Genomic DNA, 72089 nt, shown 5'->3' on the forward strand with positions numbered 1-72089 from the left:
TACGGGGGGCATATAACCTTATCCGCATCAAAGAGGGGGATGAGTGGAAAACTGCGTTCAACACACCCGAGGGTCATTTCGAATACCTGGTCATGCCCTTTGGGTTGTGTAATGCCCCTGCTGTCTTCCAGAATTTTATTAATGAAATCCTGAGAGAGTACCTGGGTAATTTTCTTGTTGTGTACCTTGATGACATACTGGTGTTTTCCAAGGACTGGTCCTCCCACGTGGAGCATGTCAGGAAGGTGCTCCAGGTCCTTCGGGAGAATAATCTGTTTGCTAAGACTGAAAAATGTGTCTTTGGGGTACAGGAGATACCATTTTTAGGGCAAATCCTCACTCCTCATGAATTCCGCATGGACCCTGCCAAGGTTCAAGCTGTGGCGGAATGGGTCCAACCTGCCTCCCTTAAGGCGTTACAGTGTTTTTTAGGGTTCGCCAACTATTACAGGAGATTTATTGCCAACTTCTCGGTCGTCGCTAAGCCTCTTACGGACCTTACCCGCAAGGGTGCCGATGTCCTCCATTGGCCCCCTGAGGCCGTCCAGGCCTTTGAGACTCTCAAGAAGTGCTTTATCTCGGCCCCCGTGCTGATTCAGCCCAACCAAGAGGAGCCATTTATTGTGGAGGTTGACGCTTCCGAGGTGGGAGTGGGGGCCGTCTTGTCCCAGGGTACCAGCTCCCTCACCCATCTCCGCCCCTGTGCTTACTTCTCTAGGAAGTTTTCGCCCACGGAGAGTAACTATGATATTGGTAACCGCGAACTTCTAGCCATTAAATGGGCTTTTGAGGAGTGGCGGCACTTCCTGGAGGGGGCCAGACACCAGGTAACGGTCCTTACGGATCACAAGAATCTGGTTTTCCTAGAATCGGCCCGGAGGCTTAATCCTAGACAAGCTCGGTGGGCATTATTCTTTACCAGATTTAATTTCTTGGTTACCTATAGGGCTGGGTCCAAGAATATTAAGGCTGACGCTCTGTCACGTAGTTTCATGGCCAATCCTCCTTCCGAGAAGGATCCCGCTTGTATTTTACCCCCTGGTATAATCGTCTCTGCCACGGATTCTGATTTAGCTTCTGATATCGCGGCTGATCAGGGTGCAGCTCCCGGGAACGTCCCTGGGGACAAACTGTTTGTTCCCCTGCAATACCGGCTGAGGGTACTCAGGGAAAACCATGACTCCGCTCTATCTGGTCATCCTGGCATCTTGGGCACCAAACACCTCATTACCAGAAACTATTGGTGGCCTGGGTTGCCTAAAGATGTTAGGGCTTACGTCGCCGCTTGTGAGGTTTGCGCTAGGTCCAAAACCCCTAGGTCCCGACCTGCGGGCCTACTACGTTCCTTGCCCATTCCCCAGAGACCTTGGACCCATATCTCCATGGATTTTATCACCGATTTGCCTCCATCTCAGGGCAAGTCGGTGGTGTGGGTGGTAGTCGACCGCTTCAGCAAGATGTGCCACTTTGTGCCCCTTAAGAAGCTACCTAACGCCAAGACGTTAGCTTCTTTGTTTGTGAAACACATCCTGCGTCTCCATGGGGCCCCAGTCAATATCGTTTCTGACAGAGGGGTACAATTTGTTTCCTTATTTTGGAGAGCCTTTTGTAAAAAGTTGGAGATTGATCTGTCCTTCTCCTCCGCCTTCCATCCCGAAACTAACGGCCAAACGGAAAGGACCAACCAATCCCTGGAACAATATTTAAGGTGTTTCATCTCTGACTGTCAATTCGATTGGGTCTCATTCCTTCCCCTTGCTGAATTTTCCCTGAATAACCGGGTCAGTAACTCGTCAGGGGTCTCCCCGTTTTTCTGTAATTTCGGGTTTAACCCAAGGTTCTCCTCCGTCTCCCCTGGTTGTTCCAATAATCCTGAGGTAGAGGAGGTTCATCGGGAACTGTGCACTGTCTGGGCCCAGGTTCAGAAGAACCTAGAGGCGTCCCAGAGCGCACAAAAGATTCAGGCGGATAGTAGACGTTCTGCTAACCCCCGGTTTGTCGTCGGGGATTTGGTCTGGTTGTCGTCCAGGAACTTGCGCCTTAAGGTCCCGTCCGGGAAGTTTGCTCCCCGATTTATTTGACCTTATAAGATCATTGAAGTCCTCAACCCTGTATCCTTCCGTCTGGAGCTCCCCCCATCCTTTCGCATACATGACGTCTTCCATGCCTCCCTCCTTAAACGCTGCTCCCCGTCCTGGTCCCCCTCGAGGATACCTCCTGTTCCCGTTCTCACCCCTGAGGGGGTGGAATTCGAGGTGGCCAAGATTATGGACAGTAGGATGGTCCAGGGCTCCCTCCAGTACCTGGTCCATTGGAGAGGATACAGGCCGGAGGAGAGGACTTGGGTACCTGCCTGTGATGTTCACGCTGGGGTATTGATCAGGAGGTTCCACCTCCTCTTCCCCACTAAACCGGGTCCCCTTAGTAAGGGTCCGGTGGCCCCTCATAAAAGGGGGAGTACTGTTAGGGATCTGCCAGGTACTTCATCTAGCTATACTCCTGGGATTAATCAATCCACACCTGAGGCCAGACCTGCTCGACTGACACCATCTCCCACCAACCAGGGTGGCAGGCTCAGGAGTGGGAGAGCCTATCGCGGCCTGGTCTCTCGGAGTTAGCTCCGCCCCCTGCCCTTTATTACCTGCCCTGTGCTCTCCCTCAGTGCTTGTAATTCTTTTGGATTCCTGGCCCCACTACTGCTTGCTCCAGCCTGCTTCTGCCGTGCTTCTGCCTTGCTGCAGTTCTGCTTGACCTGCTTGCTTGCCCTGGCTTGCTTCTGTCTCCGTGCCTGCTCGGGTGTACTCACTTCGTCCTGGTCCTGACTGTTCGTTCGCCGCCCCGTTTCCTCGTGGCGTTCCGTGGCTACTGCCCCTTCCCTTGCGTGTTCCCTGTTTGTCTTCCTGTGCACTTAGCCAGCGTAGGGACCGCCGCCCAGTTGTACCTCGTCGCCTAGGGCGGGTCGTTGCAAGTAGGCAGGGACAGGGCGGTGGGTAGATTAGGGCTCACTTTCCCTTCACCTCCTTCCTGCCATTACAATATGGCAGTATTGTATTAGCACTATGTGGCAGTATTATGTTTAAACTGCATGGTACTATTTTATATATGCTATATGGCAGTATTATATGGACACTATATGGCAGTATTATGTGAGCACTGTATGGTACTATTTTTAGTCTCTATACGGTAAGACAGTATTATGAGGGAACTGTATGGTGGTATTTTTTAGCACTAGATGGCAGTATAATGTATCCACTTTATAGTACTATTTTGTAGGTGCTATATGGCAGTACTATATGGGCACTTTATAATGGTATTATTTAGACCCTATATTGCATAATTATGTATTCATTGTATGCTACTCTTTTGTAAGTGCCATATGACAGAATTATGTGTGCACTATATAGTGGCATATTTATGTACTATATGGAACTTCCCCTTTAAAAAAGCTGCAGTTGTGATTGTTTGACTAGTCTCTGCTTCGACCCGACTGCTACATGTAATTGTAGCCTAAAACTAGTGAGGGATGTTACATGTGTTTGTCAGTCTTTTTGGGGCCTATGGTAGTCACATGGGGCCAACAGAATAATATTGATATGCTATATGCTTAATATGACGACCCCATTAGTATAACTTTATTCACAAATACAATGGATCACGCAACTCCAGCATTAAAGGTCCTTTATAATTTTTTAAAATATTTTTGTCTCTACAACAGCAGCAAAAATTAGGACCAGTAGTAACAATGTAACAGTAGTTAGACTTGGTAATAGCAGTAATGTGGAGAGTTATATAGATGATTGTCTAGGTATCATCGGAGGTCTGGAACAGATCAGTAAGGCGGAGTTCTACTGGGTTATGGAAGGGTGTGGCTTGAGAAAGAAGCATGTCCAATCAGGCGGCCTCACTGCAGGAAGAGAAACAAAGTAACAATTAGGAGAACCGTTTCTATATTTTATACCTTTCAGCATTTCAGATGGGTAAATGGTTATATTGTATATTACCATGTTCAGACTCGCCACATGTTTACAGCCTCTTAAAGGGAAACTCCACTTACAAAATATTCCCATCAAAAATTAAATTATTTAAATTAGAAAATAAAAAATCACAGGTAAATATAAGTCTTCCATCAAAGTATTGCAGTTATGTCGGTTTAGAGGAAATTCAATATGGCCGATATCACAGGGGTTGTCCCCCAGATTTTAGACTTCTGAATGAGGTCTCCTGATATGCCTAGTTATGCAACGATAAACCATGGCTGTCATATTAAGGCATAATTAGGCAGATCTATCACTCAGAACCTAGAGAAAGTTGGGTGACAACACCTCTGGATGTGGTCCTATTGATTACCAAGACAAAACTGGATCACAGTCTACCCAGGTAATGACACAAAATGAAGGGTTAACCAGGAAATAGTAAAAAAATTACTAAAAATGTAAACTCTCAAAAGAAGTTGTCGCAGCATCTATCCTGTACATTTATAGGAATAACATTATAACTGGGAAATGTTCTGAATACAATAATATGTGATATAACAAATAAGATATTAAAAATGCTGCTACTAATAATAACATTAAAGACCAAACATTGTGTCCTCATGTAATGAATCTTACATGACTCTTTCCTTGAATCTCTTCAAAGCCTCTTCAGCTACCACATCTGCAAACTTTGGATCCTCCAACCGGATATTACCCGGTACAGTAAAGGTAAACGGATCAGAGTCAAAAAGATTTACTGTTACTGTGCTTTCAGATGGTTCCCCTCCAATGCTGGAGTATGCCTGAAAAGGGGAAACAATATTAACTAATGTTGATAGACATGCCCTTATTTAATTTTTATATATAAGGCTGGAGTCACACGAGCATGTTCGGTCTGTAATGGACGGAACGTATTTCGGCCGCAAGTCCCAGACTGAACACACTGCAGGGAGCCGGGCTCCTAGCATCATAGTTATGTACGACGCTAGGACTCCCTGCCTCTCCGTGGAACTACTGTCCCGTACTGAAAACATTATTACAGTACGGGACAGCTGTCCTGCAGCGAGGCAGGGACTCCTAGCGTCATACATAACTATGATGCTAGGAGCCCGGCTTCCTGCAGTGTGTTCGGACTTGCGGCCGAAATACGTTCCGTCCTTTACGGACCGAACATGCTCGTGTGAATCCAGCCTAATACTGCTCCTATATACAAGAATATAACTACTATAATACTGCTCCCTATATACAAGATTATAACTACTATAATACTGCCCCCTATATACAAGAATAAAACTACTATAATACTGCCTCCTATATACAAGAATATAACTACTATAATACTGCTCCTATATACAAGAATATAACTACTATAATACTGCCCCCTATATACAAGAATATAACTACTATAATACTGCCCCTATATACAAGAATAAAACTACTATAATACTGCCCCCTTTATACAAGAATATAATTACTATAATACTGCCCCATATATACAAGAATATAACTACTATAATACTGACCCTATATACAAGAATATAACTACTATAATAATGGTCCTAGAATATAACTACTATAATACTGTCCCATATATACAAGAATATAACTACTATAATACTGCTCCTATATACAAGAATATATCTATTCTAATACTGCCCCCTATAGACAAGAATACAACTACTATAATACTGCCCCCTATATACAAGAATATAACTACTATAATACTGCCCCCTATATACAAGAATATAACTACTATAATACTGCCTCCTATATACAAGAATATAACTACTATAATACTGCCCTCTATATACAAGATTATAACTACTATAATACTGCCCCCCTATATGCAAGAATATATCTATTATAATACTGCCCCCTATAGACAAGAATATAACTACTATAATACTATTCTATATACAAGAATATAACTACTATAATACTGCTCCTATATACAAAAATATAACTACTATAATACTGCTCCTATATACAAGAATATAACTACTATAATACTGCTCCTATATACAAGAATATAACTACTATAATACTGCCCTCTATATACAAGATTATAACTACTATAATACTGCCCCCCTATATGCAAGAATATATCTATTATAATACTGCCCCCTATAGACAAGAATATAACTACTATAATACTGCTCCTATATACAAGAATATAACTACTATAATACTGCCCCCTATATACAAGAATATAACTACTATAATACTGCTCCTACATACAAAAATATAACTACTATAATACTGCTCCTATATACAAGAATATAACTACTATAATACTGCCCTCTATATACAAGATTATAACTACTATAATACTGCCCCCCTATATGCAAGAATATATCTATTATAATACTGCCCCCTATATACAAGAATATAACTACTATAATACTGCCCCCTATATACAAGAATATAACTACTGTAATACTTCTCCTATATACTAGAATATAACTACTATAAAACTGCCCCTATATACAAAAATATAACCAATATAATACTGCCCTTATATACAAGAATATAACTACTATAATACTGCCTCCTATATAGAAGAATATAACTACTATAATACTGCCCACTATATACAAGAATATAACTACTATAATACTGCCCCTATATACAAGAATATAACTACTATAATACTGCCCCCTATATACAAGAATATAACTACTATAATACTGCCCCCTATATACAAGAATATAACTACTATAATACTGCTCCCTATATACAAGAATAGAACTACTATAATACTGCCCCTATATACAAGAATATAACTACTATAATATTGCCCCTATATACAAGAATATACCTACTATAATACTGTCCCCTATATACAAGAATATAACTACTATAATACTGCCCCCTATATACAAGAATATAACTACTATAATACTGCCTCCTATATACAAGAATATAACTATTATAATACTGCCTATGTACAAGCATATAACTACTATAATACTGCCTCCTATACACAAGAATATAACTACTATAATACTGCCTCCTATATACAAGAATATAACTACTATAATACTGCCCCCTATATACAAGAATATAACTACTATAATACTGTTCCCTATATACAAGAATATAACTACCATAATACTGCTCCCTATATACAAGAATATAACTACTATTATACTATCCCTATATACAAGAATATAACTACTATAATACTGCCTCCTATATACAAGAATATAACTACTATAATACTGCCTCCTATATACAAGAATATAACTACTATAATACTGCCCCCTATATACAAGAATATAACTACTATTATACTGCCCCCTATATACAAGGATATAACTACTATTATACTGCCCCCTATATACAAGAATATAACTACTATAATACTGCCCCTTATATACAAGAATATAACTACTATAATACTGCCCCCTATATACAAGAATATAACTACTATAATATTGCTGCCTATATACACGAATATAACTACTATAATACTGCCTCCTATATACAAGAATATAACTACTATAATACTGCCCCCTATATACAAGAAAATAACTACTATAATACTGCCCCTATATACAAGAATATAACTACTATAATACTGCCCCCTATATGCAAGAATATAACTACTATAATACTGCCACCTATATACAAGTATATAACTACTATAACACTGCTCCTATATACAAGAATATAACTACTATAATACTGCCTCCTATATACAAGAATATAACTACTATAATACTGCCTCTTATATACAAGAATATAACTACTATGATACTGCCACCTATATACAAGTATATAACTACTATAACACTGTTCCTATATACAAGAATATAACTACTATAATACTGCTCCTATATAGAAGAATATAACTACTATAATACTGCCCCCTATATACAAGAATATAACTACTATAATACTGCCCCTATATACAAGAATATAACTACTATAATACTGCCCCTATATACAAGAATATAACTACTATAATACTGCCACCTATATACAATAATATAACTACTATAATACTGTTCCTGTATACAAGAATATAACTACTATAATACTGCTCCTATATACAAGAATATAACTACTATAATACTGCCACCTATATACAAAAATGTAACTATTATATGACTGCTCCTATATACAAGAATATAATTACTATAATACTGCTCCTATATAAGGGAATATAACTACTATAATACTGCCCCTATATACAAGAATATAACTACTATAATACTGCTCCTATATACAAGAATATAACTACTATAATACTGCCCCCTATATACAAGAATATAACTAGTATAATACTGCCCCCTATATACAAGAATATAACTACTATAATACTGCCACTATATACAAGAATATAACTACTATAATGCTGTCCCCTATTTACAAGAATATAACTACTATAATACTGCCCCCTATATACAAGAATATAACTACTATAATACTGCTCCTATATACAAGAATATAACTACTATAATACTGCCCCCTATATACAAGAATATAACTACTATAATACTGCTCCCTATATACAAGAATATAACTACCATAATACTGCTCCCTATATACAAGAATATAACTACTATTATACTATCCCTATATACAAGAATATAACTACTATAATACTGCCTCCTATATACAAGAATATAACTACTATAATACTGCCTCCTATATACAAGAATATAACTACTATAATACTGCCCCCTATATACAAGAATATAACTACTATTATACTGCCCCCTATATACAAGGATATAACTACTATTATACTGCCCCCTATATACAAGAATATAACTACTATAATACTGCCCCTTATATACAAGAATATAACTACTATAATACTGCCCCCTATATACAAGAATATAACTACTATAATATTGCTGCCTATATACACGAATATAACTACTATAATACTGCCTCCTATATACAAGAATATAACTACTATAATACTGCCCCCTATATACAAGAAAATAACTACTATAATACTGCCCCTATATACAAGAATATAACTACTATAATACTGCCACCTATATACAAGTATATAACTACTATAACACTGCTCCTATATACAAGAATATAACTACTATAATACTGCCTCCTATATACAAGAATATAACTACTATAATACTGCCTCTTATATACAAGAATATAACTACTATGATACTGCCACCTATATACAAGTATATAACTACTATAACACTGCTCCTATATACAAGAATATAACTACTATAATACTGCCTCCTATATAGAAGAATATAACTACTATAATACTGATCCTAAATAGAAGAATATAACTACTATAATACTGCACCTATATACAAGAATATAACTACTATAATACTGCCTCCTACATACAAGAATATAACTACTATAATACTGCCCCCTATATACAAGAATATAACTACTATAATACTGTTCCTGTATACAAGAATATAACTACTATAATACTGCTCCTATATACAAGAATATAACTACTATAATACTGCCACCTATATACAAAAATGTAACTATTATATGACTGCTCCTATATACAAGAATATAATTACTATAATACTGCTCCTATATAAGGGAATATAACTACTATAATACTGCCCCTATATACAAGAATATAACTACTATAATACTGCTCCTATATACAAGAATATAACTACTATAATACTGCCCCCTATATACAAGAATATAACTAGTATAATACTGCCGCCTATATACAAGAATATAACTACTATAATACTGCCACTATATACAAGAATATAACTACTATAATGCTGTCCCCTATTTACAAGAATATAACTACTATAATACTGCCCCCTATATACAAGCATATAACTACTATAATACTGCGCCTATATACAAGAATATAACTACTATAATACTGCTCCCTATACACAAGAATATAGCTACTATAATACTGTCTCCTATGTACAAGAATATAACTACTATAATACTGCTCCCTATATACAAGTATATAACTACTATAATACTGCCCCCTATATACAAGAATATAACTACTATAATACTACTCCTATATACAAGAATATAACTACTATAATACTGCTCCTATATACAAGCATATAACTACTATAATACTGCCCACTATATACAAGAATATAACTACTATAATACTGCCCCTATATACAAGAATATAACTACTATAATACTGCCCCCTATATACAAGAATATAACTACTATAATACTGCCACCTATATACAATAATATAACTACTATAATACTGTTCCTGTATACAAGAATATAACTACTATAATACTGCTCCTATATACAAGAATATAACTACTATAATACTGCCACCTATATACAAAAATGTAACTATTATATGACTGCTCCTATATACAAGAATATAATTACTATAATACTGCTCCTATATAAGGGAATATAACTACTATAATACTGCCCCTATATACAAGAATATAACTACTATAATACTGCTCCTATATACAAGAATATAACTACTATAATACTGCCCCCTATATACAAGAATATAACTAGTATAATACTGCCCCCTATATACAAGAATATAACTACTATAATACTGCCACTATATACAAGAATATAACTACTATAATGCTGTCCCCTATTTACAAGAATATAACTACTATAATACTGCCCCCTATATACAAGAATATAACTACTATAATACTGCTCCTATATACAAGAATATAACTACTATAATACTGCTCCCTATATACAAGAATATAGCTACTATAATACTGTCTCCTATGTACAAGAATATAACTACTATAATACTGCTCCCTATATACAAGTATATAACTACTATAATACTGCCCCCTATATACAAGAATATAACTACTATAAGGGCATGACCACACGTGGCGGATTTCCTCCGCAACTGTCCACATCAATGCCGCACAGAATCTGCGTTGCAGATTCTGCTGCGGATCTGCACAAAATGTGCAGAAAATTGATGCGGACTGGCCGCTGCGGACTGCGGTAAAAGTGCTTCCCTTCTCCCTATTCAGTGCAGGATAGAGAGAAGGGACAGCACTTTCCCTAGTGAAAGTCAAAGAAATTCATACTTACCGCCCGTTGTCTTGGTGACGCGTCCCTCTTTCGGCATCCAGCCCGACCTCCCTGGATGACGCGCCAGTCCATGTGACCGCTGCAGCCTGTGCTTGGCCTGTGATTGGCTGCAGCCGTCACTTAGACTGAAACGTCATCCTGGGAGGCCGGACTGGAGACAGACGCAGGGAGTTCTCGGTAAGTATGAACTTATCTATTTTTTTACAGATACATGTATATTGAGATCGGTAGTCACTGTCCCGGGTGCAGAAACAGTGACTGCCGATCGCGTAACTCTTTCAGCACCCTGGACAGTGACTATTTACAGACGTCTCCTAGCAACGCTCCCGTCATTACGGGAGCCCCATTGACTTCCTCAGTCTGGCTGTAGACCTAGAAATACATAGGTCCAGCCAGAATGAAGAAATGTCATGGTAGTAAAACCAATACGCTCCGCAGCACACATAAGAGCTGCGGACTTCATTGCGGAATTTTGACTCTCCATTGAAGTCAATGGAGAAATTCCGCCATGAGTCCGCCACTGCTCCGCAACAGACAGAGCATGCTGCGGACACCAAATTCCGCTCCGCAGCCTATGCTCCGCAGCGGAATTTTACGCCTCGTCTAAACGAACACTGCTAAATTAAAGTGTAAGTCAATGGACAAACGGCTCCGCTGCGGATTAACGCTGCGGAGTGTCCGCAGCGGAATTTAAGTGAAATTCCGCCACGTGTGAACCCAGCCTAATACTACTCCTATATACAAGAATATAACTACTATAATACTGCTCCTATATACAAGCATATAACTACTATAATACTGCCCCCTATATACAAGAATATAACTACTATAATACTGCCCCCTATATACAAGAATATAACTACTATAATACTGCCCCTATATACAATAATATAACTACTATAATACTGCCTCCTATATACAAGCATATAACTACTATAATACTGCCTATATACAAGAATATAACTACTATAATACTGCTCCTATATACAAGAATATAACTACTATTAGGGCATGACCACACGTGGCGGATTTCCTCCGCAACTGTCCGCATCAATGCCGCACAGAATCTGCGTTGCAGATTCTGCTGCGGATCTGCACAAAATGTGCAGTAAATTGATGCGGACTAGCTGCTGCGGACTGCGGTAAAAGTACTTCCCTTCTCCCTATCTGTGCACGATAGAGAGAAGGGACAGCACTTTCCCTTGTGAAAGTCAAAGAAATTCATACTTACCGCCCGTTGTCTTGGTGACGCGTCCCTCCTTCGGCATCCAGCCCGATCTCCCTGGATGACGCGGCAGTCCATGTGACCGCTGCAGCCTGTCATGAGCCTGTGATTGGCTGCAGCCGTCACTTAGACTGAAACGTCATCCTGGGAGGCCGGACTGGAGACAGAAGCAGGGAGTTCTCGGTAAGTATGAACTTCTTTTTTTTTTACAGATACATGTATATTGGGATCGGTAGTCACTGTCCCGGGTGCAGAAACAGTTACTGCCGATCGCTTAACTCTTTCAGCACCCTGGACAGTGACTATTTACAGACGTCTCCTAGCAACGCTCCCGTCATTACGGGAGCCCCATTGACTTCCTCAGTCTGGCTGTAGACCTAGAAATACATAGGTCCAGCCAGAATGAAGAAATGTCAAGTTAAAAAAGCAAGACGGATCCGCAGCACACATAACATGTGCATGACAGCTGCGAACTTCATTGCGGAAATTAGAATCTCCATTGAAGTCAATGGAGAAATTCCGCCATGAGTCCGCCACTGCTCCGCAACAGACAGAGCATGCTGCGGACACCAAATTCCGCTCCGCAGCCTATGCTCCGCAGCGGAATTTTACGCCTCGTCTAAACGAACACTGCTAAATTAAAGTGTAAGTCAATGGACAAACGGCTCCGCTGCGGATTAACGCTGCGGAGTGTCCGCAGCGGAATTTAAGTGAAATTCCGCCACGTGTGAACCCAGCCTAATACTGCTCCTATATACAAGAATATAACTACTATAATACTACCCCCTATATACAAGAATATAACTACTATAAAACTGCCCTCTATATACAGGAATATAACTATTATAATACTGCTCCTATATAGAAGAATATAACTACTATAATACTGCTCCCTATATACAAGTATATAACTACTATAATACTGATCCTATATAAGGGAATATAACTACTATAATAGTGCCCCTATATACAAGAATATAACTACTATAACACTGCTCCTATATACAAGAATATAACTACTATAATACTGCCCCCTATATACAAGAATATAACTACTATAATACTGCCCCCTATATACAAGAATATAACTACTATAATACTGCCACCTATATACAAGAATATAACTACTATAATACTGTTCCTGTATACAAGAATATAACTACTATAATACTGCTCCTATATACAAGAATATAACTACTATAATACTGCCACCTATATACAAAAATGTAACTATTGTAAGACTGCTCCTATATACAAGAATATAATTACTATAATACTGCTCCTATATAAGGGAATATAACTACTATAATACTGCCCCTATATACAAGAATATAACTACTATAATACTGCTCCCTATATACAAGTATATAACTACTATAATACTGCCCCCTATATACAAGAATATAACTACTATAATACTGTCTCCTATATACAAGAATATAACTACTATAATACTACTCCTATATACAAGAATATAACTACTATAATACTGCTCCTATATACAAGCATATAACTTTTATAATACTGCCCACTATATACAAGAATATATCTACTATAATACTGCCCCCTATATACAAGAATATAACTACTATAATACTGCCCCCTATATACAAGAATATAACTACTATAATACTGCCCCTATATACAAGAATATAACTACTATAATACTGCCTCCTATATACAAGAATATAACTACTATAATACTGCCTATATACAAGAATATAACTACTATAATACTGCTCCTATATACAAGAATATAACTACTATAATACTGCTCCTATATACAAGAATATAACTACTATAATACTGCCCCCTATATACAAGAATATAACTACTATAATACTGCCCCTATATACAAGAATATAACTACTATAATACTGCCCCCTATATACAAGAATATAACTACTATAATACTGCTCCTATATACAGGAATATAACTACTATAATACTGCCCCCTGTATACAAGAATATATATACTATAATACTGCTCCTATATACAAGAATATAACTACTATAATACTGTCCCCTATATACAAGAATATAACTACTATAATACTGCCCCTATATACAAGAATATAGCTACTATAATACTGCTCCCTATATACAAGTATATAACTACTATAATACTGCCCCCTATATACAAGAATATAACTACTATAATACTACTCCTATATACAAGAATATAACTACGATAATACTGCTCCTATATACAAGCATATAACTACTATAATACTGCCCCCTATATACAAGAATATAACTACTATAATACTGCCCCCTATATACAAGAATATAACTACTATAATACTGCCCCTATATACAAGAATATAACTACTATAATACTGCCTCCTATATACAAGAATATAACTACTATAATACTTTTCCTATATACAAGAATATAACTACTATAATACTGCCCCTATATACAAGAATATAACTACTATAATACTGCCTATATACAAGAATATAACTACTATAATACTGCTCCTATATACAAGAATATAACTACTATAATACTGTTCCTATATACAGGAATATAACTATTATAATACTGCTCCTATATACAGGAATATAAGTACTATAATACTGCCCCTATATACAAGAATATAACTCCTATAATACTGCCCCTATATATAAGAATGTAACTACTGTAATACTGCTCCTATATACAAGAATATAACTACTATAATACTGCTCCTATATACAGGAATATAACTATTATAATACTGCTCCTATATACAGGAATATAAGTACTATAATACTGCCCCTATATACAAGAATATAACTCCTATAATACTGCCCCTATATACAAGAATATAACTACTATAATACTGCCCCTATATACAAGAATATAACTACTATAATACTGCTCCTATATACAGGAATAGAACTATTATAATACTGCTCCTATATACAGGAATATAAGTACTATAATACTGCCCCCTATATACAAGAATATAACTACTATAATACTGCTCCTATATACAATAATATAACTACTATAATACTGCCTCCTATATACAAGAATATAACTACTATAATACTGCCTATATACAAGAATATAACTACTATAATACTGCTCCTATATACAAGAATATAACTACTATAATACTGCTCCTATATACAACAATATAACTACTATAATGCTGCCCCCTATATACAAGAATATAACTACTATAAAACTGCCCTCTATATACAGGAATATAACTATTATAATACTGCTCCTATATAGAAGAATATAACTACTATAATACTGCTCCCTATATACAAGTATATAACTACTATAATACTGCTCCTATATACAAGAATATAATTACTATAATACTGATCCTATATAAGGGAATATAACTACTATAATAGTGCCCCTATATACAAGAATATAACTACTATAATACTGCCCCCTATATACAAGAATATAACTACTATAATACTGCCCCCTATATACAAGAATATAACTACTATAATACTGCCACCTATATACAAGAATATAACTACTATAATACTGTTCCTGTATACAAGAATATAACTACTATAATACTGCTCCTATATACAAGAATATAACTACTATAATACTGCCACCTATATACAAAAATGTAACTATTATAAGACTGATCCTATATACAAGAATATAATTACTATAATACTGCTCCTATATAAGGGAATATAACTACTATAATACTGCCCCTATATACAAGAATATAACTACTATAATACTGTTCCCTATATACAAGTATATAACTACTATAATACTGCCCCCTATATACAAGAATATAACTACTATAATACTGTCTCCTATATACAAGAATATAACTACTATAATACTACTCCTATATACAAGAATATAACTACTATAATACTGCTCCTATATACAAGCATATAACTTTTATAATACTGCCCACTATATACAAGAATATAACTACTATAATACTGCCCCCTATATACAAGAATATAACTACTATAATACTGCCCCTATATACAAGAATATAACTACTATAATACTGCCTATATACAAGAATATAACTACTATAATACTGCTCCTATATACAAGAATATAACTACTATAATACTGCTCCTATATACAGGAATATAACTATTATAATACTGCTCCTATATAAGGGAATATAACTACTATAATACTGCCCCTATATACAAGAATATAACTACTATAATACTGCTCCCTATATACAAGAATATGTCTCCTATATACAAGAATATAACTACTATAATACTACTCCTATATACAAGAATATAACTACTATAATACTGCTCCTATATACAAGCATATAACTTTTATAATACTGTCCACTATATACAAGAATATAACTACTATAATACTGCCCCCTATATACAAGAATATAACTACTATAATACTGCCTCCTATATACAAGAATATAACTACTATAATAATGCCTATATACAAGAATATAACTACTATAATACTGCTCCTATATACAAGAATATAACTACTATAATACTGCTCCTATATACAGGAATATAACTATTATAATACTGCTCCTATATACAGGAATATAAGTACTATAAGGGCATGACCACACATGGCGGAATTCCTCCGCAACTGTCCGCATCAATGCCGCACAGAATCTGCGTTGCAGATTCTGCAGCGGATCTGCACAAAATGTGCAGAAAATTGATGCGGACTGGCCGCTGCGGACTGCAGGAAAAGTGCTTCTCTTCTCCCTATTCAGTGCAGGATAGAGAGAAGGGACAGCACTTTCCCTAGTGAAAGTCAAAGAAATTCATACTTACCGCCCGTTGTCTTGGTGACGCGTCCCTCTTTCGGCATCCGGCCCGACCTCCCTGGATGACGCTCCAGTCCATGTGACCGCTGCAGCCTGTGCTTGGCCTGTGATTGGCTGCAGCCGTCACTTACACTGAAACGTCATCCTGGGAGGCCGGACTGTAGACAGACGCAGGGAGTTCTCGGTAAGTATGAACTTATATTTTTTTTTACAGATACATGTATATTGAGATCGGTAGTCACTGTCCCGGGTGCAGAAACAGTTACTGCCGATCGCGTAACTCTTTCAGCACACTGGACAGTGACTATTTACAGACGTCTCCTAGCAACGCTCCCGTCATTACGGGAGCCCCATTGACTTCCTCAGTCTGGCTGTAGACCTAGAAATACATAGGTCCAGCCAGAATGAAGAAATGTCATGGTAGTAAAAACAATACGCTCCGCAGCACACATAAGATCTGCGGACTTCATTGCGGAATTTTGACTCTCCATTGAAGTCAATGGAGAAATTCCGCCATGAGTCCGCAACCAGTCCGCCACTGCTCCGCAACAGACAGAGCATGCTGCGGACACCAAATTCCGCTCCGCAGCCTATGCTCCGCAGCGGAATTGTACGCATCGTGTAAACGAACACTGCTAAATTAAAGTGAAAGTCAATGGAGAAACGGCTCCGCTGCGGATTAACGCTGCGGAGTGTCCGCAGCGGAATTTAAGTGAAATTCCGCTATGTGTGAACCCGCCCTAATACTGCCCCCTATATACAAGAATATAACTCCTATAATACTGTCCCTATATACAAGAATATAACTACTATAATACTGCTTACTATATACAAGAATATAACTACTATAATACTGCCCCTATATACAATAATATAACTACTATAATACTGCCCCCTGTATACAAGAATATATCTACTATAATACTGCTCCTATATACAAGAATATAACTACTATAATACTGCCCCCTATATACAAGAATATAACTCCTATAATACTGCCCCTATATACAAGAATATAACTACTATAATACTGCCCCCCTATATACAAGAATATAACTACTATAATACTGCCCCCTATATACAAGAATATAACTACTATAATACTGCCCCTATATACAAGAATATAGCTACTATAATACTGCTCCCTATATACAAGTATATAACTACTATAATACTGCCCCCTATATACAAGAATATAACTACTATAATACTGTCTCCTATATACAAGAATATAACTACTATAATACTACTCCTATATACAAGAATATAACTACTATAATACTGCTCCTATATACAGGAATATAAGTACTATAATACTGCCCCTATATACAAGAATATAACTAGTATAATACTGCCCCTATATACAAGAATATAACTACTATAATACTGCTCCTATATATAGGAATATAAGTACTATAATACTGCCCCTATATACAAGAATATAACTAGTATAATACTGCCCCTATATACAAGAATATAACTACTATAATACTGCTCCTATATACAAGAATATAACTACTATAATACTGCTCCCTATATACAAGAATATAATTACTATAATACTGCCCCTATATACAAGAATATAAGTACTATAATACTGCCCCTATATACAAGAATATAACTACTATAATACTGCTCCTATATACAAGAATATAACTACTATAATACTGCCCCTATATACAAGAATATAACTACTATAATACTGCTCCTATATACAGGAATATAACTATTATAATACTGCTCCTATATATAGGAATATAAGTACTATAATACTGCTCCTATATATAGGAATATAACTACTATAATACTGCCCCTATATACAAGAATGTAACTACTATAATACTGCCCCTATATACAAGAATGTAACTACTGTAATACTGCTCCTATATACTAGAATATAACTACTATAATCCCCCCCCCCCCCCCCCCTATGTATAATAGCCCTTGTACTCACGGTGGAAACTTGGAATATTCCATTCTTGTCATTCTGGGTGTAGTTGGAAAGCTCGCTGACCCAGCCAAACTGCTTACCGAAGTCTCCTAAAATAATGAATGTATTTTGCATCTTGTCAAGGTACGTCTTCATTAGGTCATCATACTGCCTGGTGAAATTCTCAGCTAGGCGAAGAGATTCCTCGAACTTCTCCTTAAGTTTTCCTTGCATTTGATCTTTTCTGGTACAGTCTGGACAAGAGGTGAAACGTTCCGCCATCATTATTTTCATTATCATTAAACACATTCCAGCTTTGCCATCACCAATATAATTGTTGTTCCTTCATCAGACTTCAAATACAATCACATCCATTATTATCACATTCATAATCTTATCATTTCCATCATCCTGTTATTAATCACTCCCATCGTTATCACCATCATTATTTCTTGGTGACATGTTCATGATCTTCACAGCTATCACCATCATGTTTTTCATAGTCCTAATTTACCCAATTATTGCCATCACCACCACCTCAACCATCAGCCCCATCACCTCGGAAATAATCATTATGACCATTAATATAATTATTAACTATCATTCTTTATCACATATCATCACCACCATCGTCTTTCATCATCATCATTGACCTCTTCATTCATCATTGCAATCTTCATCTTAATTATAACCACCATCAAGTACCTCTCCAATATTTTTAGACAATGTCACCACAATATATCACTGCAGAATGGTTGGTCCATGTTGACCACTAGGGGAATTAACACATTACTATATCTAATATGGTCAAAGTGTCTTCACCAGCATCATCATCATAATCATCACCACCACGATCATCATGATCATAATCACCACCATGATCATCATCACCACCACGATCATCATGATCATCATCACCACCACGACATCATGATCCTCATCACCACCACGATCATCATGATCCTCATCACCAACACGATCATCATGATCATCATCACCACCACGATCATCATGATCATCATCACCGCCACGATCATCATGATCATCATCACCACGACATCATGATCCACATCACCCCCACGATCATCATTGTTCCTCATCACCCCCACGATCATCATGATCATCATCACCACCATCACGATCATCATGATCATCATCACCACCACGATCATCATGATCATCATCACCACCACGATCATCATCACGACCACGACATCATGATCCACATCACCCCCACGATCATCATTGTTCCTCATCACCCCCACGATCATCATGATCATCATCACCACCATCACGATCATCATGATCATCATCACCACCACGATCATCATGATCATCATCACCACCACGATCATCATGATCATCATCACCACCACGATCATCATGATCATCATCGTCCATCATCAGCCCTGGAAAGCATTTCTTACTGCATTGCTCCTAGGTTACATCTTGTGTCTTACCGCTGGCCAGAATTTCCTTGCACTTTTCACACTTCTCCTTCATCTTCAAGCAGCCGCAGAATTGCGTCTGAGTTCCCGACAGGTCATTTTGTCATCTGTTGAATTCCCTGATCATAAATACATAAAGATCCAAAATAGATCAGTAAAAACAATCCATAAAATCTTTCATTTAAGAGGTTGTTTCATCAGAGACAACGACTTTCCGAAATACGCCGCTGCAGCGAACAACCTATCACCAAGGGTCCGGCTCCCGGCACACACCTGATTTTTTTTCAGGTGAAGCTTTTTCTAGTGAACTGTTTTCCCTGAAATGTAATACATAGAGTGAGGGACCCCTCTCTAGGATGTCTATATATCCTAATAGGTCATATGGATGGGTTGTGTTCATGAGATAACCTTTTATAAAGAATACTGTTAAGGATCTGCCAGACACAGCTTCTGTATCCACGCCCATAGGTAATCAGTCTGCACCTGCTTCTATGTCTGTGAGACTGACTTCATCTTCCACCACTCAGGATGGCAGGCTTAGGAGTGGGAGAGCCTATCACAGCCTGGCCAGACGGAGCTAGCTCCCGCCCTCTGTCTATTTATACCTGCCTTTCCTGTTCTTCCTTTGCTTGTGATTCTTCTCATTTGGTTTCCTGGCCCTGCTGCAACTTCTTGAACTACTTGTCCCTGCTTCGTATTGACCCTGGCTTACTGACTACTCTTCTGCTCTGCGTTTGGTACCTTGTACACTCCTGGTTTGACTCGGCTTGTTCACTACTCTCCTGCTCTGCGTTTGGCACCTCGTACTCTCCTGGTTTGACTCGGCTCGTTTACTACTCTTGTTGCTCACGGTGTTGCCGTGGGCAACTGCCCCGTTTCCCTTTGTTCTGTGTTTCCTTTTCTGGTTGTCCGTCGTGCACTTACTGAGTGTAGGGACTGTCGCCCAGTTGTACCCCGTTGCCTAGGGCGGGTCGTTGCAAGTAGGCAGGGACTGAGTGGCGGGTAGATTAGGGCTCACTTGTCTGTTTCCCTATCCCTGTCATTAAAAATACATCTACTCCATCTATCATATGCCATCTGCGTGAGGTGCGCATCTGTAAGCTGGGACCCCAAGAACTAAGGGGTTACACTCATGAATGCTACAGCATCTATAATGTGAAAATTAGTTGTGGTCACAGCTCAAGAACCACACCATCATCCTCTCCTTTATCACCACCACCATCATCATCCTCCTCAGTGATAAATTTAGATGGAATTTTCTTTTACGGTCACTTCGTTGGCTGGCTTCCAAAAATCTCTTACAGATCTGTAACTTCACTGAATAGTCTGTCAAGAATACTCAAGTTAAAGAAGTGCCCCCCCCCCCCCCATTATTTACCCCTCACCTGACCAGCTTAATAGATTGATGGAAGAAGTAACCCAGAATGTAACGTGATCTAATTTTTGGCCAAAACCCATGATTCCTACGATTGTTGGCCATTAATTGGTTATATTCTTTTCTCTTACAAACCAACTGCTGATAATCCGTCAAAAAATTGATCTGCCACGTTGGTCTTTTTTGGCTAATAATTGGTTATTTTGAGACAAACATCAAGAACCAATCGAGGGATCCTTAACTTATGCCTAGAGGAAGAATACAGGGATGATCATTGCTTACTATCCGGAGGGTCACCACGATCGTTTGATACCTGGTTACCTTCTACTAATTGATCTGGCCAATGGGGCTCTTAGTGAAGGTAACGGTTGTCTGAGGAGGTTATTAAGACGTCTACAAAAAGGTTTCTTTTAAAATATTTTGAAGCTTGAAGGTCCAATGTTTTACCTGTTCCCTCAAACAGTTGTTGGGCCAACTGGTTGTGTCTCTCCATTATCTTCTTTGCAGATTCAAAAAGAGACTCAAAATTGCCTCTAGAAAATGTCTCAAAGTGAGTAGACCTCTCCCTGCGGGTTTTTTTAAGAAAGGGGAAATTGAGTTTCTCTAAAGGGAATGGATTCCATTGTGGGGAACTAAATGTGACCTGGAAAGTATCGGTTACGAATGGTTTCATGTGGGTGAAGGCTTTTATACTGTCCTGGAAGAGTTCGTCCATACTGTCCTCCACAATGCTGTACCCATCCTCTAGATCTTCCAGTATCATGTGTTGCTGCTCATCCTGCTTGGTCAAAGCATCGACCTTATCTCCAACGACAAAAACGGAAAATGGAGACGATCTGTTCAGGAAGTCTTCAAACTATAAAAAGAAGAAAATGTTTGGCTACTTACATGGACACCAGAAACCATACTGTGTGTTTTTAGTCCAGAAAATGTTAATAGTTGCAGTACCTTTAATTTCCACTAAAGAGCATTTTACTACGTGTGCCTGAAGGAATGTGACTCGTTTTAACAGCACACCTTGTGGACAGGCATGGTATTGCAAGTCAATTTTTTTAATCAAAAATGATCATACATTGTGAAATAATCCTGAAGAATAAACCGATGAATTCTCAAAGCATTAAAGGAGCGTTTAAATTTAACTCATCTACGGCATTTCCACACAATATGGTATAAATGTGTGTTGGGTGCATGTCTCATCTCTAGGACCCTCACTTATCGGGGGGGAAATTGGGGTCCAGTGACCACTATTTACTAATTTTGTGGCTGATATCTCCCTTGATTTCTGTTAAAGTCTATGGGAGTTATGGAAAGATCCACTGCTTGTTTGACTCTTTTCGTAACTCCCACAGACTTAAATAGAGGGGGCTGCATGCAAGAATTGCTACCGCTCCATAGCGTTCAATGCAAAGAGCCAGCAAATTGGTGCATATTTAGGGGGAGTTTCCTAGTACCTGGAAACCCCTCTCAGAGCAACTAAAAAAAAGAAAATCCAGACAAAGGCTGAAATTCTGTCTTCTACCACTAGGCGGAGCTCAATGCATATCAATTTTTTAAAGTCAATGACTTCCCCTAGTGGCAGCTGAGCAGATCCCCAATTTATTAAATAAAATTATAGGTACACTTTCCTGCCCGAGACCAGCACTTACCCCTGCACCATCCTAAACAATCTAATAAAATTACAATAAGTGGTTAAACGTTAACTACTAAAGGACCATAGACCTCCCGTTCTGTTATCCCATAACCACCATGTATAATATATATTAATATTAACCCCTTCTTTACCTAGCACCACCAGAGATATTCGGTATTAAGCGCTAAATGACTCTGAACCACCAGGAGTATGATAAGAATACTATTACTAACCCTAACACTAAAGTGGACATCTGTATAAATAGGACACTTTGCTCTCTCCATGGTGGGCATCAGCGCCCTTGGAAACCCTCCTTTAAAAACCCTACAAATGCCCCTGGGTATGGGACCCCCATTCTCCCAGCAGATTATGGTCTCAGAGTTGGAATCGATATGCCGCAGATGTGTAAGATGGTAATGTCCCTTTAAATGAACTCTGACACCTGGTGCATCTATTTCCTCCTATAGGTGGTGCTGTGTTTATTTTAAGTTGCCACCTATAGTACGAGCCATTAGACAATTTGACAGTAAATGTGGACACTCACTAAATCAGTAAAACAGAACATCTGACTGATATCATGTTGCTGAGAAAGACATAACTGTAATTTTATAAGCTGCAGACTTTATGGTTAGTGGCCCTTTAAGAATCATATGTACATATGTAGCAGAGCTGCATATGTTCCTTTTTGCCTGCTTTTTTTTCTGCATCATAGTAACTCACTGATCTGGAAAGCCACAGATAACACATGGGCTCTAATGACAGATTTAGCTCTGCCACATCTATTAGGCCTCATGCACACGACCGTGTTTTTGCGTCCGCAATTCCCCCGCAAATCCACGGGAGAATTGTGGACCCATTCATTTCTATGGGCCCATACACACTATCCGTGTTTTCACGGGTCTCCGCATGTCCGCAAATCCGTGCCGCAGAAACTCAGGACATGTCTTATTACGGGCCGCAAATTCGATGCGGACATGCCAATAGAAGTCAATGGGCCCGTGGAAATTGCGGATACACCTCCGTGTGTCATCCGCAGTTTTGCGGATTTGCGGAAGTGTTGCTAGGCGACGACCGGGAATGAGTTCTGTCGTCATCCTATTTTACCTAGGCTTTTTTTTTTTCATCCGCATTTTGCGGATTACATACGGATGAACTGCGGATGACATTTCACGGAACACGGTCCTGGAATTTGCGGACCAGAAAAACACTACGGTCGTGTGCATGAGGCCTTAATGTAAAGAGATGATTGTAATTGTTCATATGCAATATATACAGTATATATATAATTTTATAATAAATTTACCTGACGTCCGACCAGACCCGAGCCGCTCTTGCAGATCTTGGAGTAGAACCTGACGCAGGTTTGCTTTAGGCACGGTTTACACTCCTCCCACAGCGCCAGAACAGTTTCATTGCAGATTTTCTGAGAATCCGAAAGCTGCTGCTCAGATTCTTGTGCATCTTTGAGGGCATCCTAAAAACAATGCAACATGAGGACAGGTCAACGCCTCCCACAAGATCAGCACATTGATCTCCTGAAATACTCTGTGATGCTGAGGACCTTGCTCCTTCCACAATGTAACTCCCAGTTTGTGACCCCCCCCCCCACAAGATCAGAACACACCTCTCCTGATATACTCTGTGCTGCTGAGAACCCTGTCCTTCCACTATGAAACTCTTAGGGTATGTTCACACGGCGGGGGTCCGTAACGGCTGAAATTACGGGGATGTTTCAGCCTGAAAACATCCCCGTAATTTCAGCCGTACCGGCATGTGCAGGCGCTTGAACGCCGCGTCAATTACGGGCGTAATTAGCGCTGCTATTCATTGGAGTCAATGAATAGCGGCTCCAATTACGGCCAAAGAAGTGACAGGTCACTTCTTCTACGCGGGCGTCTATTTACGCGCCGTCATTTGACAGCGGCGCGTAAATATACGCCTCGTGTGAACAGACAAACGTCTGCCCATTGCTTTCAATGGGCAGATGTTTGTCAGCGCTATTGAGGCGCTATTTTCGGCCGTAATTCGGGGCAAAAACGCCCGATTTACGTCCGTAAATAGGCCGTGTGAACATACCCTTAGTCTGTGACCCCCCCCCCACCCCCCATGATCAGCAGACACTTCTCCTGAAATACTCTGTGCTGCTGAGGACCCTGCCCCTTCCACTATGTAGCTCCCAGTTTGTAACCCCGTCCCCACACTAGATCAGAACACCATGCTCTTGTGTTGCTGGTTCTTTCACCACATCACACTCAGTAAATATGTCTGGAAATCCCTTGTTCTGCTGGATTTATCAGGAATCTTATTCATATCGGTCGGTGTAAATAAAGCACTGACCTCCTTATTCCTCTCGGCTTCGTTAACCGTGCGCATCATCTCCCCGAGCTCCTTTCCGCTTTGTTGCATGAACAGCTTCGCCTGTCTGACTCCGCTCAGCGCATTCTCAAACTGGGTGGTGATGTACTTACTGCCCCCCTCGGAGATCTCTGCGGAGACAAAGCATCTCATTTATTGTAGGATATGATAGTTGAATTGTAGCAGAGCTGATATTGTCATTTTTTACTTTGGAGTTGCACTGTATACAGTTATAATCTGATGAGTACAGATAATGCAATAGGTGTTACCTGCAGTCCTATGTAGCACCATACATAACAGTGATAACTCTCTGAGTACAGATAATGTAGTAGATGTTACCTGCAGTCCTATGTAACACCACAGATAACACAGTGATAACTCTCTGAGTACAGATAATGTAGTAGTGTTACCTGCAGTCCTATGTAACACCACAGATAACACACAGTGATAACTCTCTGAGTACAGATAATGTAGTAGATGTTACCTGCAGTCCTATGTAACACCACAGATAACACAGTGATAACTCTCTGATTACAGATAATGTAGTAGTGTTACCTGCAGTCCTATGTAACACCACAGATAACACACAGTGATAACTCTCTGAGTACAGATAATTTAGTAGTGCTACCTGCAGTCCTATGTAACACCACAGATAACACAGTGATAACTCTCTGAGTACAGATAATGTAGTAGATGTTACCAGCAGTCCTATGTAACACCACAGATAACACAGTGATAACATTCTGAGTACAGATAATGTAGTAGTGTTACCTGCAGTCCTATGTAACACCACAGATAACACACAGTGATAACTCTCTGACTACAGGAATTAATTGTGATTGCCATATTTGGGGTCGGGGAGGAATTTTTCCCTTAATGAGGCAATTGGCATCAACCTCATGGGGGGGGGGGGGTTTGCCTTCCTCTGGATCAACACAGTAGGATTATAGATTGGACTTGATGGACTGGTGTCTTTTTTCAACCTTATCAAGAATTTAACTTCAACTTAATCAATTATATTTTTTGGAAAAATGATTATCTCCATCAGTACATGAAACAAAGTTGTTGTTGTTTTTGTTGGATACGTCTTCCTTCATATAATATTTATGTGATCTGAACACCATCCCACGATCAGTCTATTGGTCACCTTGTATGTGAGTAGTCTGGACACGTCAGTCAGCCATGAGAAAGGGACGGCACCGACCACTCTTACAATCTCGTATACTTTGGCGTATTCGAGACCACACATAGAAGCACAAGTCAACCCTTTAGAGGGTCTACCATGGAATTACTGGTGTCTTTTAACCCCTTAGTGACCACTAATACGCCTTTTTACGTGATTCACTACTGGGCTTTAGGCTAGGCTGACGCCTTTTCACGTCAGCCTAGTCTAAGTCCTGCACGGGTCTCCCGTGCAGGCAGGAGCCGGGGCTCTGCTGTCTGATGACAGCTGAGCTCCTGCTCCAACGCCCGCGATTGAAGTTTACTTCGATCGCGGCCGTTTAACCCGTTAAATGCCGCCGTCAATAGCGACCGCGGCATTTAACTTTGTTTACAGAGGGAGTGCGCTCCCTCGGTCACCCATCGGCGGCCCGCGAATGCAATCGCGGGTCTCCGATAGGGTGACATGGCAGCCGGGGGACTGATAAAAGCCCCCAGGTCTACCCTGGACATATGCCTGTTAGGACGCGCCGGAGGCACGTCCTAACAGATTGCCTGTCAGATTTACACTGACAGGCAATAATGCTCTGGTATACGAAGTACACCAGAGCATTATATCAGCGATCGGAACATCGCACAGTAAAGTCCCCGAGTGGGACTAATAAAATCAGTCATCAAAGTGAAATAAAGATTATTAATAAAAAGTACAGTAAAAAAAGAAATCCATTTTTTTCCATAAAAAGTGGTTTTATTTAGTAAAAGTGTAAAAAAAAAAAAAAAGTACACATATGTGGTATCGCCGCGACCGTAATGACTCCATTAATAAAGTTAATATGTAATTTAAACCGCAAAGTGAACACCGTAAAAAAAAAACGCCAAAAACTATGGCGAAATTGCAATTTTTTTCCATTGCCCCCCAAAAAAGTCATAATAAAAATGAATCAATAAGTCCCATGCACCCCAAAACAGTAACATTCAAAACTACGTCTTGTCCCGCAGAAAACAAGCCCAAAAAATCACTACATTGATGGAAAAATAAAAAAATTACGGCTCTTGGAAAGCGACGATGCAAAAACAAATAATTTTAGTTCAAAAGTGTTTTTATTGTGCAAAAGTCGTAAAACATAAAAAAACCTCTACATATGTGGTATCGCCGTAATCGTACCGACCCATAGAATAAAGGTCACATGTTAATTACGTCGCACAGTGAACGGCGTCAATTTAAAAACGCATAGAACAATGGCGGTATTTCAGGTTTTTTTTATAATCCCCCCCAAAAAGGTTAATAAAAGTTAATATAAAAATTATATGTACCCAAAAATGGTGCCATTAAAAAGCACAACTAATCCCGCAAAAAACAAGTCCTCATACAGCTATGTAGACGAAAAAATAAAAACGTTATAGCTCTTTGAATGCGACTATAGAAAAACGAATAAAATAGCTTGGTCATTAAGGCCTAAAATGGGCTGGTCACTAAGGGGTTAATTTTGCCTTCCAGGCTTGTTATAATTTCAAATTCTTGAATACGTCCCACCCCAACGTCATGGAGGTAATCATATGTTGACTCTACATCACCGAGAATCCTATTGGATACATGAATTACAGACATTGACGTCCTAAAGATCTTAATCGCAAATTGAATTGAAATTGAGTGACCATGTGCAAATGTAAGGTTGAACTGTATCCCATATAGAGTAATTTTTTTCTTATATAATATATGTATATATCCTGTCTTCTGTAGACCGTTTTACGAGATAGACCTCTGATATCTATAGATGCGGGAAAAAAAAAGTCTTGCTAGCAAAACGCCTTTCCACTCTGCTCTCAAAGTGGCTTGTTGGTCCAGGGGTGTGACTCTTGTTTTAGGTGCGAGAGTTCCCAGTTTCAAATTGTGGACGAGCCCGTGCTTTTGATAGAGGTGTTCCTCGAGAAGCATGGCTTTAGTAGTAGGACTCTCCGAAAAACTGGCAATGTTATCTTGGATAGAAACCCTTCATCAGCTCGGGGTCTAAGGGTAAGATTCTCATTTAGGGCAAATGTATGTTCGGTTCGTGACATAAGGACCGTATGTAGGCCGCATTTCCTGTACCGAACACAGTCCAGGTAGCCGGAGTCCCTAGCATCAAATAAAAGCAGTCTGCCCTGGTATGGTCAAATAATTTTCGACAGACAGAGACGGCAAGTGAAGCCAAAAATGAATCTGTCAAGGATTTAAAACCAGGACTTTTGCACCCAATGCAAGAATCATACCCCTAAATGAACGAGCCAATCGGTATATTGAAGCGTATTCGATTTTCTTGAATTTGTAGACTTGCAAAAAGCCACAAAGTGCAGGTCTCTTATTGGAAAGTAGACAAAAAGATAAAACCCCAAGGCCAAATGCACACGACCGTGTTCAGTCCGTGGTATACGGACCGTATGTTGGCCACAATTCTCAGACCAAACACAGTTCAGGTAGCCGGAGTTCCTAGCATCATAGTTATCTTGCCTTTCCGTCGAAATACTGTCCCATTCTGTAATCATGTTTCCAGTACGGGACAGTATTCCCACGGAGAAGCAGGGACTCCTAGCATCATACATAACTATGATGGTAGGAGCCTGGCTCCCTGAACTGTGTTTGGTCCAGGAAATCGGCCGACATACGGTCCATATATTACGGACCAAATACGGTTGTGTGAATTTGGCCTTAGGGTTTTATATTTTTGTCTACCTTCCAATAAGTGATGTGCACTTTTGCAAGTCTACAAATTCAAGAAAATCGAATACGCTTCAATATACCGATTGGTTTGTTCATTTAGTGGTATGATCGGGTGCAAGAGGTCCTGGATTTAAATCCTTTTCAGATTAATTTTTGGCTTCCCTTGCCATCTCTGCCTGTCGAAAACGATTTGACCTTACCAGGGCAGACTGATTTTATTTTACAGACAGAGGTTTTGCCCAAGAAGCATCGGTCTAGAGAACCGTTAGGCCACATGCAGATGATGCATATGGATAAGCAAGCTCAGTACATAAATACACCAGAACATAGCTCATACATATATACAGCACCAAAACCAAGCTCAGTACATAAATACAGCTCTAGAACCAAGCTCTGACATATATACAGTACCACAACCAAGCTCAGTACATATATACAGCACCAGAACCAAGCTCAATGCATATATTCAGCACCAGAACAAAGCTAAATACATATATACAGCGCCAGAACAAAGCTCAATACATATATACAGCACCAGAGCAAAGCTCAATACATAAATACAGCACCAGAACAAAGCTAAATACATATATACAGCACCAGAACAAAGCTCAATACATATATACAGCACCAGAGCCAAGCTCAGTACATATATACAGCACCAGAACGAAGCTCAATACATATATACAGCACAAGAACAAGGCTAAGTACATAAATATAGCACCAGAACTAAGCTCAGTACATATATACAGCACCAGAACCAAGCTCAGTACATATATACAGCACCAGAACGAAGCTCAATACATATATACAGCACCAGAACAAAGCTCAATACATATATACAGCACCAGAGCAAGCTCAATACATAAATACAGCACCAGAACAAAGCTAAATACATATATACAGCACCAGAGCAAAGCTCAATACATATATACAGCACAAAAACCAAGCTCAGTACATAAATATAGCACCAGAACTAAGCTCAGTACATATATACAGCACCAGAACAAAGCTCAATATATATATATACAGCACCAGAACAAAGCTCAGTACATAAATACAGCACTAGAACCAAGCTCAGTACATATATACAATACCAGAACAAAGGTCAGTACTTATATACAATACCAGAACAAAGATCAGTACATAAATACAGCCCCAGAACAAAGCTCAGTACATAAATATAACACCAGAACCAAGCTCTGTACATGCATACAGTACCAGAACCAAGCTCATGCATATATACAGCACCAGAAGAAATCTCAGTAAATATATACAGCCCCAGAACCAAGCTCAGTACATACATAAAACACCAGAACAAATACAGCTCAATTTAGTGCAACCCCTGCCGTATAGGTTTGTACGGCGTAAAACTAGAGCTCCTAGCATGGCCAGAACAATGGTAAGGATATGCTGGGAGATGCTGTTTCACAAAAAAAAAATCATACCACCAATCATCTTGCCGCAGATCATAATAGTGGCTACAGTGCTGATTAGAGGCAGAATAAACATTTACATTAAGTGACTCACCGGTGACGTCTCAGATTATAGTTATTTTTCTCTTTTCTTCTCCATCCAGGCCAGACCTCATGATGGATTTTTCCCGGCCACGACCCTTTTCTGCAGTCTTCCGCTCAGATCACTTTATCTTCCCACTTTTAATACATTTCTGCACCTCTAAACGAAGAAAAAATTCTCAACACCCCTAAACATAATAGTGCCATACACTGCACCTCTAACTATAATAGTGCCATACACTGTGTCCCTGATTATAATAGTAAAATACACTGTGTCCCACACACACCGTGTCGCCTGTAGATAGAGCCCCCATAGCCCCTGTAAATAGTGACCCCCCTAGAGCCTCTGTAGATAGTGCCCTACATAGAATCCCCTGTAGATAGTGCCCCATATACAGCCCTCTGTAGATAGTGTCCACATATTGACTCCAGAGCTGCAAGGCAATAGTACTAACCACTGAGCCACCGTGCTGCCCTACATATAGCTTCCCCTATAGATAGTACATATAGCCCACCTTTCTAGATAGTGCCTCACATATAGCCCACCCCTGTAGACAGTGCCCTACATATAGCCCCCCTGTAGATAGTGCCCCACAGGTAACCCACCCCTTTAGATAGTGTCCCACATATAGCCCACACCTGTAGATAGTGCCCTACAAATAGCTCCCCCTCTAGATAGTGCACCACATATAGCCCACCTCTGTAGATAGTGCCTCATATAGCTCCCGCTGTATTTAGTGTCCCACATATAGCCCACCCCTGTAGACAGTTCCCTACATATAGCCCCGCTGTAGATAGTGCCCCACAGGTAACCCACCCCTGTATATAGTGTCCCACATATAGCCCACCCTATAGATAGTGTACTACAAATAGTTCCATCTATAGATAGTGTTCCACATATAGCCCACCCCTGTAGATAGTGCCCCACAGGTAACCCACCCCTGTATATAGTGTCCCACATATAGCCCACCCTATAGATAGTGTACTACAAATAGTTCCATCTATAGATAGTGTTCCACATATAGCCCACCCCTGTATATAGTGTCCCAGCAGACCTGCTCTAGATAGTGTCTCACATATAGCCCACCCCTGTAGACCGTGCCCTACATATAGCCCCCCTGTGGATAGTGCCCCACAGGTATCCCACCCCTGTATATAGTGTCCCACATATAGCCCACCCCTATAGATAGTGCCCTACAAATAGCTATCTACATGCTAAAGCATCATCTACTAACAACTTAATCCTGTGTATCGTATCAAATTTTGTATCGGAGTAAACTCTCTCGTATACATTGATGCCATTCATATGACTCTCAATCTCAGCAATATATTTAACAGTATCCATGATCTACTTACTCTAATGTTAGTAAAAAATTGGGCAACATTGTTAAAAAAAACTGGTCTATACTACCGCAAACATTTCCTGACATTCTTGGGTTTAATTCTCCTCCTTTAATGTCCTTTAGGAGACCGTCTGGTAAAGAATGTTACTTTTAACCAGAAGATCTCCAATTGTGGCAAAACAGGATGTTTCCCCTGTCTGGGCTGCTGCGATTGGAACATCATGCAGAAGGGGAACAGCTTCGTACACCCTCGAACTGGCAAACGGTATTTAATGAAGCCATTTTTTACATTCAGATCTGATTTTGTTATTTATCTTTTACATTGCCCCTGTGGGTTGCTTTATGTAGGCGAGACCACTCAAGAGTACTATTCGGCATCAAAAGCTGGACTTGCCCATACCACAACATTTTGAGAAATACCGACACAATGTTTCGCAATTGGGCTTTAGAATTATTGACGGGATCCCTCTGTTACGCAGGGGAGGCGACAGGGGGGCTATGCTAAAAAGCTTCGCTGGATTTATGAGTTAGAGTGCATGGAACCAAAGGGAATATAAGATTGGCTCACTCTTTTAGCTCTGCTGGTTGATTCGTGCCAATGTCGTGTTGCTGTAGGTTTGTTTTTAAATTGAAGTGATCAGAACAGTAATTCAGTCTATGGACATATTCTTCTGTTTTGCTGTTTTTATTAATGTATAATAAAAAATATGTATATTTATTTGAGGTTATTTGCACATATTGGAATTTGTGAACCCAGTGAAAATGGGACCCCGGACTGAGTTGATATATTATTAATTTTTCTGTGCTGCTCAATTTTCCCTCTGCCCCATTGCTCTCCATTGTTGTCCTGTACTATAATAAAATGGTATCAAGATACAGGTTTCGGGTTGGTCCATTAGCGAATATATTAACGTTCTCTTGGGGAAAAAAAAATCTTATATTGTGACTATATCTCCATTTTTTTGAATTTTGGGTCGATTATTTTATCTTTCCTTGATGTTTGTTAGTCCCTGAGCGGCTTTTTCGTTGCATGATAGGTACGTAAATGGAGTTTTTTTTTTACTCCGCACCTAGCCGGGTGTTCACAGACGTCTAGTAATGTGAATTTTCTGTATATGCCCCCTTTGTATACAGGTAAAAATACGGTGGAGTGTATTACGTTGCATGTAAACAATGTTAGTGTACTATGTGATACCATTAATTCCTCTTGCTAGGGAGATAATAAACATCATGACACTTACCATGGAGTGGGGAGCGGGTTGCCATGGTAGCGACACTTGATGATCGGGGTGATCGGGGTTATTAGGTTACGTCGCTTTGTTGTCATGACATCTAGTGAATCCCGCGCATGGGCAGAAGGGAGAGCCGAAAGCCGACCCATTACGAATGCCGAATTTTGACAGCTTGTTTCAACTAACAGTCCGGTTATCCACTCATTCGGGTATTGTACACTTTTATTCACGTGTATATGTATTTTTATTGTTGTACTTGTATTCGCCTGTTTTGTCACCATGTGCATCTGTTTATTCCATCACTGCTGTGATGTCATCTCCCCTATATAAATATCACATTTGCACTTGATTTACTGCTTGAGAAAGACCCTCACTTGGGTCGAAACGTCGCTATTTATGGTGGAATGAAGATTCTCCTTTTGATACTTTGATACTGGTGTGGGCTGCGCTTTTTCTATCTACTGATGTCTCCTCCATGCTTCACGGTGGGAACCAAACTTGTAGGAAGCATCCGCTCACCTTTTCTGCGTCTCACATAGACATGGCGGTTGGAACCAAAAATCTAACATTTTTACTCATCGGACCAAATTCAGATTTCAACTGATCTGATGTCCATTCCTTGTGTTTTGTGGCCCAAGCAATTCTCTTCTTCTTCTTCTTGTTCCTCAGTGGTGGCTTTTTTTCTTTTGCTTTTTTCGCAGTCTCCTCTGAACAGTTGATGTTGAGATGTGTCTGGTTCTTGATCTCCGGGAAGTATTTATTTGGATCTAATCTGAGGTGCTGATGTTATACGATTTCTGGGGCTGGTGACTCTAATGAACTTCTCCTGTGCAGCAGAGGTCACTCTTGGTCTTCCTTTCCTGGGGTGGTCCTCATGAGAGCTCGTTTTATCATAGCGTTTGATGGTTTTTACAACGGCACTTGAGGAGACCTTCAAAGTTCTTGAAATTTTGCGGATTGAGTGACCTTCATGTCTTGAAGTAACGATGGAGTGTTGTTTCTCTTTACTTAGTTGAGTGGTTCTTGCCATAATGTGGATTAGAACAGTAGTTGAATAGAAGAAGTGCGTACCAATCCTACCACTGCGCGACACAAGAGATGCTCTCAGACCAGGGTCGGGGTCATCACCCCACGAATCCGGGCAAGTGCCGGACCCACTGGTCTCTGGGGGGCCCACTCTGCCGCTGAGTGCTTTACACTGCCCAGCTTCAATTTCTCTTTATATAGCGGCGGGTGCGGCGACAGACTGGCCCACCAGAGGATTCTCTGGTGGGCCAAACCGCCGAACTGCATCGATAAGCTTTGCTTACTAATGTAGAGCAGACTCTCTGCCCCACCGCTCTCACACGCAAGGATATCAGCGTCCCGGCACAGGTGGCATGATGACGTCACTGCGCCGGGTTACAGAAATAAGACGGGAGTGACAAGACCCATCAGCTCGTGGTAGGAACGGTAAGGTGAGGTTTTTTTTGGAGCAAAAAGGGCTAAACGTTTATATGGGGTGCAAACTGGTGGCCAAACTTCTATAGGGGGGCATACATGGGGTCTAAATTCTATATGGGGACACAAAGACGGCCTAATTTCTTTATGGGGGCACAAAGGGAGACTAACTTCTATATGGGGGTATAAAGGGAACCTAACTAATTTATAGGAGCACAAAGGGCTGTTTTACAGCCGCTGCTGTGTGAGTTGCACCGCAAAGGGGCCCACTAAGGCTCTGTCGAAGCCGGCCCTGTCTCAGACGCTTTATGAATGCAAGAAATTCAACAAATTAAAGTGGTTTTCTGGTCATGGGGCTGTTTTTTATACTGAATAGGAGCAGAGCTGCAGTAACCCAGCACGGCCACTATACAGCGTACGGAGTCTTCTGCTTCCGACTCTGAACACTGTATAACTTCCGATTCCAAACAGCTGATCGGTGCGGCGTTTGGGTGTCGGACCCCCACCGATCATATACTGATGACCTATGTATATTTATGCTGCTCTTCACAGTGCAAGCTAAGCTGTGCAACAATGGTCGGCTGGGGGCTCTAATATGATTTTTTCTTAGGGTCCATTTTCTCAGAAGTCATCCCCGTCAGCACTGGTTTCACATCTTCCCCACACGCTATATCGGTAAATAAATAAATACTCACGTTTGAGGCTCTCTGGGGGGAGCGGCGCCTCTGTGACTTTGAACAAAACGACCACTGGGAGGAGGTTGAGGGCAAACAACTTCATCTCTGAATTAAAAAAATAAAACAAGCATTGTTCATTCAGAGGTTCCTGAATAAAATGGCAGAACTACAGTGAAGACTGACACTTACATAGGCAGAGCAGTAAGAAAGTGAGAGATGGAGAGGGGGACATTATCATCTTAGTATACTTAAAGGGATATTAAAATGTAGTTTAAAATACAATCTGTTGTTCTCTGTGCTTGTTTTTGCACGTTTTTTTGGCGCGTAATTAGGACTCCCATTGACTATGGGAAGATTTGATTAATTTTCGGTACGTTTTATGCAACAAATAATTGACCTGACACTTTTATGCAAAGCATCTTTTAAATACGTTTGCGCAAAAAAGCGAAATGTATGAAGCGCACTTTCCCATTGATGTAAATGGGAAGCTTAATCAATAGGTTGTTTTACACGTTTTTTCGGCGGGTTAAAGGCGCCAAAAAACACGTCAAATACACGCTGTGTGAACCTGTCAACTGAAAAGTCATCCACCAGAGAGTCTGCCTCTTGGCTTTTATTGTTCTCAGCCTTGCGGTGTGTCCTGTAGCTGCTGCCGTGATAAGCACGTCCTAACATTGTACTGTCACTCCCAAAATGGAGCTGGACAATGCTCGGCAATTTAAAGACACCTCCTCCTGGTTTGTAGCCAAAAATAGGGAGGAGCAGTGAGTTTGGTCACTAGTAGGGATTCACTGTATTTCAAAGATACATTCAATTGTGCTCCCACAACATAACAATTTTAAAGGATTCACTGGTGTGATATATGAGTAAAATATAACATTTATTTATAACTCTCTAAAAACAGGGGTACAATCACCACTGTAAAAAATTCCTATTCACAACCGACCCTACGCGTTTCAATACTCATCATCAGGGGTCTGTAGCTTGGTCACTCTGGCCGGGATGCCAGCGATATTTAGTTCAGCAGCAGGTATTCTGCTGTACTCCATGGAAGCATGCTCGCATAGATGTCAGCGGAATAGGAATTTTTTAGCATAGGGAACACTAGCATTGTTTGTATACCTCAACACTAGGAGCTTCCGGTGCAGTTATCACGGACTCTAGTGTGAATTAGGGTCAAGACTATTGTTATGCCCATTTTTCAAATGCTGATTCCGTATTGATATTCTTGTTGAACACTGAGCTATAGTAGGTTCACAATTGAATTAGAACTCAGAGTTTATTATTTAATACGTTTTTATACACACGGTGGGGCTTTTTCACAGTGGTGATTGTACCCCTGTTTTTAGAGAGTTATAAATAAATGTTATATTTTACTCATATGTCACTAGTAGGGGGAGTCTTCCTCCCACATTTACAGCAGCTGTAAGTCAGGTTGCTTTGCCTTATTCATCTAGCTGTTATTATGGGAAGTGCTCCCTCTGGTGGCCAACATAGGAAAACATGTTAAATGATTATTTCATTTTATCAAATTAATATTACATTTTTTTAAAAATACACCAACAAAACGAAACAAATATAATACAAATAAGTAACTTACAAAAAAAAATAATAATTTGTGACACATACCCTTTATGGCTGAGGAGAGGATGACTGTAGGACAGGGGAATACAATCTATTGTTCTCTGTTATCAGACATGTCAGGCTGGGGAGAGGATGACTGTAGGACAGGGGAATACAATCTATTGTTCTCTGTTATCAGACATGTCAGGCTGGGGAGAGGATGACTGTAGGACAGGGGAATACAATCTATTGTTCTCTGTTATCAGACATGTCAGGCTGGGGAGAGGATGACTGTAGGACAGGTGAATACAATCTATTCTCTGTTATCAGACATGTCAGGCTGGGGAGAGGATGACTGTAGGACAGGTGAATACAATCTATTCTCTGTTATCAGACATGTCAGGCTGGGGGAGGATGACTGTAGGACAGGTGAATACAATCTATTGTTCTCTGTTATCAGACATGTCAGGCTGGGGGAGGATGACTGTAGGACAGGGGAATACAATCTATTGTTCTCTGTTATCAGACATGTCAGGCTGGGGAGAGGATGACTGTAGGACAGGTGAATACAATCTATTCTCTGTTATCAGACATGTCAGGCTGGGGAGAGGATGACTGTAGGACAGGTGAATACAATCTATTGTTCTCTGTTATCAGACATGTCAGGCTGGGGAGAGGATGACTGTAGGACAGGGGAATACAATCTATTGTTCTCTGTTATCAGACATGTCAGGCTGGGGAGAGGATGACTGTAGGACAGGTGAATACAATCTATTGTTCTCTGTTATCAGACATGTCAGGCTGGGGGAGGATGACTGTAGGACAGGTGAATACAATCTATTCTCTGTTATCAGACATGTCAGGCTGGGGGAGGATGACTGTAGGACAGGTGAATACAATCTATTGTTCTCTGTTATCAGACATGTCAGGCTGGGGGAGGATGACTGTAGGACAGGTGAATATAATATTTTGTTCTCAGTTATTAGACATTTCAGGCTGGGAGAGGATGACTGTAGGGCAAGTGAATACAATCTATTGTTCTCTGTTATCAGACATGTCAGGCTGGGGGAGAGGATGACTGTAGGACAGGTGAATACAATCTATTGTTCTCTGTTATCAGACATGTCAGGCTGGGGTGAGGATGACTGATAACAGAGAACAATAGATTGTATTCACCTGTCCTACAGACATGTCAGGCTGGGGTGAGGATGACTGTAGGACAGGTGAATACAATCTATTGTTCTCTGTTATCAGACATGTCAGGTTGTGGGGGAGGATGACTGTAGGACAGGTGAATACAATCTACAATTTCGGGCCTGGGAGAAACTGATTGTAGAACAATTAGGATGTATTCACACGGTGCGGTTTTGCCACGATTTTGACTGCACTGAAAAAACAAATGCTTTTTTATAGCGATATGCCGCAGTTTTGCAGATCGCAACAACAAAAAAACCGCAGCAAAACCTGTGAGACAGTAACGGAAAAAGTGGTAGGGGACGGCTATATTTCCCCAAGATTTCTGTCATATGTGTACTAGACTCCAGGAATTATCTGTCTCATCCAGGGAAAGATGGGTGAGACGGAAGGAATCTAGGAAAGCTGAGTATCCTTACCAAGGAGTAGTCTTGCTAAGGCTTTGGTAATTGTTACGTTTGGCCACTGATCATATACTGATGACCTATCCTGCGGACCACCCCTTTAAGGCAGCGTGTTACTTTTTGTATTTTGTCATAAAATAAAGGACAGGCAAAGCACCTGTTTTGAAAAAGAAAGTCTGTGTCGCTGTCTCTGACTGAGCTTAGTCTCCCAACCCTTCAATAAAATCTATTACTCTGTCATCAGATATTTCGTGCTGCAGAGAGGCTGATTGTATTCTCCTGTCCTACCATCTATTGCTCCCTGTTATCAGCCATTTGAAACTGGGGAGAGGTTGTGTATTTCAATAGAATAAGTGGCAGGAAGTGTAGAAATCTCCCTGCCCCCGACAAATACTTTAGAGACATTTACATCTATAGCTGTGACTAAAATTAGGAACCAGTATAGCGCCAATAAAACTCCCAAAAGTTTGTCACCCAGCTGTGCTAGACTCCTGAATGGTAAATCTCCATAGATATACATCACCTGCACCAGTATCGCTGTGTGACTAGGCAGATTAACCATTCAGAAGCCGAGAAGTGCTGGGTGACAACCGCTGTCGAAGCCGTAATAATAACACCCAGAAGATAAATATACGGCAGAAAATATATTTGCATGTAAGTGTTTTTTTTTATATTTATTTGTCCTTTTTTTTTTTTACCGGGAGGGGCACACTCTTCAATTGTGTGATTGTTTCCCAATAATATAAAAAAATAAGTGGTTCAATGGAGGCTGTTAACAAGCTGCTGTTGATGGATATACTCTTAATAATATGTGACTTTATTTAGTCCATTACTGTATAATGATCTTCTGCAGTGATAGGGACAAAGGATATAATTGGCACATCAGCCCCTTAATACCCCATGTCCTTATACTAAATAAAAAACTAATAATAACAGATCCATCAACAGCAGCATATGGACAGTTTCCAGTCGCAACATTGTAATATGTTTTAACACTGCAGTAAAATAAACTTAAACCAGTAAAATAGGTGATGAAACTGTATCTGCTGACTAAAGAGCTAATGTTCATGATAGACGGCGCTTCACATATCACATTACATGGGACTGCAGGTAACGCCTACTACATTATCTGTACTCAGAGAGTTATCACTGTGTTATCTGTGGTGTTACATAGGACTGCAGGTAACATCAACTACATTATCTGTACTCAGAGAGTCATCACTGTGTTATCTGTGGTATTACATAGGACTTCCGGTAACACTACTACATTATCTATTCTCGGAGAGCTATCACTGTGTTATCTGTGGTGTTACATAGGACTGCAGGTAACATCTACAACATTATCTGTACTCAGAGATTTATCACTGTGTTATCTGTGGTGTTACATAGGACTGCGGGTAACATCTACTACATTATCTGTACTCAGAGTTATCACTGTGTTATCTGTGGTGTTACATAGGACTGCAGGTAACACTACTACATTATCTGTACTCAGAGAGTTATCACTGTGTTATCTGTGGTGTTACTTAGGACTGCAGGTGACATCTACTACATTATCTGTACTCAGAGAGTTATCACTGTGTTATCTGTGGTGTTACATAGGACTGCAGGTAACATCTACTACATTATCTGCACTCAGAGAGTTATCACTGTGTTATCTGTGGTGTTACATAGGACTGCAGGTAACACTACTACATTATCTGTACTCAGAGAGGTATCACAGTGTTATCTGTGGTGTTACATAGGACTGCAGGTAACACTACTACATTATCTGTACTCAGAGAGTTATCACTGTGTTATCTGTGGTGTTACATAGGACTGCAGGTAACATCTACTACATTATCTGTGCTCAGAGAGTTATCACTGTCTGTTATCTGTGGTGCTACATAGGACTGCAGGTAACATCTACTACATTATCTGTACTCAGAGAGTTATCACTGTGTTATCTGTGGTGTTACATAGGACTGCAGATAACACTACTACATTATCTGTACTCAGAGAGTCATCACTGTGTTATCTGTGGTATTACATAGGACTGCCGGTAACATCAACTACATTATCTGTACTCAGAGTTATCACTGTGTTATCTGTGGTATTACATAGGACTGCAGGTAACATCTACTACATTATCTGTACTCAGAGAGTTATCACTGTTATCAGTGGTGTTACATAGGACTGCAGGTAACACTACTACATTATCTGTACTCAGAGAGTTGTCACTGTGTTATCTGTGGTTACATAGGCCTGCCGGTAACGCCTACTGCATTATCTGTACTGAGAGAGTTTTCACTGTGTTATCTGTGGTGTTACATAGGACTGCAGGTAACATCTACTACATTATCTGTAATCAAAGAGTGATCACTGTGTTATCTGTGGTGTTACATAGGACTGCAGGTAACACTACTACATTATCTGTAATCAGAGTTATCACTGTGTTGTATGTGGTATTACATAGGACTGCAGGTAACACTACTACATTATCTGTAATCAGAGAGTTATCACTGTGTGTTATCTGTGGTATTACATAGGACTGCAGGTAGCATCTACTACATTATCTTTACTCAGAGTGTTATCACTGTGTTATCTGTGGTGTTACATAGGACTTCAGGTAATATCTACTAAACTGTCTGTTATCTGTGGTGCTACATAGGATTGCAGGTAACATCTACTACATTATCTGTACTCAGAGAGTTATCACTGTGTTATCTGTGGTGTTACATAGGACTGCAGATAACACTACTACATTATCTGTACTCAGAGAGTCATCACTGTGTTATCTGTGGTATTACATAGGACTGCCGGTAACACTACTACATTATCTGTACTCAGAGAGATATCACTGTGTTATCTGTGGTGTTACATAGGACTGCAGGTAACATCAACTACATTATTTGTACTCAGAGAGTCATCACTGTGTTATCTGTGGTATTACATAGGACTTCCGGTAACACTACTACATTATCTATTCTCGGAGAGCTATCACTGTGTTATCTGTGGTGTTACATAGGACTGCAGGTAACACTACTACATTGTCTGTACTCAGAGAGTTATCACTGTGTTATCTGTGGTGTTACATAGGACTGCAGGTAACATCTACAACATTATCTGTACTCAGAGATTTATCACTGTGTTATATGTTGTGTTACATAGGACTGCAGGTAACATCTACAACATTATCTGTACTCAGAGATTTATCACTGTGTTATCGGTGGTGTTACATAGGACTGCAGGTAACACTACTACATTATCTGTAATCAGAGAGTTATCACTGTGTGTTATCTGTGGTGTTACATAGGACTGCAGATAACACTACTACATCATCTGTAATCAGAGAGTTATCACTGTGTGTTATCTGTGGTGTTACATAGGACTGCAGGTAACACTACTACATTATCTGTAATCAGAGAGTTATCACTGTGTTGTATGTGGTATTACATAGGACTGCAGGTAACACCTACAATAATTTTGTATGCAGTTATTACGGCGCACACAAGAAACATGTAAATGGCAAATTCAGCTCGTCTACATCCGTCAGTGGTGTTCAGTTTGTTAACAAGACCACAAGTTGGAAGCATGAATTATGTTTTCTGCTTTCAGTCGCCCTCTATCTGTATCATGTCACAAATAATACAGATCTATACAATGTATCATCAATACTGGACGGGAGATGCACTGGAGATGTGATGTACATCGCTGCAGAATATGTCAGTGCCATGTACATAAATGGATGAGAAATCCTTATAATAAAGCTGATGAATATTTGTCTAGCGGTCCAATATTAACAGGTTTCTGCTGCATTATCTCAACCCAAACAAATGTGAAATAAATGCTAAACTGTTTCTACAAGACTGTCTATATCTCAGGGTCAATAATACACAAGCTCCTTCCTTACCTGCGGGATGTCTGTCTGTCTGATAATTAAGCCCAGGATCTGCAGCAAGTCCTGAGATGCTGAGATATATATATACAGCCTCCCAATGTCAATGTAGAGGGTGGTGAGTCATCAGCAAGGAATGTGCCAGCATCAGCAGCAGAAAAGTCTGCAGAGCTTTCTGGAAGAGAATCTGAGCTCAAAACTGCAGTACAGACAGTTGGCCACCAGAGGGCGAACTAGAAACTGTACATTGTAATATTGTACTCAGCTTTACAGCTTGCTGCGGTACAGTCAGTAAACCATGAGAGGGCGGGCAAGTGAAAGTAATATTGTGATGATCCTCCTATCTTATTGATGCAGTACCACAAAGCAACCACCAGATGGCAGACACAAGAATGGAATTTCTGTGCTCATCAGCATCACTTCTCAGAAAAGTTCACATTACTGTGTTGTATGCAGATGTAGAATATTTATTCAAATGTGAAAAACATGAGTGTTATGTAAATGTCAAAGGTTACAAAAGTTATTTTCCACATTTTGGAAACCTTTAATATGGATTGTGCAATGGATGACTTGCTTCTGACCGCCGCCGGTGCAAAAAAACAATCTGAATTTAACTCTTTGAATGATTTTAGTATGAGTTATTGTGTGCTAAGATAAATCTGCTGGTTGTTATCAAGCTTAGCTTCTTTATTGCACAGGGAAGTTAGTTTTGTTTTTGTTTTTTGGTATAGTAGATGATACTTCTCAGAATGAAAATTATCAAAATAAAATCTGTGACACCGAACAAACATGAAATGAAGAAGATTTCAGCTCTAAAGCCTGAAAAAGAGTGAGTGCAGCTCTGGAGTATAATACAGGATATAACTCAGGATCAGTACAGGATAAGTAATGTAATGTATGTACACAGTGACTCCACCAGCAGAATAGTGAGTGCAGCTCTGGAATATGATACAGGATGTAACTCAGGATCCGTACAGGATAAGTAATGTAATGTATGTACACAGTGACTCCACCAGCAGAATAGTGAGTGCAGCTCTGGAATATAATACAGGATGTAACTCAGGATCCGTACAGGATAAGTAATGTAATGTATGTACACAGTGACTCCACCAGCAGAATAGTGAGTGCAGCTCTGGGGTATAATACAGGATGTAACTCAGGATCAGTACAGGATAAGTAATGTAATGTATGTACACAGTGACTCCACCAGCAGAATAGTGAGTGCAGCTCTGGAATATGATACAGGATGTAACTCAGGATCCGTACAGGATAAGTAATGTAATGTATGTACACAGTGACTCCACCAGCAGAATAGTGAGTGCAGCTCTGGAATATAATACAGGATGTAACTCAGGATCAGTACAGGATAAGTAATGTAATGTACACAGTGACTCTACCAGCAGAATAGTGAGTGCAGCTCTGGAGTATAATACAGGATGTAACTCAGGATCAGTACAGGATAAGTAATGTAATGTATGTACGCAGTGACTCTACCAGCAGAATAGTGAGTGCAGCTCTGGAGTATAATACAGGATGTAACTCAGGATCCGTACAGGATAAGTAATGTTATGTATGTACACAGTGACTCCACCAGCAGAATAGTGAGTACAGCTCTGGAGTATAATACAGGATATAACTCAGGATCAGTACAGGATAAGTAATGTAATGTAAGTACACAGTGACACCACCAGCAGAATAGTGAGTGCAGCTCTGGAGTATAATACAGGATATAACTCAGGATCAGTACAGGATAAGTAAATGCAATATATGTACACAGTGGCTCCACCAGCAGAATAGTAAGTGCAGCTCTGGAGTATAATACAGGATATAACTCAGGATCAGTACAGGATAAGTAATGTAATGTATGTACACAGTGACTCCAGCAGCAGAATAGTGAGTGCAGCTCTGGAGTATAATACAGGATGTAACTCAGGATCAGTACAGGATAAGTAAATGCAATATATGTACACCGTGGCTCCACCAGCAGAATAGTGAGTGCAGCTCTGGAGTATAATACAGGATATAACTCAGGATCAGTACAGGATACGTAATGTAATATATGTACACAGTGACTCCACCAGCAGAATAGTGAGTGCAGCTCTAGAGTATAATTCAGGATGTAACTCAGGATCAGTACAGGATAAGTAATGTAATGTATGTACACAGTGACTCCACCAGCAGAATAGTGAGTGCAGCTCTGGAGTATAATACAGGATGTAACTCAGGATCAGTACAGGATAAGTAATGTAATGTATGTACACAGTGACTCCACCAGCAGACTAGTGAGTGCAGCTGTGGAGTATAAAATAGGATGTAACTCAGGATCAGTACAGGATAAATAATGTAATGCATGTATATAGTGACTCCACCAGCAGAATAGTGAGTGCAGCTCTGGAGTATATTACAGGATGTAACTCAGGATCAGTACAGGATAAGTAATGTAATGTATGTACACAGTGACATTACCAGCAGAATAGTGAGTGCATGTAATGATGGGGGGGGGGACAGACAAGTGAGCCCTAATCTACCCGCCACTCAGTCTCTGCCTACTTGCAACGACCCGCCCTAGGCGACGGGGTACAACTTGGCGACGGTCCCTACACTCAATAAGTGCACGACAGACAAACAGAAGGGAACACAGAACCTAAGGGAAACGGGGCAGTTGCCCACGGCAACACCGTGAGCAACAAGAGTAGTAAACAAGCCGAGTCAAACCAGGAGAGTACGAGGTGCCAAACGCAGAGCAGGAGAGTAGTGAACAAGCCGAGTCAAACCAGGAGAGCACGAGGTACCAAACGCAGAGCAGGAGAGTAGTCAGCAAGCCAGGGTCAATACGAAGCAGGGACAAATAGTACAAGAAGCTGCAGCAGGGCCAGGAAACCAACAGAGAAGAATCACAAGCAAAGGAAGAACAGGAAAGGCAGGTATAAATAGACAGAGGGCGGGAACTAGCTCTGTCTGGCCAGGCTGCGATAGGCTCTCCCACTCCTAAGCCTGCCATCCTGAGTGGTGGAAGATGGAGTCAGTCTCACAGACATAGAAGCAGGTGCAGACTGATTACCTATGGGCGTTGATACAGAAGCTGTGCCTGGCAGATCCTTTACAGTGCAGCTCTGGAGTATAATACAGGATGTAACTCAGGATCAGTGCAGGATAAGTAATGTAATGTATGTACACAGTGACTCCACCAGCAGAATAGTGAGTGCAGCTCTGGAGTATAATACAGGATGTAACGCAGGATCGGTACAGGATAAGTAATGTATGTACACAGTGACTCCACCAGCAGAATAGTGAGTGCAGCTCTGGAGTATAATACAGGATGTAACTCAGGATCAGTACAGGATAAGTAATGTAATGTATGTACACAGTGACTCCACCAGCAGAATAGTGAGTCCAGCTCTGGAGTATAATACAGGATGTAACTCAGGATCGGTACAGGATAAGTAATGTAATGTATGTACACAGTGACTCCCCCAGCAGAATAGTGAGTGCAGCTCTGCAGTATAATACAGGATATAACTCAGGATCAGTACAGGATAAGTAATGTAATGTATGTACACAGTGACTCCACCAGCAGAATAGTGAGTGCAGCTCTGGAGTATAATACAGGATGTAACTCAGGATCAGTACAGGATAAGTAATGTAATGTATGTAAGGCATCAAGGCTGCCATCAGAAATTGCTGGGCCCCATACAGTCAAAGTATTTGAGCACTCCCCACTAATGCGGGGTGGCAACCGAAAGTGGCGGGAAGAGGACTGGGTTAAGACACAAACTGACAGCGGCTCTGTGGAGGGGCAGGGGGGACAGGTGAATAGGGGCTTTGTGGGAGGCCAAGAAGGAGACAGTAGGTGTGCAGGGAGATGACTTTAAAAAAATCTGTCCTTCCCTACAGCGAGCTGGAGTTCACTGTTCACTGCCTGTGACGCGATGTGTGCCGTCTACCACCTCTCCTGTGCCTTAAACCTACTTTTGTGGTTCTCCAGCTTCTTGCTTACAATTTAATCAGTAGGTATGCATAGCTCCCAATCGTCCCGGATCCGGCGGGACAGTCCCGGTTTTTAACCGCTATCCCGCCGTCTCGGGAGTTCTGAAAAATGTCCCGCTATGCCCCGTTGAGACACAGACTCCGTCTCCCTGTGGCCAGCCACGCCCCCTCCGTAAGGTCAATGTAAAGCAAATTGAATTTGCTTACGTTGACCTTACTCACTGCAGGCAGCTCACGAGTAACGGTCTGACTGTGGTCAGACCGCGACTCGTCAGCTGCCTGCGCCCAGCGCGAGTACGTCGCTCGGCGCAACATTGTTGTGTGTGTCCGGAGGGAGCAGGACGCGCGCTCAACAGGCAGCACGGCACCGAGCCACCGGTCAGTAATAAACCGACAGACTACTGGGAGTAGTGAAAAGTGTGATAATTGAGGTAAAAAAACAAAACACAGAGTGCCAGGAGACACCAGCGTTTATAAAATCATAAAATGAATAACATTTATTTTATGATTTTAGAAACGCTAGTTTTTTCAGGCACTGGCTTCTTAAATATAAAAAGGCCCGAGTGGATCATGCCCCATATGGAGTTAAAGGGGTTTTCTCCTTTGGGAATTCCCCTAATAGTGCTGGGAGAGTGTGCACTCTCAGGGCAGTTTCTTTCCTGTATAAATCAGTGTTTAACTCTCCATTATCGTCTTTGTATATTTTAATGTCCAGGAATGGTATTGAACTATAGCTAAAATCCAAAGTTAATTTAAGATTTAGGTCATTGTCATTGAGTTGTTGTATGAATTCTTGAAGGTTGGAGACAGTATCACTCCAAACTACCAAAATATCGTCTATAAAACGCCGCCATAGACTGACATGATTTGTAAAATATTGCATTCTGTCATCGAAGACGATCATTTCTTCCCACCAACCCAGATAAATGTTAGCAAAGGTAGGAGCAACTGCTGCCCCCATCGCCGTTCCGCGAGTTTGTAAGTAGAAACGACCATCGAATAAAAAGTAGTTCTGAGTAAGAATAAATTTGAGGGCCCGAAGAACAAAATTTTTTCGTATAGGGTTATAGTTGGTGTCTTTAGATAGAAAGAATTCTACTGTTCTACATCCTCTGGAGTGGTCAATGCTTGTGTAGAGACTTTCCACATCACAAGTCACTAGTATCTCATCTGGGTTTAGATTTATCCCTTCTATCTCTTTCAGGATCTGCATTGTGTCTCTGGTGTAGGAAGGCAGCTGATAGACTATATCTCTAAGTTCATGATCCAACCAAATGCTGCATTTTTCAGTTAAATTTCCCACACCAGAGACTATAGGTCTTCCTGGAGGATTCTCCTTGTTTTTGTGTATTTTCGGAAGCAGATATAGAGTAGATACTCTAGGATCTTTGACAGATAAATATTTTTTCTCATTGAGGGATATGGCTCCTAGGCCATAGCCTTCTTCTATCATGATTTTATATTTTTCTACAAATTGTGATGTGGGGTCACCCCATAGTGGTTTATAATAATCTCTATCTAATAATTGACTCTTAGCCTCATGTATGTATTTATCCTTAGGCCAAATGACAATATTACCGCCCTTATCGGATCGTTTGTAGACTACATCATCCCATAATTTAAGTTCTTTAATTGCTTTTTGTTCTTCCTGCGAGATGTTATCATTCCTTGTATGGGCCGGAAGTGATACTATATCCCTACTGACTAAATCTACAAAAACCTTTATAGCTGGGCATGTATCCATTGGTGGCATCACAGTAGATTTTGGTTTGAGATGTTTTTTTGTTTCAAAAATTGTACTAATAGTTTCTTCCTGGTTAAAATTTTCCAAGAGGAGTTCTTCCAAATCCCTGATAGTCTCCATTTCCTGCTCCAATAATCTATCTGCTGGAAATGTCGTTGTTTGATTTTCTAGCTGGGTATTGTGATCTTGTTTCGAAAAAATCTTTTTGTAAGTGAGTTTACGTCCAAAAAGATGTAGATCTTTAATAATAGAGAATTTGTTGAGTCTGGTTGTCAGACAAAAATTAAGACCTCTTTTCAAAACCGTTGCTTGTGCTCCTGTCAAAGAGTGTTTGGAGAGATTTATGACTTGTAGTGAATCCACAGGTACAGTTCTATTGCAATAGATTACATCCTTTGATGTGTTTGATTTTTCTTTCTCCCTCTCTGGGATCCCCTGAAACCCCATGTCCCTCTGTCCCGTAAAAAAGGGACTTCCGAATTTGGGTTTAGTTCTTTGTCTAATTCTGGCTTTCTCTTAGATTGACCTTTTTGTCTAATTCTATTCCTCTGTACTGGGTATTCTGATTCTGATTCTGAGGCTTCTGTTGCCTCCGTGTCCGTATCTGTAGAGTTATGTGTTCCAGAATAATCAGGTTTTCTTATTCTGTTTTTACTATTAAACCGTGTCGATTTCTTTTGTCCCCAATGGTATACTTCCCCCTTGAGATAATCTGATTGATCCCTTAGATATTTCCTTCTTTTTCTATTTTTAACTTTTGTTTCTATTTTGTCAACTTGGTCTAAAGCTTTATTAAAGGCTTCTTCAAATCCACGTGTACTTTCATGAGTCTGTAGCTCAGGAGTGAGTGTTTCTATTTCTTTTTCTACTCTCTCTAAAATACAAGACTCATCTTCGATCAAAATTTCTAGAGCAATTTGTCAGGGCTGTTTCCCACTTCTCTCTCAATCCTGCCTTTGATAACTCATATGATGGAAAGAGGGAGATTCGTAAACCTCTTGAAATAAGTCCTTGCTCCAAGTATTGTGATAGAGTTGACTTAGTCCACGTGGACTGTATTTGTCTTATTTGTAAGTCCTTAAATTTTTTAATAAGTTCATTAGCATCCAGATTTTTATCCGATTGTTGTGAATCTGACACTGTATTCAATAGGAAAGTACTAGAGAGCTCTTCTCTCTGTTTTAAAATTCTTGAATTGATTTGATCTGAGACTTTGAATTGAGCCATAAATGATTACACACTAAATATGAGAGTATTGGCTGAGATTGTTCAAGCAGAACAGATTAAGATAGTCAAAATAGAGATTTTGCTGATACCCTCACTTATTTATATATACAAAGTGAGTTATGGGGAACCACAAGGTGTACACCACCAAATAATGTAATTTATTATATTTTGGAAATGTACAATCTAAATAGATATATATAAAAAACTAAGAGCAATGGTTAACCATATAAAAACACCATTCAAAAATGACTTTTCTCTGCTTTAGAGATAACTTTGAGCCTCGGGACAGATACTAGAAATTGATCCACCTGTCACTTAACACACCTCTATAATTAAAACAATCCCATTGGCTCCCTTGACTGTCAATCAATACACATGATATTTAAGGGCGCCAGAATCGGCGGGTCACACCCCAAGAGGAAGCCGGAATGCCGGCGAAACGCGCGTCGGGTGTCCAGTCATATTAATGAACTCAATGCATAAGGTCTTAGCCTAATTCAATGCTGCTACCAACAACAAATAAAGAACTATAAGTCTGCAAAGACTCACTTATAAAAGCACTGCTCCCTGTAGGAGAGCGGGACGTGAATTTTTGAATTTTGACAAACGCTGCAGGGTGAATCCCTGACAGCGCGTACAAAGCCAGCTGACTTGCAGAGCAAGTTAATCAGAACACCAATAATGCTGCCATTGACGGCCTTTTCCGTAAAAACTGAGATATAAGGAAATAAAAAAGCAAGTAGCTTTCTAAGAAAGCACACTATTAAGCGTAATCCTAACTGAATATACAATGCTAATAAAATATGAGGATATATAAAAGTGGCCTAGTCAGAATATAGCACATCGATATATACAAGCGGCCTGTTATATAATTGTAATCTGCTGCTGTTTGCTGCTTTTCACAGAAAACAGACAGAAATCAGTCCATAATAAAAGTGAAACAAGCGGTTAAATTTGCTGCTGATCCCAACATAGAGGATCGGTGTTGCAAGCTCTATATAACACACCAGCTAACCAGCCTAAATACCGCATAGTGCCACTGTGAATAGCCTCTTACAAATTCAAGGAGGGAACTAAATTAGAGCACACTACAATCATAGCAATCTCTATAGTGCTCACTCATACAAGCTACCGCACTGTTACTACTTCTGTCAGAGGAAGCCAGCGTGATATAACAAAATGTGGACTGCTGAAAAATTGTATGATAGACAATAATACCATTAAAAATAAAAAATTAAAATTCAATACCAACATTGACTGTTGCAAGTTATCCTAAAAATATGAATTAACAGCTAACACTGATACATGCAACAAATTGCAATCTGCTGCTGTTCGCTGGTTTACAGAAAGCAGACAGCAATAGCAGGTTTATAACAATCAGTGCAAATCACAAAAGAAATAGATAAAAGTACCTGTTAATTTACAGCACATAAGGAATAGATACAATGCATAACCAATATTTACAAAATAGCAAGCCTATAGTAATACATCTAGTGCACAGCAATTGAATTGATACAAAGTCTATTTACAAATAGAAAACATTACAAATGTCAGTGCAGACAAAACTGATACAATGTTTAATGATTGACAGCTAACACTGATTCACACAGAGCATACAATATGCCTAGGGGATCGGATTTATACTTACCTCAGCTATTAACCAAGTCCAACTTTATTGTTGTATGATAGTAGCATAAAAGACAAATTCTGTTCTTTAAGTGCAGGACAAGGGGTCCTCTGCACTGCTGAATAATTGACCTACATTGAGAAATAAACATTTTAGAAATATTTTAAATTAAATATATTAATAACATTTATTGTTTTCAATTTCCAATAGGAACCACAACTCTTTTCCTTTCTCCCTACTTCCAAAATATAATAAATTACATTATTTGGTGGTGTACACCTTGTGGTTCCCCATAACTCACTTTGTATATATAAATAAGTGAGGGTATCAGCAAAATCTCTATTTTGACTCCCCTGAACTGCAGCGTTCAAGAGGAAGTGAGAAGGGGGATGCCCCTGGATCGTGTCACAGAAATTCCCTGTGACGCGATTCAGGGACAAACCATATATGGGCAGACAGCCCAGGGACCATTGAAGGACCCCAGGGCTGTCTGACCATAATTCCTGTTGTTAGTGCATACTTAGGTATGTCCTAACAACTGCCTGTGTACTATCTGTACACAGGCTAATGTACATTACTATCAGTATATAGATATATGCCAGTACATTAAAGATTAAAAACAAAGTAATGTTAAATTTAAAAAAAAATTGCATCATTTATGACTTGTACGCTGTAAAAAAAAAAAAAAATATCTGCTTTTTCACTTATTGTGAGGCACGAGGTGCGATGATGAATTTAACCTCCATGTGCCTCATATTAATAGTAATTAACCCCATCATGTACCTTACACATTAACCCATTATGACTGAGAAACATGATGGGGGTAATTACTATTAATGTGAGGCACGTGGAGGTTAAATTCATCATCACACCTCGCGCCTCACATCAGAAAACGGAAGAACTTTTTTTAAATTATTATTGTTGGCAAAGTATCGAATTGGTATCGAAAACGCAATACTACACGAAGTATCGGTATCAAAGTCCAAACTCTGGTATCGTGACATCCCTACCCGGGAGTATACTGTTAGGGTAGTCTGGGCTTTTCACTGACAGCCAAGGGCTCTATGGGGGGGGGGGGGGGGATAATCCACCCCATAGAGCCCTTACGTCACTGAAATGGAAAGATAGACGGGTGCGGGGGGGGGGGGGCGGTTTGAGCATCTGACATACTGCAGAGAGGGCTCTATAGGGGGGGGATTCTGCCCCCCCTTTAGAGCAGTCAGTCAGGTGCTCAGACCCCCCAAACCTTGCAGTATAGTAACTAGTGAGGGCTCTATGGGGGGGGGGATAATTCCCCCCTGTAGAGCCCTCTGCTGTCAGTAAAACGCCCCTTACTGTTTAGGAGAATAAAAGTAGTACTTACTATGTGGGCCCTTTAGGGGGAACAAAAGGGGGTATGTACTATTACTGTGTGGGGCACCTAGAGGAGGCATTATTACAACCTGGGGTATTATTTAGTAACAGTATGGGGGTATTATTCAGTCACTATGTGGTTATTGTGTGGTGGTATTATTCAGTAACAGTATGTGGTATTATTCAGTCTCTATGTGGTTGTAAAATGTGGCCATGGTGTGGCGGTATTATTTAGTAACAGTATGGAGGTATTATTCAGTAACAGTATGGAGGTATTATTCAGTAACTATGTGGTTATTGTGTGGTGGTATTATTCAGTAACAGTATGGGGGTATTATTCAGTCACTATCTGGTTATGGTGTGGCGGTATTATTCAGTAACAGTATGTGGTATTATTCAGTCACTATGTGGTTGTAAAATGTGGCCATGGTGTGGCGGTATTATTCAGTAACAGTATGGAGGTATTATTCAGTAACAGTATGGAGGTATTATTCAGTCACTATGTTGTTATGGTGTGGAGGTATTATTCAGTAACAGTATGGAGGTATTATTCAGTAACAGTATGGGGGTATTATTCAGTCACTATGCGGTTATGGTGTGGAGGTATTATTCAGTAACAGTATGGGGGTATTATTCCGTCACTATGTGGTCATAGTGTGGTGGTATTATTCAGTAACAGTATGTGGTATTATTCAGTCACTATGTGGTTATGATGTGGCGGTATTATTCAGTAACAGTATGGGGGATATTATTCAGTCACTATGTGGTTATGGTGTGGTGGTATTATTCAGTAAACGTATGTGGTATTATTCAGTCACTATGTGGTTATGGTGTGGTGGTATTATTCAGTAACAGTACGGGGGTATTATTCAGTCACTATGTGGTTATGGTGTGGAGGTATTATTCAGTCACTATGTGGTTATGGTGTGGAGGTATTATTCAGTCACTATGTGGTTAGGGTATATAGGTATTATTCAGTAACAGTATGGTGGTATTATTCAGTCACTATGTGGTTATGGTGTGGTGGTATTATTCAGTAACAGTATGGGGTATTATTCAGTCACTGTGGTTATGGTGTGGTGGTATTATTCAGTAACAGTATGGTGATATTATTCAGTCACTATGTGGTTATGATGTGGCGGTATTATTCAGTAACAGTATGGGGGTATTATTCAGTCACTATGTGTTTATGGTGTGGCAGTACTATTCAGTAACAGTATGGGGGTATTATTCAGTCGCTATGTGTTAATGGTGTGGCAGTATTATTCAGTAACAGTATGGGGGTATTATTCAGTCACTATGTGGTTATGGTATGGAGGCATTATTCAGTAACAGCATGGGGTATTAGTCAGTCACTATGAGGTTATGGTGTAGGGGTATTATTCAGTAACAGTATGGTGGTATTATTCAGTCACTATGTGGTTATGGTATGGAGGCATTATTCAGTAACAGCATGGGGTATTAGTCAGTCACTATGAGGTTATGGTGTAGGGGTATTAATCAGTAACAGTATGGGGATATTATTCAGTAACAGTATGGAGGTAATATTCAGTAACAGTATGGTGGTATTATTCAGTCACTATGTGGTTATGGTGTGGCGGTATTATTCAGTAACAGTATGGGGGTATTATTCAGTCACTATGCGGTTATGGTGTGGAGGTATTATTCGGTAACAGTATGGGGATATTATTCAGTTACTATGTGGTTATGGTGTGGTGGTATTATTCAGTAACAGTATGGGGGTATTATTCAGTCACTATGTGGTTATGGTGTGGCGGTATTATTCAGTAACAGTATGGGGGTATTATTCAGTCACTATGTGGTTATGGTATGGGGGTATTATTCAGTATCAGTATGGGGGTATTATACAGTCACTATGTGGTTATGGTGTGGCGGTATTATTCAGTAACAGTATGGTGGTATTATTCAGTCACTATGTGGTTATGGTGTGGTGGTATTATTCAGTAACAGTATGGGGGTATTATTCAGTAACAGTATGGGGGTATTATTCAGTAATAGTATGGGGGTATTATTCAGTCTCTATGTGGTTATAGTGTGGAGGTATTATTCAGTAACAGTATGGGGGTATTATTCAGTCACTATGTGGTTATGGTGTGGCGGTATTATTCAGTAACAGTTTGGTGGTATTATTCAGTCACTATGTGGTTATTGTGTGGTGGTATTATTCAGTAACAGTATGGGGTATTATTCAGTCACTATGTGGTTATGGTGTGGTGGTATTATTCAGTAACAGTATGAGTGTATTATTCAGTCACTATGTGGTTATGGTGTGTTGGTATTATACAGTAACAGTATGGGGGTATTATTCAGTAACAGTATGGGGGTATTATTCAGTCACTATGTGGTTATGGTGTGGTGGTATTATTCAGTAACAGTATGGTGGTATTATTCAGTCACTATGTGGTTATGGTGTGGCGGTATTATTCAGTAACAGTATGGTGGTATTATTCAGTCACTATGTGATTATGGTGTGGAGGTATTATTCAGTAACAGTATGGGGATATTATTCAGTCACTATGTAGTTATGGTGTGGCGGTATTATTCAGTAACAGTATGGGGGTATTATTCAGTCACTATGTGGTTATGGTGTGGAGGTATTATTCAGTAACATTATGAGGGTATTATTCAGTCACTATGTGGTTATGGTGTGGTGGTATTCAGTAACAGTATGGGGATATTATTCAGTATCAGTATGGGGGTATTATACAGTCACTATGTGGTTATGGTGTGGCGGTATTATTCAGTAACAGTATGGGGATATTATTCAGTCACTATGTGGTTATGGTGTGGAGGTATTATTCAGTAACAGTATGGGGATATTATTCAGTCACTATGTGGTTATGGTGTGGCGGTATTATTCAGTAACAGTATGGGGGTATTATTCAGTCACTATGTGGTTATGGTGTGGTGGTATTATTCAGTAACAGTATGGGGGTATTATTCAGTCACTATGTGGTTATGGTGTGGTGGTATTATTCAGTAACAGTATGGGGGTATTATTCAGTAACAGTATGGGGGTATTATTCAGTCACTATGTGGTTATGGTGTGGAGGTATTATTCAGTAACAGTATGGGGGTATTATTCAGTCACTATGTGGTTATGGTGTGGTGGTATTATTCAGTAACAGTATGGGGGTATTATTCAGTCACTATGTGGTTATGGCGTGGAGGTAATATTCAGTAACAGTATGGGGGTATTATTCAGTCACTATGCGGTTATGGTGTGGAGGTATTATTCGGTAACAGTATGGGGGTATTATTCAGACACTATGTGGTTATGGTTTGGTGGTATTATTTAGTAACAGTATGGGGGTATTATTCAGTCACTATGTGGTTATGGTGTGGAGGTAATATTCAGTAACAGTATGGAGGTATTATTCAGTCACTATGTGGTTATGGCGTGGCGGTATTATTCAGTAACAGTATGGGGGTATTATTCAGTCACTATCTGGTTATAGTGTGGTGGTATTATTCAGTAACAGTATGGGGGTATTATTCAGTCACTATGTGGTTATGGTGTGGCGGTATTATTCAGTAACAGTATGGGGGTATTATTCAGTCACTATGTGGTTATGGTATGGGGGTATTATTCAGTAACAGTATGGGGGTATTATTCAGTCACTATGTGGTTATGGTGTGGCGGTATTATTCAGTAACAATATGGGGGTATTATTCAGTAACAGTAGGGGTATTATTCAGTAACAGTATGGGGGTATTATTCAGTAAGAGTTTGGTGGTATTATTCAGTAACAGTATAAATGTATTATTCAGTAAGAGTTTGGTGGTATTATTCAGTAACAGTATGGGGTATTATTCAGTAACAGTATGGGGTATTATTCAGTAACAGTATGGGGTATTATTGGTAATGTTGGTCTTACAATCTATGTACATTACTGTGGTGGGGGCTGTGGGGAAGTGTGAGTTTGGCAGCAGATGATCAGGCTAGGAGACAGTCTGCAGAGTGGCATGTAATGTACTTTGACATGTAGGTGATACTTACGTATGGGATGTGGGCCCATAACTTGTGTACAGCCCAGGGCCTAAGATCATATTAATCCACCACTGGCATCGAGCCAGCACAGGCAGACACTACAATACAGCAGGTAGAGCAAAGAAACCAGCCCAGGACGTGCCGCTTCAAAACGCGATCCGTCCTGGACTGGCCTGAATGTAATTGCAGAGAGTGACGCCGCAAATGAGACCGGCTGCCGAGGAGAGATATGGGGCAGTGCAGGGCAGACTGTACTATTTGCACTGCACTGATTGGCAGTAAGAAGAATTCTTTAAATATTTTCCATACTTCAAACAGCACTTCAAATGTTTTCCTATTTAAAAAATGTATATATTGCGTGTTTGTTGTGTAAAGCTCGTAATGAGAAAACTCCAATAGATTTGGGGGGGGGGGCGTCCTTTTTATAGTTCACCTCCAGCAGCAGAGAGGCTAGGTTCACCCCTGGTAATGTAGCAGTATTATAAAAATGTAGAATTGCTATAGTAATGTAGTAGTATAGTAATGTAGTATTATAGTAATGTATAATTGTTATAGCAATGTAGTGTTATAGTAATGTAGTATTGTTATACTAATGTAGTATTATAGTAATGTAGTATTATTATAGTAATGTAGTATTATAGTAATGTAGTATTATTATAGTAATGTAGTGTTATAGTCATGTAGTATTATTATAGTAATGTAGTGTTATAGTAATGTAGTATTATAGTAATGTAGTATTATTATAGTAATGTAGTGTTATAGTCATGTAGTATTATTATAGTAATGTAGTATTATAGTAATGTAGTGTTATAGTAATGTAGTATTATAGTAATGTAGTATTGTTATAGTAATGTAGTATTATAGTAATGTAGTGTTATAGTAATGTAGTATTATTATAGTAATGTAGTATTATTATAGTAATGTAGTATTATAGTAATGTAGTATTATAGTAATGTAGTGTTATAGTAATGTAGTATTATTATAGTAATGTAGTATTATAGTAATGTAGTATTATAGTAATGTAGTGTTATAGTAATGTAGTGTTATAGTCATGTAGTATTATTATAGTAATGTAGTATTATAGTAATGTAGTATTATAGTAATGTAGTGTTATAGTAATGTAGTATTATTATAGTAATGTAGTATTATAGTAATGTAGTATTATAGTAATGTAGTATTATAGTAATGTAGTGTTATAGTAATGTAGTATTATAGTAATGTAGTAATGTTATAGTAATGTAGTATTATAGTAATGTAGTATTATAGTAATGTAGTGTTATAGTCATGTAGTATTATTATAGTAATGTAGTATTATAGTAATGTAGTATTATAGTAATGTAGTGTTATAGTAATGTAGTATTATTATAGTAATGTAGTATTATAGTAATGTAGTATTATAGTAATGTAGTATTATAGTAATGTAGTGTTATAGTAATGTAGTATTATTATAGTAATGTAGTATTATAGTAATGTAGTATAGTTATAGTAATGTAGTATTATAGTAATGTAGTATTGTTATAATAATGTAGTATTATAGTAATGTAGTGTTATAGTAATGTAGTATTATTATAGTAATGTAGTATTATAGTAATGTAGTGTTATAGTAATGTAGTATTATAGTAATTTAGTGTTATAGTAATGTAGTATTATTATAGTAATGTAGTATTATAGTAATGTAGTATTGTTATAGTAATGTAGTATTATTATAGTAATGTAGTATTATAGTAATGTAGTATTGTTATAGTAATGTAGTGTTATAGTAATGTAGTATTATAGTAATGTAGTATTATTATAGTAATGTAGTATAGTAATGTAGTATTATAGTAATGTAGTATTATAGTAATGTAGTATTATTATAGTAATGTATAATTGTTATAGTAATGTAGTATTATAGTAATGTAGTATTATAGTAATGTAGTATTGTTATAGTAATGTATAATTGTTATAGTAATGTAGTATTATAATAATGTAGTTTTATAGTAATGTAGTATTATTATAGTAATGTATAATTGTTATAGTAATGTAGTATTATAGTAATGTAGTATTGTTATGGTAATGTAGTATTGTTATAGTAATGTATAATTGTTATAGTAATGTAGTATTATAGTAATGTAGTATTATAGTAATGTAGTATTATAGTAATGTAGTGTTATAGTAATGTAGTGTTATAGTATTGTAGTATTATAGTAATGTAGTATTGTTATAGTAATGTATAATTGTTATAGTAATGTAGTATTGTTATAGTAATGTATAATTGTTATAGTAATGTAGTATTATAGTAATGTAGTGTTATAGTAATGTAGTATTATAGTAATGTAGTGTTATAGTAATGTAGTATTATTATAGTAATGTAGTATTATAGTAATGTAGTGTTATAGTAATGTAGTGTTATAGTAATGTAGTATTATAGTAATGTAGTGTTATAGTAATGTAGTATTATAGTAATGTAGTATTAGTATTATAGTAATGTAGTATTAGTATTATAGTAATGTAGTATTATAGTAATGTAGTGTTATAGTAATGTAGTATTATAGTAATGTAGTATTATAGTAATGTAGTATTATAGTAATGTAGTATTATTATAGTAATGTAGTATTATAGTAATGTAGTATTATTATAGTAATGTAGTATTATTATAGTAATGTAGTATTATTATAGTAATGTAGTATTGTTATAGTAATGTAGTATTATAGTAATGTAGTATTATTATAGTAATGTAGTATTGTTATAGTAATGTAGTATTATTATAGTAATGTAGTATTATAGTAATGTAGTATTATAGTAATGTAGTATTGTTATAGTAATGTAGTATTATTATAGTAATGTAGTATTATAGTAATGTAGTATTATAGTAATGTAGTATTGTTATAGTAATGTAGTGTTATAGTAATGTAGTATTATAGTAATGTAGTATTATTATAGTAATGTAGTATAGTAATGTAGTATTATAGTAATGTATTATTATAGTAATGTATAATTGTTATAGTAATGTAGTATTATAGTAATGTAGTGTTATAGTAATGTATAATTGTTATAGTAATGTAGTATTATAGTAATGTACTATTATAGTAATGTAGTATATTATAGTAATGTAGTATTATAGTAATGTAGTATTATAGTAATGTAGTATTGTTATAGTAATGTAGTATTATTATAGTAATGTAGTATTATAGTAATGTAGTATTATAGTAATGTAGTATTGTTATAGTAATGTAGTGTTATAGTAATGTAGTATTATAGTAATGTAGTATTATTATAGTAATGTAGTATAGTAATGTAGTATTATAGTAATGTAGTATTATAGTAATGTAGTATTATTATAGTAATGTATAATTGTTATAGTAATGTAGTATTATAGTAATGTACTATTATAGTAATGTAGTATTATTATAGTAATGTAGTATTATAGTAATGTAGTGTTATAGTAATGTAGTATTATTATAGTAATGTAGTATAGTAATGTAGTATTATAGTAATGTAGTATTATAGTAATGTAGTATTATTATAGTAATGTAGTATTATTATAGTAATGTAGTATTATAGTAATGTAGTATTATAGTAATGTATAATTGTTATAGTAATGTAGTATTATAGTAATGTAGTGTTATAGTAATGTATAATTGTTATAGTAATGTAGTGTTATAGTAATGTACTATTATAGTAATGTAGTATTATTATAGTAATGTAGTATTATAGTAATGTAGTGTTATAGTAATGTAGTATTATTATAGTAATGTAGTGTTATAGTAATGTAGTATTATAGTAATGTAGTGTTATAGTAATGTATTATTATAGTAATGTAGTATTATAGTAATGTAGTGTTATAGTAATGTAGTGTTATAGTAATGTAGTGTTATAGTAATGTAGTATTATAGTAATGTAGTGTTATAGTAATGTAGTATTATAGTAATGTAGTATTATTATTATAGTAATTTAGTATTATAGTAATGTAGTGTTATAGTAATGTAGTATTATAATAATGTAGTATTATAGTAATGTAGTATTATAGTAATGTAGTGTTATAGTAATGTAGTATTATAGTAATGTAGTATTATTATTATAGTAATGTAGTATTATAGTAATGTAGTGTTATAGTAATGTAGTATTATACTAATGTAGTATTATAGTAATGTAGTGTTATAGTAATGTATTATTATAGTAATGTAGTGTTATAGTAATGTAGTGTTATAGTAATGTAGTATTATTATAGTAATGTAGTATTATAGTAATGTAGTATTATAGTAATGTAGTATTATAGTAATGTAGTATTATTATAGTAATGTAGTGTTATAGTAATGTAGTGTTATAGTAATGTAGTATTATAGTAATGTAGTATTATAGTAATGTAGTGTTATAGTAATGTATTATTATAGTAATGTAGTGTTATAGTAATGTAGTGTTATAGTAATGTAGTATTATTATAGTAATGTAGTATTATAGTAATGTAGTATTATAGTAATGTAGTATTATAGTAATGTAGTATTATTATAGTAATGTAGTATTATAGTAATGTAGTGTTATAGTAATGTAGTATTATAGTAATGTAGTATTATAGTAATGTAGTATTGTTATAGTAATGTAGTATTATAGTAATGTATTATTATAGTAATGTAGTGTTATAGTAATGTAGTGTTATAGTAATGTAGTGTTATAGTAATGTAGTATTATAGTAATGTAGTGTTATAGTAATGTAGTATTATAGTAATGTCGTATTATAGTAATGTAATGTAGTATTGTTATAGTAATGTAGTATTATAGTAATGTAGTATTATAGTAATGTAGTGTTGTTATAGTAATGTAGTTTTATAGTAATGTAGTATTATAGTAATGTAGTATTATAGTAATGTAGTATTATAGTAATGTAGTGTTGTTATAGTAATGTAGTTTTATAGTAATGTAGTATTATAGTAATGTCGTATTATAGTAATGTAATGTAGTATTGTTATAGTAATGTAGTATTATAGTAATGTAGTATTATAGTAATGTAGTGTTGTTATAGTAATGTAGTGTTATAGTAATGTAGTATTATAGTAATGTAGTGTTATAGTAATGTAGTATTATAGTAATGTAGTATTATAGTAATGTAGTATTATAGTAATGTAGTATTATAGTAATGTAGTATTATTATAGTAATGTAGTATTATAGTAATGTAGTATTATAGTAATGTAGTATTATTATAGTAATGTAGTATTATAGTAATGTAGTGTTATAGTAATGTAGTATTATAGTAATGTAGTGTTATAGTAATGTAGTGTTATAGTAATGTAGTGTTATAGTAATGTAGTGTTATAGTAATGTAGTGTTATAGTAATGTAGTATTATAGTAATGTAGTGTTATAGTGATGTAGTGTTATAGTAATGTAGTATTATAGTAATGTAGTGTTATAGTAATGTATTGTTATAGTAATGTAGTATTATTATAGTAATGTAGTATTATAGTAATGTAGTGTTATAGTAATGTAGTATTGTTATAGTAATGTAGTATTATAGTAATGTAGTATTGTTATAGTAATGAAAAGTGTAGGTATGGGTAAAGAGGGAAAAGTAGAGCACGGTGGGTTAAATGTCGCCTTCAATGGTTTTATTGATACCGACTAAGGGCATGACCACACATGGCGGAATTCCTCCGCAACTGTCCGCATCAATGCCGCACCTAATCCGGGTTGCGGATTACGGCTGCGGATCTGCACAAAATGTGCAGAAAATTGATGCGGACTGGCCGCTGCGGACTGCAGGAAAAGTGCTTCTCTTCTCCCTATCAGTGCAGGATAGAGAGAAGGGACAGCACTTTCCCTAGTGAAAGTCAAAGAAATTCATACTTACCGCCCGTTGTCTTGGTGACGCGTCCCTCTTTCGGCATCCGGCCCGACCTCCCTGGATGACGCTCCAGTCCATGTGACCGCTGCAGCCTGTGCTTGGCCTGTGATTGGCTGCAGCCGTCACTTAGAATGAAACGTCATCCTGGGAGGCCGGACTGGAGACAGACGCAGGGAGTTCTCGGTAAGTATGAACTTATATGTTTTTTTACAGATACATGTATATTGAGATCGGTAGTCACTGTCCCGGGTGCAGAAACAGTTACTGCCGATCGCGTAACTCTTTCAGCACCCTGGACAGTGACTATTTACAGACGTCTCCTAGCAACGCTCCCGTCATTACGGGAGCCCCATTGACTTCCTCAGTCTGGCTGTAGACCTAGAAATACATAGGTCCAGCCAGAATGAAGAAATGTCATGGTAGTAAAAACAATACGCTCCGCAGCACACATAAGATCTGCGGACTTCATTGCGGAATTTTGACTCTCCATTGAAGTCAATGGAGAAATTCCGCCATGAGTCCGCAACCAGTCCGCCACTGCTCCGCAACAGACAGAGCATGCTGCGGACACCAAATTCCGCTCCGCAGCCTATGCTCCGCAGCGGAATTGTACGCATCGTGTAAACGAACACTGCTAAATTAAAGTGAAAGTCAATGGAGAAACGGCTCCGCTGCGGATTAACGCTGCGGAGTGTCCGCAGCGGAATTTAAGTGAAATTCCGCCATGTGTGAACCCGCCCTAATGTAGTAGGAAAAGGATTTGTCCTGTGCAATGTCCCCTTTAATTGCCACAGTTTATAATGTTTTTGTTATAAATAAGGTCTGTCAACCCTATTTTATTATATTATATATTTCTTGGTTATAATATTTTCAAATTCCACTGATAAGGAAGCTATTGATAGCTTTTCTCCTTCAGTGGAAATAGAAGGGGTGGTGCTGCAAGGGTCTATATTGGATTTATAATAAACCCTGCATGTGCACACCGCAAAGAATCGTACTCTGTCTCAGTGAACAGCTGACTGGTCACTGAGTATATTGTTATATATATTCTCCTAGCGTTGCCACTCTAGTCTTTAATTGATTAGCAGCCCAGGATTACCAGCTGCGTCTGTAATTGAGTAGCAGCGCAGGGTTAACAGCTAGCACTGCGTTTAAACAGGCAGACAGTCTGAGTGAGCAGCTGACTGATCACCAATGCGTTTTTATTGTATAGTTATCTCCCAGTGCTGCCACTCCGATCTAATGTTGAGCAGCAGCGCAGGGATGACGGCTATCACTGTGTTTATACAGACGTAAATTCTCAGTGAGCAGCTGTTACTGCTCCATTCTGTGTTAAGCAGAGGTGCTGGGATGACAGCTATCGCTGCGTTCAGATAGACCGACAGACTGCCTGTTAGCAGTCAGTACTCTTAGGGCATGACCACACGTGGCGGATTTCCTCCGCAACTGTCCGCATCAATGCCGCACAGAATCTGCGTTGCAGATTCTGCTGCGGATCTGCACAAAATGTGCAGAAAATTGATGCGGACTGGCCGCTGCGGACTGCGGGAAAAGTGCTTCCCTTCTCCCTATCAGTGCAGGATAGAGAGAAGGGACAGCACTTTCCCTAGTGAAAGTAAACAAATTTCATACTTACCGCCCGTTGTCTTGGTGACGCGTCCCTCTTTCGGCATCCAGCCCGACCTCCCTGGATGACGCGCCAGTCCATGTGACCGCTGCAGCCTGTGCTTGGCCTGTGATTGGCTGCAGTCGTCACTTAGACTGAAACGTCATCCTGGGAGGCCGGACTTGAGACAGACGCAGGGAGTTCTCGGTAAGTATGAACTTATATGTTTTTTTACAGATACATGTATATTGAGATCGGTAGTCACTGTCCCGGGTGCAGAAACAGTTACTGCCGATCGCTTAACTCTTTCAGCACCCTGGACAGTGACTATTTACAGACGTCTCCTAGCAACGCTCCCGTCATTACGGGAGCCCCATTGACTTCCTCAGTCTGGCTGTAGACCTAGAAATACATAGGTCCAGCCAGAATGAAGAAATGTCATGGTAGTAAAAACAATACGCTCCGCAGCACACATAAGATCTGCGGACTTCATTGCGGAATTTTGACTCTCCATTGAAGTCAATGGAGAAATTCCGCCATGAGTCCGCCACTGCTCCGCAACAGACAGAGCATGCTGCGGACACCAAATTCCGCTCCGCAGCCTATGCTCCGCAGCGGAATTTTACGCCTCGTCTAAACGAACACTGCTAAATTAAAGTGTAAGTCAATGGACAAACGGCACCGCTGCGGATTAACGCTGCGGAGTGTCCGCAGCGGAATTTAAGTGAAATTCCGCCACGTGTGAACCCGCCCTTAGGTAGTGAGACTGAGAAATTGCTGGCTGTATTATGCCTGCAGTATTCAGAGTCTCAGCCGTGAGTGCCGCGACGTCATCGGCACTGAACGGCTAAGTGGTGTGCAGTGTAATAGCCACTACACTCATTCGTTCCCGCTCTGTCAAGAGCGAATCTCTAGATGCGGTAGGATTAGCTTTATTTTTATATATTCATTGTACTAATCTCTCCCTCTATAATCTTTCCCTACTATCAGAGTCGGTATGGTCCCGACGTACGTTTCACTGAACTGAGTCAGCTTCTTCCGGGGGCGGGAGCATTTTGTTTCTGGCGTCTTTTACAGGCCAGATTTGATTGACATTATTTCTAGCCAATCAAGTCTAGAGTAACTTGTTACATTGTATCCTGTGTTGAGGATACATTAAAGTGAACATTAGTTGTACATTGTAGCTGACTTTTATTACCAAACCATTTCATACAGAAACTACTTCAGCAGTTTTTAGGTGAATTAATCGGATTTATGAACATTTATTTCCAATCTTTAATTTTTCAATTTAAATTTATAAACTGGGTAGAAAACGAATTAGACAGACTATTATTTGGATTGGTATCTCTTGTCACATTTATATCCATTGATCCATCAGTATATTCTTTTAAAATATCATCTAAAATAATTTTATGAATAATTTTGTTTTATTATATATTATTTAAATTATTTTTTTTGTATTATTTTATTTTATTAATTTATTGTTTTTACTTTTTATTTTTATTTTTATTTTGTTTTTATGTTTTTATATTTATTGTTTTTATTAGGGTTTAGAATCTATAATTGAACATAGAAATTGTATATATGTAGTACACTATTTTTTATTTAAAAATAAAACGTTCAATTAAAATTTGGATATAAATTCTCAGTTCTATAGTTTCACATGAGTTTATAAAACATTGTGAATATAGTTATCACTGCTGGTTATTTATCAATCCCATAATTATAATTATTAATCTTATCTATCTTATTCTTCTTAATATTTTTGGTATTTTTAATATTATTAAATATTTTATATTTTTTAATTTATAATTATAATATTTTCGGGATTGTAAACTCTAATCGTGTATTGTGCCATTGATTTAATTGATACCTTCATATCATGGCACAATATTATATGTGACTATATCCATTGGTCTCCTTATTCTTTTTCGTTTTCTTTTCCTTTTTGGTCATCTGTTATTTATCTGCATGATTTTGATATCATATTATGGCACAGTCTTATAACGTAATTTTTGTAGGCAGGTCCAGAGCATGGAGGGACATTAAAATTTAAATAAAAATATTAACAGAATTGGAGGCTCTACTTCAACAAGTCCTTGTTATAGTAATGTAGTATTATAATAATGTAGAATTGCTATAGTAATGTAGTATTAGAGTAATGTATAATTGTTATAGTAATGTAGTATTATAGTAATGTAGTATTATAGTAATGTAGTATTATAGTAATGTAGTGTTGTTATAGTAATGTAGTATTATTATAGTAATGTATAATTGTTATAGCAATGTAGTGTTATAGTAATGTAGTATTGTTATACTAATGTAGTATTATAGTAATGTAGTAATATTATAGTAATGTAGTATTATAGTAATGTAGTATTATTATAGTAATGTAGTATTATAGTAATGTAGTATTGTTGTAGTAATGTAGTATTATAGTAATGTAGTAGTGTTATAGTAATGTAGTATTATAGTAATGTAGTATTATTATAGTAATGTAGTATAGTAATGTAGTGTTATAGTAATGTAGTATTATAATAATGTAGTATTATAGTAATGTAGTATTATAGGAATGTAGTATTATAGTAATGTAGTATTATAGTAATGTAGTTTTATAGTAATGTAGTGTTATAGTAATGTAGTATTATAGTAATGTAGTATTGTTATAGTAATATAGTATTGTTATAATAATGTATAATTGTTATAGTAATGTAGTATTGTTATAGTAATGTAGTATTATAGTAATGTAGTAATATTATAGTAATGTAGTATTATAGTAATGTAGTATTATTATAGTAATGTAGTATTATAGTAATGTAGTATTGTTGTAGTAATGTAGTATTATAGTAATGTAGTGTTATAGTAATGTAGTATTATAGTAATGTAGTAATATTATAGTAATGTAGTATTATAGTAATGTAGTATTATTATAGTAATGTAGTATTATAGTAATGTAGTATTGTTGTAGTAATGTAGTATTATAGTAATGTAGTGTTATAGTAATGTAGTGTTATAGTAATGTAGTATTATAGTAATGTAGTGTTATAGTAATGTAGTATTATAGTAATGTAGTATTATTATAGTAATGTAGTATAGTAATGTAGTGTTATAGTAATGTAGTATTATAATAATGTAGTATTATAGTAATGTAGTATTATAGGAATGTAGTATTATAGTAATGTAGTATTATAGTAATGTAGTTTTATAGTAATGTAGTGTTATAGTAATGTATTATTATAGTAATGTAGTATTGTTATAGTAATATAGTATTGTTATAATAATGTATAATTGTTATAGTAATGTAGTATTGTTATAGTAATGTAGTATTATAGTAATGTAGTATTATAGTAATGTAGTGTTATAGTAATGTAGTAGTATTATAGTAATGTAGTATTGTTATAGTAATGTAGTATTGTTATAGTAATGTAGTATTATAATAATGTAGAATTGCTATAGTAATGTAGTATTAGAGTAATTTATAATTTTTATAGCAATGTAGTGTTGTAGTAATGTAGTATTGTTATACTAATGTAGTATTATAGTAATGTAGTATTATTATAGTAATGTAGTATTATAGTAACGTAGTATTATTATAGTAATGTAGTATTATAGAAATGTAGTATTATAGTAATGTAGTATTGTTATAGTAATGTAGTATAGTAATGTAGTATTATAGTAATGTAGTATTATTATAGTAATGTAGTGTTATAGTAATGTAGTATTATAATAATGTAGTATTATAGTAATGTAGTATTATAGTAATGTAGTATTATAGTAATGTGGTATTATAGTAATGTAGTATTATAGTAATGTAGTTTTATAGTAATGTAGTGTTATAGTAATGTAGTATTGTTATAGTAATGTAGTATTGTTATAGTGATGTAGTATTATAGTAATGTAGTATTATAGTAATGTAGTGTTATAGTAATGTAGTAGTATTATAGTAATGTAGTATTGTTATAGTAATGTAGTATTGTTATAGTAATGTAGTATTATAGTAATATAGTATTGTTATAGTAATGTAGTATTATAGTAATGTAGTATTATAGTAATGTAGTATTATTATAGTAATGTAGTATTATGATAGTAATATAGTATTATTATAGTAATGTAGTATTATTATAGTAATGTAGTATTATTATAGTAATGTAGTGTTATTATAGTAATGTAGTATAGTTATAGTAATGTAGTATAGTTATAGTAATGTAGTGTTATTATAGTAATGTAGTGTTATAGTAATGTAGTGTTATAGTAATGTAGTATTATTATAGTAATGTAGTATTATTATAGTAATGTAGTGTTATTATAGTAATGTAGTGTTATAGTAATGTAGTGTTATAGTAATGTGGTATTATTATAGTATTGTAGTGTTATAGTAATGTAGTATTATAGTAAAGTATTATTATAGTAATGTAGTGTTATAGTAATGTAGTATTGTTATAGTAATGTAGTATTGTTATAGTAATGTAGTATTGTTATAGTAATGTAGTATTATAGTAATGTAGTATTATAGTAATGTCGTATTATTATAGTAATGTTGTTTTATTATAGTAATGTAGTGTTATAGTAATGTAGTAATATTATAGTAATGTAGTATTATTATAGTAATGTAGTATTATAGTAATGTAGTATTGTTATAGTAATGTAATATTATAGTAATGTATAATTGTTATAGTAATGTAGTATTATAGTAATGTAGTATTATTATAGTAATGTAGTATTGTTATACTAATGTAGTGTTATAGTAATGTAGTATTATTATAGTAATGTATTATTATAGTAATGTAGTATTGCTATAGTAATGTAGTATTATAGTAATGTAGTGTTATAGTAATGTAGTGTTATAGTAATGTAGTATTATTATAGTAATGTAGTATTGTTATAGTAATGTAGTGTTATTATAGTAATGTAGTATTATTATTGTAATGTAGTATTATAGTAATGTAGTATTATTATAGTAATGTAGTATTATAGTAATGTAGTATTATTATAGTAATGTAGTATTATAGTAATGTAGTATTGTTATAGTAATGTAGTATTATAGTAATGTAGTATTATTATATTAATGTAGTATTCTAGTAATGTAGTATTATTATAGTAATGTAGTGTTATAGTAATGCAGTATTGTAATAGTAATATTGTTATAGTAATGTAGTAGTATTATAGTAATGTAGTAGTGTTATAGTAATGTAGTATTATTATAGTAATGTAGTATTATTATAGTAATGTAGTATTGTTACAGTAATGTAGTATTATAGTAATGTAGTATTATAGTAATGTAGTATTATTATAGTAATGTAGTATTATAGTAATGTAGTATAGTTATAGTAATGTAGTATTATTATAGTAATGTAGTATTGTTATAGTAATGTAGTATTATAGTAATGTAGTATTGTTATAGTAATGTAGTATTATTATAGTAATGTAGTATTATTATAATAATGTAGTATTATAGTAATGTAGTATTATTATAGTAATGTAGTATTATAGTAATGTAGTGTTATAGTAATGTAGTATTATAGTAATGTATAATTATTATAGTAATGTAGTATTATAGTAATGTAGTATTATTATAGTAATGTAGTATTGTTATAGTAATGTAGTGTTATAGTAATGTAGTATTATTATAGTAATGTAGTATTGTTATAGTAATGTAGTGTTATAGTAATGTAGTATTATAGTAATGTAGTATTATAGTAATGTAGTGTTATAGTAATGTAGTATTATTATAGTAATGTAGTATTATTGTAATGTAGTATTATTGTAATGTAGTATGGTTATAGTAATGTAGTATTATAGTAATGTAGTATTATTATAGTAATGTAGTGTTATAGTAATGTAGTATTGTTATAGTAATGTAGTATTATAGTAATGTAGTATTATAGTAATGTAGTAGTGTTATAGTAATGTAGTATTATAGTAATGTAGTATTATAGTAATGTAGTATTGTTATAGTAATGTAGTGTTATAGTAATGTAGTATTATAGTATTGTAGTATTGTTATAGTAAAGTAGTATTATAGTAATGTAGTATTATAGTAATGTAGTATTGTTATAGTAATGTAGTATTATTATAGTAATGTAGTATAGTAATGTAGTATTATAGTAATGTAGTATTATAGTAATGTAGTATTGTTATAGTAATGTAGTATTATAGTAATGTAGTATTATAGTAATGTAGTATTATAGTAATGTAGTATTATTATAGTAATGTAGTATTATAGTAATGTAGTATTATAGTAATGTAGTATTGTTATAGTAATGTAGTATCATAGTAATGTAGTATTATAGTAATGTAGTATTATAGTAATGTAGTGTTATTGTAATGTAGTGTTATAGTAATGTAGTATTATAGTAATGTAGTATTATTATAGTAATGCAGTATTGTTATAGTAATGTAGTATTATAGTAATGTAGTATTATTATAGTAATGTAGTATTATAGTAATGTAGTATTGTTATAGTAATGTAGTATTATAGTAATGTAGTGTTATTATAGTAATGTAGTATTATAGTAATGTAGTATTGTTATAGTAATGTAGTATTATAGTAATGTAGTATTGTTATAGTAATGTAGTATTATAGTAATGTATAATTGTTATAGTAATGTAGTATTATAGTAATGTAGTATTATTATAGTAATGTAGTATTGTTATTGTAATGTAGTGTTATAGTAATGTAGTATTATAGTAATGTAGTATTGTTATAGTAATGTATTATTATAGTAATGTAGTATTGTTATAGTAATGTAGTGTTATAGTAATGTAGTATTATAGTAATGTAGTATTATAGTAATGTAGTGTTATAGTAATGTAGTATTATAGTAATGTAGTATTATAGTAATGTAGTATGGTTATAGTAATGTAGTATTATAGTAATGTAGTATTATTTTAGTAATGTAGTGTTATAGTAATGTAGTATTGTTATAGTAATGTAGTATTATAGTAATGTAGTATTATAGTAATGTTGTATGGTTATAGTAATGTAGTATTATAGTAATGTAGTATTATTTTAGTAATGTAGTGTTATAGTAATGTAGTATTGTTATAGTAATGTAGTGTTATAGTAATGTAGTATTATAGTAATGTAGTATTATAGTAATGTAGTATTATAGTAATGTAGTATTTTTATAGTAATGTAGTATTATAGTAATGTAGTATTATAGTAATGTAGTATTGTTATTGTAATGTAGTATTATAGTAATGTAGTATCATAGTAATGTAGTGTTATAGTAATGTAGTGTTATTATAGTAATGTAGTATTATAGTAATGTAGTATTGTATTATAGTAATGTAGTATTATTATAGTAATGTAGTGTAAGGCCTCATTCCCACGACAGGGTTTCCCGGCCAGGTGCCGGCCGTTCATAAATCGGCCGGCACCCGGCTGCATTAGGAATAATAGACCCCTAATGGGGCTATTCACACGACCGATTTTTTGATGGCCGGGAAAACTGGCCGTCAAAAAATAGGACATGCTCTATTTTAGGCCGGGTGCCCGGCCGCCCGGCTCCCATAGAAGTCTATGGGGCCGGGTAATACACGGCCATCACCAGAATGTGTCCCGAGTGATGGCCGGGTTTTCCGGAGCCTGCGCTCTATCTCCTCCTCCTCACAGCGCAGAGTGCATGTGAGGAGGAGGAGTTGATGCCATTCGGACGAATGGTTACGCTGTACACTGTGTGGCAGGGCCGGGGTGTACAGCAGGTGGAGGGAGCGCTGCGCTGGCTCCCTTCCCCTGCTTGTTATAAAAGCGCCCTGGCCCGGCGACACCTTCCATGGTGCCGCTAGCAGCTGCTGCTGCGGCTGCTACTACTGTAGCGACGCCACTATAGCAGAGCAGGGAGGTATCTCCTCGCTCTGCTATGTGCTAGCCCCAC

At 37.3% G+C, this 72089-nt stretch overlaps 1 protein-coding gene across 1 annotated transcript; it reads right to left on the reverse strand.

Moving 5' to 3' along the window:
* Positions 1-3663: 3663 nt before the first annotated feature.
* Positions 3664-43017, reverse strand: CLU (clusterin). Its single transcript, XM_075860818.1, is given in 10 exon segments — positions 3664-3904; positions 4611-4777; positions 18952-19181; positions 20388-20444; positions 20447-20494; positions 22198-22606; positions 24684-24854; positions 25718-25866; positions 35819-35905; positions 42854-43017. Coding segments are annotated over 9 exon segments (1329 nt in total). The 5' UTR covers positions 35904-35905; positions 42854-43017; the 3' UTR covers positions 3664-3891.
* Between the last annotated feature and the right edge of the window lie 29072 nt (positions 43018-72089).

The sequence above is a fragment of the Rhinoderma darwinii genome, chromosome 4, assembly GCF_050947455.1.
Source record: "Rhinoderma darwinii isolate aRhiDar2 chromosome 4, aRhiDar2.hap1, whole genome shotgun sequence".
NCBI classification, from domain to species: Eukaryota; Metazoa; Chordata; class Amphibia; order Anura; family Rhinodermatidae; genus Rhinoderma; species Rhinoderma darwinii.